This window comes from Miniopterus natalensis, chromosome 1 (assembly GCF_054644295.1).
Source record: "Miniopterus natalensis isolate mMinNat1 chromosome 1, mMinNat1.hap1, whole genome shotgun sequence".
Lineage (NCBI taxonomy): Eukaryota > Metazoa > Chordata > Mammalia > Chiroptera > Miniopteridae > Miniopterus > Miniopterus natalensis.
Genome location: NC_142081.1, coordinates 45,696,196 through 45,768,284, shown reverse-complemented (window position 1 = coordinate 45,768,284; position 72,089 = coordinate 45,696,196). Strand labels below are relative to the sequence as shown.

Genomic DNA, 72,089 nt, shown 5'->3' with positions numbered 1-72,089 from the left:
TCTTACACTTAAGTCTTTTATCCATTTTGAATTTACTTCTGTGTATGGTGTAAGGTGGTGGTCTAGTTTAATTTTTTTACATGTACTTGTTCAATTTTCCCAACGCCATTCATTGAAAAGACTGTCTTTAGTCCACTGTATGTTCTTGCCTCCTTTGTCAAATATTAATTGACCATAATGGCATGGGTCAATTTCTGGGGTCTCTGTTCTGTTCCACTGATCTATATGTCTGTTCTTGTGCCAGCCCCAGGCTATTTTGATTACAGTGGCTTTGTAGTATAACATGATATCTGGTGGTGTGATCTCTCCAACTGTTCTTCTTTCTCAGGATTGCCGTGGCTATTCGGGGCGTTTTTTGGTTCCATATACATTTTCAAAGTGTTTGTTCTAAATCTGTGAAATATGCTGTTGGTATTTTAATAGAGATTGCATTGAATTTACAGATTACTTTGGGTAGTATGGACATTTTAATGATGTTAATTCTTCCAATCCATGAACATGATATATTTTTCCATTTGTTTATATCTTCTTTTATTTCTTTTTTCAGTGTTCTGTAGTTTTCTGAGTAAAGGTCTTTACATCTTTGGTTAAATTTACTCCCAGGTATCTTATTTTTTTAGTTGCAATGGTAAATGGGATTTTTTTTTTTTTTAGTTTCTCTTTCTGAAAGTTCATTGTTGGTGTATAAAAATGCCATCGATTTCTGGGTGTTAATTTTGTATCCTGTTACCTTGCTGAATTCATTTATTAAATCTAGTAGTTTTTTGGTGGAGCCTTTAGGGTTCTCTATGTACAATATCATGCCATCTACAAATAATGACAGTTTTACTTCCTCCTTTCCATTTTTGGATACCTTTTATGTTTTCTTCCTGTCTGATGTCTATGGCGAGGACTTCCAGTGCTATGTTGAATAAGAGTGGTGAAAGTGGACATCCCTGTCTTGTTCCTGTTTTTAAGGGAAATGGTTTTAGTTTTTGCCCATTGAGTATGATGTTGGCTGTAGGTCTGTCATATATGGCCTTTATTATGTTGGGGTATGACCCCTCTATTCCCACTTTGCTGAGAGTCTTTATCAAAAATGGGTGTTGGATTTTATCAAATGCTTTTTCTGCATCTATTGATATTTTTGTCTTTCAATTTGTTTATGTGATGTAGCACATTTACTGATTTGTGAAGATGGTAACAGCCTTGCATCCCTTCTAATTCGCTGATCCGATCCTCAGCTTCCTCTAATCTGCTGTTTATTCCTTTCAATGTATTCTTTATTTCTGCTATGTCATTCTTCATTTCTGACTGGTCATTTTTCATAGTTTCCATAACTTTTTTCATGCTGTTGAGCATCCTTACAATCAGTATTCTGAACTCTATATCTGTTAGATTGCTTATCTCCATTTCATTTAGCTCTTTTTCTGGAGACCTCTCTTGTTCTTTCATTTGGGGCTTGTTTTTTTGTCTCCCCATTTTGGCTGCCTGTTTGTGTTTGTTTCTATGTATTAGGTAGATCTGCAAGGACTTTCATTCAGTCTTTTTGGAGGATCTCTGGTACAGGCCAATGTCAGATGCTGTTTGTGACTGGCCCTGAGTACCCTGTTTGGGGCCATCAACAACCCCAAGCTTGAGGCCTCCACTGCTGGTGCTGGGTGCATTTGGACAGGACCAAGATGCACACCAAAGTCTGCTTTTCCAAGGCTCGGGTCCTGAAGTAGATCAGGCAAAGACTCAAAGCACTCTGAGGTCTGCTTCTGGCTGCAGGCTGATTAATCTGATTCTCTTAATGAGCCTCAGGCTATAGAAACTCCACAGGGTAGGGCCAGAGGTTTTCTAGCAGGGTGGGGCAAGTGCTTCCCACTCAGGCAAAATCTGCTTGAAAGGTAAATGTCTGCCTATGAAAGATGTCCTCTGCAGTATGAGGAATGACTCGGCACAGGAATCCAGAGGGTGCCCTCTGAGCTCTATCTCCAGAGCCCACAACCCTAGGTTCTCCTCACACAGCTCCAGTCCACTCTGCCCTCCCTCTGCTGGAGCCCAAGGTGAGTGGCTGCACACGAAACTTTGTGCTTTGGCTCTTTAAGAGGGTACCTGCAGATCCAGCCATCTCTCCCTGGCAGGCAGAAACCCTGCTGCTTTTCACAGCCAGATGTTATGTGGGCACCTTTCTCAGTGCTGGTGCTTTGGCTGGGAAGCCCAGCCTGGGGTTTAGGCCCCAGAGTCCACAGTGGGAACCCTCCACAGCTGAGATATCCCTCCGGACCTTCAGCTGCTGCCTGTGGGAGCCCAGCCAGCCCTCTTGCGTCCACACTTCCTACCAGTCTTTGTGGGGTCTCCACTTTTCGTCCTTGGTTATGAGGGTGCTCCCCAGCTTGTCTCCAGTTAGTTTTCAGCATGGTTTTTCTATGCTTTAGTTGTAAATCCAGATTGGTCCCGGGAGAGTGTCAGTGTAACTTCCACTCAGTCCACCATCATCTTGGATCTCTAAAATATGGTTTTAAAAAATTAAAAAATATATAATGCATGTACATTTTAGATAAGTTATAAACCTGAGGAGATAAAAAGGGGAAACTGAAAACCAGGAGCAATCATACAGCCCTGAACACTGTGCTTAATGTTTTAGTGCATTCCTTTTCAGACTTTTTCCTGAAATGTGTTTTTAAATCAGAAGCAAAAAATGGTGGTGGTGGTGGTGTGGGGATGGGTGAGGTGGCAGTGGAGAGAATGGGAAGTAGAGCTCCTGTTCTGTACCCTGCAGGCTTCAGAGTAGCTTCTCTTTACTCTCCTGAAACATGTGCCTTTTTCATACCTGTGATTTATACCTGTGATTCTTTTTTTTTAATTAAGACTTTTAATTGATTTTTGGAGAGAGAGAGAGAGACATTGATGTGAGAGCACAACTTCGGCCGGCTGCCTCCTGCACACCCTGAACTGGGAATCGAGCCTGAAACCCAGGCATGTGTCCTGACTGGGATTAGAACCTGTGACCTTTGGTGCCCGAAGTGATACCCAACCAACCTAGCCATGCCAGCCAGGGCCATACCTATGATTCTTAATGTCCCTGAATTAGGAAATAGCTTCTGTGTGAGTTAAAAATTTGTGAGTGACTGCTCATGTCAGAGGCCTGAAAAAGTAGTGGCTTAATAAGGTAGAAATATATTTCTCTCTCATAAAAATGAAGCCCAGAGGTAGATTGTCCAGAACTGGTGAAATGGCTCCATGGTATTGCTATTTTTCAGCTCACGACTTCCGTTCTCAGTGTTGCTTCAAGGTCTTCCATAGCTGCTGGAGCTCCAACTATTCACCTGCATCCATGATAATGAAAGAAAGACAGGAAGGAGGGATTGGACTTTCCCTTTTAAGGAGCTTTACCCAGAAGTCTCATTTCACACTTTCAATGATATTTTTGTTTATAGTATCCATATAGTCAAATCTGTTTCCTTTCTGTTTATAATGTTTTGGTGTGACATTAAAAAGATCTTGCCAATTTAGGCATCATAAAAATATGCTATATATTTTCTGGAAACTTTAGAAGTGTTTTCTTTTTAGATTTCAATAGGAAATGTATTTATAGTGCATAGTAGGGTCCTAACTTTCTTTTTCCAAATGGCTGCCCTCGGGGGACATTTCTTTTTTTAACTTATGTATCTGTTCCTCTTGTAACCACTAGCCAAGACCCTTCTCACTTGTTGGCACTTGTATTTCTAACCATTCCCTTTTTAGTTTCAACATCTGGGCTTCCATTACATCCAATGCATATCTCTTTTTGCACTCATACATGGCATTATTATAATCTATCTCCAAATATTTTTCCCACACAAGATTATGAGCACCTTGAGAGTAGGGACTTTCTTAATCAACCGGTGTCTCTAGCATTTAAAACTTAGCAGCTTCCTCAATCAACAACTGTTAAATGGGATGAATGCACAAAATGCTTCCATGTTATATACCATTTGTTACTGGTTCCTTTTAGAAGGCTACTTCCTAATGACACAATAGGAGGCACCTTAATCTCATTAACAGGCCTCCAAATCTCATTTTTGGGAGTGTTACTTCTCAGAAATTTCCTGAGCAAAATTAATCCCTTTAGTGCTGTTTGGATTTCAATTAGCTTCAACTCTGTGTCATTGTGTTTTTGTGTGTAGCTTACTTCAGGGAGCCTCTGTGCATTTATTCCAGTAGATATTAGTAAGCTATGGTTCCAAGGCTCCGAGACTTAGAGGACCCTCCCTGGAACTCTGAGGAAGCTGTTCATTCAGAAAACATTCATGGTGAATCTCCCATCTGCAAGTTGTCATCTAGCTGCTGTAGGAGGCAAAGCGGAGTCAGACACAGTCTTTGACCTCATGACACCTCAATGAGGACAGGTGCATTGTGACCAGTTTGTGAGGTGGCCCAAAAACATGGCTGTTATTGCCCTCTCTGCCTGTAGAGCAAATTGCATTATTTCATCTGCGAAGATTGTTGTTTTGCTTACTTTCAGAATTTTCCTCTGTAATAATTACTTATTTCAGTGAGTTAATAGTTGTTGAGCTCTGTGGGGTTTCTTATGTTTTTCTTTTCTTTCTTGAGTATCTCCTCTTTTACTCCAGGTCACCTGGAGTGTGTGCATGAGGAGGGAGGGCATCGGGAGCACAGGGTGAGTGGCGCTCAGAGGAGGGGCTGGAGAGTGCCCCTGCCAGCCAGGAAACCACAGCTGAGTGTGAGCTTCATTTTACAACCCTGATTGGAAACAAAGTTGATCATATTGGATCTTTTAACCACTTCTCATAGCCCCATCTTTGCTAAGATCTCACTGACAATGAACATTAAACAAGGTTAGGGCTCAGAGAACCCCTTCCTCTGTCTTCCTCTTCAGTCTTTTTCAAACCCCAGCTCCAGCCCATCTAGTAACACATTAACTTGGATTGTACCTGCTTATCTTTTTTCACTGCTTGCTCTCCGAGTCAAGGCCTCTTCTCTGGTCCGTGGTGCTGTCCTTGTTATTATCTATGACCTTTCTCTTGTGGGTAGCCTTGGAATTCTGCCAATATCTATGACCCTAGTGCTGAGACAAACAATAGAGATAAATAGTGCTGAGAAGGCAAAGATGACACTTAGCAGAGGCATACGTTGCCATAATAAAATAAGTAAAAGTGTGCAAAGGCCAGTGTGTAAGTTCTGTTTGCAGTGGTTGGATCCCCGCTGTGTGGGCTGTCCTCTGACCCTATTGCTGGGACTCTATGGTATGACAGCCTCAGGGACCAGGTGGTTAATGAATCCCCCCATTGGAGTTATCACTAAGCTCCACTGGGTTCTTCTAGATCCACATGGATGATCCACTTCTAAATATCTTTGTGTAATCCTGGGCTCTTGGATACATTTGCCTCCAGGCTCATCTGGCTCTGCTGTTGGGCCTCAGCAGGAATAAAAGAAACCCTAATGAAGGACCTCATATCCTGGGCCTGGGTTCCTGCCTTGAAACTTCTCTGGCTTCTCCAGCACTGTTGGATTGGGCCCTTCTTCCTTCTTGTGAGTACCCCAACTTCAAGGCCAGCCTAAAGCTAAGGTGTGGAACAGGCTGACCATCTTTCCAAATGCCCTCCTGATCTCTGCAGGTTGCCTGGCTCCAGCCATTCTGTTCCCTCTCCTACACTTCCCTGGAGCCAGCTGTGGCTCATTCTTGCTCTGTGCAGTGCTTACAACTGAGTCTCTCCAGAGCACAAATAAGGGGACAGTTCCACGTCTTTTCCCTGGTTTGCCCTTCCAGGCACATCATCAGCATCAATACTTTCAACTTGGTCCAGAGTTCAAGAGTGCTATTTGTACCCATGAGCTATATTGTGAGTACAGTAGGCCTTTGTATTTTGCACTTTAACTACAACCATTATCAAGGGGCTGCATATGCCAGATATAAGCCAAGTCCCTCATATGTGTTATCTTATTTAAGCTTCACAACAATCCTATAAAATAGGTATTAGTATTAGCCTAAATCATAGAAAAGAAGTCCCCGAGGCTCAGAGAGATTACAGGATTTGCCCGAGGTCACAAAGCTAGAAAGTAGCAGAGCCAAGATTCAGACCTACCTCTGTCCTGCCAAAGCCCAGGTGTGCCTGTAATACTACCTACTTGGTGTTACTATCATGTAGGTTATCTCAACAAAATATATTTCACACAATTTGTGAATGTGATGTTAGCCTATTTAGCAATTAAGAGTGGATACTTCTTTTGATTCCCTTATAAATCAAATATTCAAAACACCTTCTCTTTATTGAGAGACTCTGTGATGTGTGGTTTTTATGGGAAGGTGGGACTTTGTGTGGAGAACATCAAAGAAAAGTTAGATATAAACGGGAGCGATTTTTCTAGATTCTGATACTGGAGCAGGTATTCATCCCTTCATCATTTTGGCCTCAGAGATTTTACGGCTCAACAGCAGAGAGTTGCTCAGAATCGGAGTGACCAAGCTGGCAGAAAACAGAGCCAGTGCAGTGGGGCCAATAAAAGCGGGGTGCACATGACTCTTTATGGCTCCCTGTCATTGGACTGTCTTCATCTACAGTTAGAAACAGGCTGGAGAGGTAAAAAAAAAAAAAAAAAAATTAAAATATGAAATAAATAAATAAATAAATACATAAATAAATAAATAAATAAATAAATTCCCTACGCTGTATCGGGGGCTGCGTAAACAGTTCTTGCAGGAAGACGGCCCCCCGCCCGACCTCTGTCAGTATAATCTCGTCTTCACCGGACGTCCAGCCCCCAGCACTGGCTGGGCCCTGCTGGAAGGGGCACCGTGCAAACCACGCTAGCGCTTCGCTAGCGGCTGCCTATTAGGCTCTGCCGACAGGGGGCGCTAGAGGGAGGTGACGAGGCTGGGGGCGGGGCTTCCTGCTTGCTTCCTGCCCACTTCCTGCCCGCTTCCTGCTCACTTCCTGCCCGCTTCCTGCCCGCTTCCTGCCCGCTTCCTGCCTCTGAGCCTCGCCGGCCTACGCCTCGCTTCGCGGTGGGGCTTGTTTCCTGCAGGGGCGCGGAGCCCGGGTTACGGTGACAGCTGAGGGACACGCCGCCGGCGCCCAAGAGGCCTGGGTCTCAGCCGAAGGGGCTGCCCCTGGGAGAGCTGAGCGCCAGCCCCGCACAGATCGCTGGGTTCCAGCTTGTTGGTACCTTTCTTCCCGAATTCTGAGTTTAGTAATCCCCCCCTTCATCCCGCCCTGGGGTGGAAGCCACTGCCCTAATGATGTAGCGCCGTCTCTCCCTTCCCGCCACACACAGCTGTTCAGTTATTTACTTAACTTTATACCTGGTGAAGTCCTTTCTATTACATTTGCTATTTCAAATATTTGGCCAGGATGCTACATGGGGAGGGGTGGTTCGGGGTGAGGCAAACAGTGACAGACAATGCCAGCGGCTTCGAAAGAGGCGCCTTCCACCCGGCATTGCCCAGGTCGCCCCGCGGGGCCCTCGCTGAAGTGCGCCTGCGCACAGCGCTGCCCATTCTTCAGGCCGCCAGGAACCCCGGCCTCGCAGATATTCACGAGGGAGATGGACAGTCTGGAACCCTGCGGGTATTTCTGCCGCGTACAGATTATTAACAGTCACGGAAAGACGGGCAAGTGGACTTTTTTGAGGACTTCCCATTTGAAGAACAAACTCTCATTTTCATTGACCTTTTTTTTTTTTTTTTTTTTAAAAAGTACAAAATTCCCCCCCCCCCCCCCCAAGCAAAGCAAAAACCACAAAAGAAACAAAAGAAATGTCTTTTTATTGCTTTACTCTGGTAACGCTCAGGGAACATAAGAAGAGTGACACTTGGACTCCAGGCCGGGGAAGGCACAGGTAATATCTGTTGTGTTTCTATGATTCTTTGTTAAGGGGTGGGGGCGGGGAAGCTTTCAAGCTCTTATATGAGCATCGACAGGTTTTTATGAATCGTTTCCTGGCAGGAGAGCGTGGACACAAACTGGGCTGTCCTGGTTGAAACAGCGGCTCTCCTTCTCAGATACTGACAGCATTTTTTCCTGGCCTATTCACCTCCCTGAATGACTTGTTATTGAAAATATGCTCCTGAATGACACCCACCTGAGCCTGCTGTTTCTTTTATCTGAGAGCAGGAAGCTCAAAGGGGAGTGATAAAGCCACTCACTGCTCTCTACTTTGCAGAAATTAAGGAGAAGCCTGAGACAGTTTCTTGGACGTCCTGTGAATATTAGAAACTGTATTTTGGAGGAGCTAAAAGAAGACCAAGGGATATGGTGTTCACATTTGCTTCCATGGAACCTAACCTGTCTTCCCTGGGAAACACAAGTAAACCGTGGCAAGAGATCTACCTTAAGTAGGAAAGAAGCTTTTAACGGTGAGAATTTTCTTAATTTTTCATTTTTTCTTCCTCTTAGAGACCCATAAAAATTATTACTAAAGAGGATACAAATCTTATGCTTATAAAGAGGATACAAAAGGCGAAACCATCATTGCTGGATGTGTCACATTTTGCTTCTCTTTCTCTGCTCTTAAGGATTTTTATCTATAGTATCTGGTTTTCTTTAATGGTACTCAGTACCCTGTATTGTTTTTGACGATTAGCTGTGTTTTGAAGGAATAAGTATTAAGCTTATAGACAAAATGAGGGGGGCGGGAGGATGGTGGAGTCCCAGAATTGCTTCTTATATGTGATATTTGACAAGTTATTTAGCTTCTGTTTTCCTATCTATAAAATACACATTATCTGTTTTCCTATCTAATAATACTACATTTTAGGTATGTTGTGAAGATTAAATGGGACAATGTAAAGAAATATTTTCTGGCACATAGAAAGCACTCATTAAATATTGTATATGCATAGCTCTGTGTGTGTCTGTATGTAAATATATTTTAAATTTGGATAGACTAAGTGCTATCTATATGAATGATTAAAAGCATTTTTGGATTATATCCAATTTTTTAAGAACATTTTTTAATTAAAAAAAGATTTTTAAAAAAATTTATTGATTTTTGAGAGAGAGACAGAGAGAGGGATTGAGATTGATTTGTTGTTTCCTTAGTTATACATTCATTGGTTGATTCTTGTATGTGCCCTGACCTGGGATCAAACCCGAAACCTTGGCATATTGGGATGACACTCTAATCAACTGAGCTACCCGGCCAGGGTGAAGGAACATTTTTTTAAAAGGGTGATTAGCTATTACATCTAACCAATGAATTACAGATGGTGAAAGCACCCTAATGTATAAATTGCCAAATAAGAGCAAGAAATATACTTTTTTCTTTTAAAAGGACGTTTGAATTTCTAGAACTGATATTCACAGTCTGAATTTCATGGATTTTCTCTCTAGACCTATCAGAAATTCTAGGCCCAGATAAGAGCTACATTAGAAACAGGGTGGTAAGCTGGGGGGGGGGGGAGAAGGGGGAATGAAGGGTGGGAACTTCCTCTTACTAATTCCAGCTCTGCATCAGCAGGTGCTCAGTTCCCCTTCTCTTTTTTGGAGGTGGAGGTGGAGCCAGGTCCTGATTGTGGTATGATCAGCTAGTTTGTAGGGTCAGGTTATAGACCTCCATTAGCAACTCAAGCGTAAGCTCCTAGGCAGGTCATGACTGAGGATATTTGCCTAGAGAAGAAATATATTTTGCCATCACTTTGGAGTTGGACTTGATTTTCCTGGGAACCTATTCAGGGTTAGTTTGTAATTGAAGGCATTTTGTTCTGTCCAAGGATCCCATTCTCCTCCTCCTTCCCTGTGCCCAAACTCTACCGATCTCCCATACCATGAAGATGATTTGGTGGAAGAAGAAATTCTGCTGGCAGCATTACCTCTGGGCCCTGGGCTGCTATTTGCTGCTGGCCATTGTTGCTCTGAGATTCTCTCTCAGGTTGAAATGCGACTTTGATTCCCTGGATCTGCAGGCCAGGGACTTTCGAAGCAAGCACTGTAGGGACATCTTGTACAATTCCCTGAAGTTGCCAGCAAAGAGATCCATCAACTGTTCTAGAATCATCCAAGGGGACAAGGAAGCAGTGACTGAGGCTCTGCTGGACAGGCTGGAGGTCAAGAAGAAGCGGGAGCCTTTCACAGAGGCTGACTACCTCAACATGACCAGAGACTGTGAGCACTTTAAGGCCGAAAGGAAGTTCATACAGTACCCACTCAGCAAACACGAGTTAGACTTCCCTATTGCATACTCTATGGTGGTCCATGAGAAGATTGAGAACTTTGAAAGGCTGCTGAGAGCTGTGTATGCCCCTCAGAACATATATTGTGTTCATGTGGATGAGAAGTCCTCAGAAGCTTTCAAAGAGGCAGTCAAGGCAATTATTTCATGCTTCCCAAATGTCTTCATGGCCAGTAAGTTGGTTCGGGTGGTTTATGCCTCCTGGTCCAGGGTGCAGGCTGACCTGAACTGTATGGAAGACTTGCTTCAGAGCTCAGTGCCATGGAAATACCTCCTAAATACATGTGGAACAGACTTTCCTATTAAGACCAATGCCGAGATGGTCCTGGCCCTCAAGATGTTGAATGGGAAAAACAGTATGGAGTCAGAGATGCCTACTGTATACAAAAAATCTCGCTGGCAATATCACTATGAGGTGACAAACACAATACAAATGACCAGCAAGACTAAGGACCCTCCCCCTGATAATTTACCTATGTTCATAGGGAATGCCTACATTGTGGCTTCTCGAGACTTTGTCCAGCAGGTCTTCGAGAACCCTAAAGCCCAACAACTGATTGAATGGGTAAAAGACACCTATAGCCCCGATGAACACCTTTGGGCCACCCTTCACCGTGCACCATGGATGCCCGGCTCTGTTCCCTACCACCCCAAGTTTCACATGTCAGACATGGCTGCCATTGCCAGGCTGGTAAAGTGGGCGGGCCATGAAGGAGACGTCAGTATGGGGGCACCTTATCCACCTTGCTCTGGAATCCACCAGCGGGCTATCTGTATTTATGGGACTGGGGACCTTCACTGGATTCTTCAGAACCATCACCTATTGGCCAACAAGTTTGACCCAAAGGTGGATGACAATGTTCTTCAGTGTTTAGAAGAATACTTACGTTATAAGGCCATCTACGGGACTGAGCTCTGAGATACACTGAGAGAACTGCTACCTGTGGGGTAAGAACATGTACAGACATGCCTAGAATGTGCTGGGACAGTGTGGGGTGGGGGACCAGGTCCTCTGGAATCCACGGCATCCCGCAGGGTAAGGGGGCTGCTATTGGAGTGTGGGTAAGTAGCTCTCCTGCCTTGCAAACAACCGCCCCAGATGAACCCTGACTTATCTCACCCCACTCCCAATAGCCCCTCCGCTGCCTTTCTCAGAGTGAGCATAAGAACCAGTTATTTGAGAGAGTCAGGGAGGGAAGTGTGGCAGGGGACCCTGGATTTTAGTTGAATACTTGTGTCCAGCTTTTCCATTCTGTGGAGATGCCATTCCTAATAATTCTAGGCTTGGTAGTGGGGAGTGGGAGTTTGATGGAAAGAGGACCTTCTCTTTTGTACTATTAATTTAAAAATAAACAGCTCCTGATTCAAAGCCCTGCCTCTACTTTCTGTTTGGGAAGCCAGAAATAAGACAAAAGTGTGAGACTTTTTTTCATTACTATTGGTGGCATTTAATATTCCTAGTGGCAGGCAAGAGACTCATTAATTCCAAAATGATCATGGCAAGCTGTAGAAATAGCAAATTCAAAAGACAAGAGAGGAACAGAGCTGCTGCTTTCATGACTGAAAGCCCTCCTCATGTTTACATTGCCAGACTTCTGTCTGGGACAAGGCAGGGCGATTTAACCAAGTTGACCACCTGATCCTTATGGGAAAGTTACAACTCTAATTTTGCGGGCTTCACAGCCAAAGCCTAACATTCCATTACAAAGATAATAGCTAGTTTAGGTAAGGTCACCATATAATTTATTGTCCAAACTGGAACACGTTTAGAGGGGGGAGGGAGGCTGCATTATTAAAATTATGCTGGGAAACAGGAATAAACTAGGACTGTTTAGCTAAACCAGGAAGTCAGATTTTGTCACTTTTAGGCCTTTTGAATGAAAAATCTTAAGTATGTGAATGGAAGAGTCACTATTTGTGGTTCTTTAGCTTATAAATTTCCTTGGGTTGGGGGGACAATTTTGTGTATGTATATGTGTGTATATTTGCTCTACTCCCTCAAAATGTTACTCAGTGAAACAATTATTGCTGAAGCTCCAGAGATAATTGTCATAGCATTGGAAGGCTATTGGCTATTGGTGCTACTCTTCTGTGATAAGCAAGGGATACCACATAAAAAGAGACATATCTTATATATAGTACAGTTGATCTTGCACAATATGCTTTGGAAAACTGATTTATATACAAATCAATTTGTGTGGTTTGAATGATGTTCCCATTAATATGCATGATACCGTGTTTCTTCACTTCTGATTATGACTCAGGAAGTTTTTCTCTCATAGTCAATTTTCCCTGTAACCCGTGTATTCTGGCGTAGTGATCACTGCGTCTGGCACAGCGAATTTTCTATTTATAAGGTAGTGACTGCTTTTTGTAAGGTTGTACTCCTTTGGTAATGGGCCTTGCCACCACCAACCCACCTTCATCATCATATTGAGTCCTCTGCACCTTGCTGCCAGGCCCGCCTTGGAGATGACGATAGTCATATGGTCAGCATGAGTCCCCCTGTAAGGTCTGTTCCCAGCAGTGGAGCTCATGGACCTCTCCACTGCCACTGTGGGAACTGGGCAGAAAAGCTTTCCTGAATGCGTGTGCTCTGAGAAAAGAACTTGGGTTTTTGGCCTCATAGTTAACTTCCCCTGTACATTTTCATGTGAAATACATTATATTTTTTATATAAATAAACTAAAATGTGAACTTTTCATTTGCGGGGATCACATTGCTGGAATTTTCCAAGCACTGACATTTTTTTTCTTGAAATACATTCAAGTGAATAGAAAGTGCTCTTTATTTAATAACATAAGGTCTTCATATCAGAAGGGTCAAGTTTCTCCCTCATTTGTGTAGTTTATTTTAGAAATCATACAATTAAACCAAAATGTTTGGTGATTTTTTTCTTCTTCCCTCTGAGTCATATTTGTTTCTTTAACCTTTCTCTGGAAAGGAAAAATCTTATAAATGAGTCAAGCGACTGTACATGTATAGTACCTCTCAAGGTTTGAATTACGTCTTTAGTTTTGCTTTGTGAACTATTGGCAAGCAGTTTTGTTTGTTTTTGTTTTTGGCAAGCACTGTTTCTTTATATGTCTTCATTGATTTTTAGAGAGAGAGGAAGGGAGAGGGATAGAGAGGATAGAGAGATAGAAACATGAATGAGAGAGAAACATCATCGATCTGCTGCCTCCTGCATGCCCGCTACTGGGGATCGAGCCCGAAACCCAGGCATGTGCTCTGACTGGGAATCAAACTGGTAACCTCTTGGTTCATGGGTCGACGCTCAACCACTGAGCCACACTGGCATGGCACAGGCACTGTTTTAATAACTGCATTTTGATGCACACTCTGCCTATTATAACCTTTGTTCTCTTGATTGAGTGAAAAATTTTTTTAAAAATATATGTTTATTGATTTCAGAAAGAGGAACGGAGAGGGAGAGAGACAGAAACATCAATGATGAGTCATTGGATGGCTGCCTCCTGCACACCCCCTGCTGGGGATCAAGCCCACAACCCGGGCAAGCCCCAGCCAGGAATCAAACCGGGATCTCCTGGGTCATAGGTCGATGCTCAACCACCTGCTGAGCCACACTGGCCAGGCATAGTAAAACTTTTTTAAGAAAGGAAGAAAAGGCAGTTGATAATCTTATTTGGGACAGATGATGTAATTTATTTGGGGAGACTACATATTTGGATTAAAAATGGAAAGAACCATTAAATACATTGTCTGCCTTAAGTAGTTTATTGAACTGAAGATTTATTCTTCCATTTAGTGAGTCATTTATTCATTCCACAACTATTAACTAAGCTCATACTATTTACCAGGCATTGTTCTTGACCCTGGGGATAGATAGCAGTCAACAAAGCAGACAAAAATTGCCACTCTTGTGTTCTTTACATACTGGCTTGAAACTGAAATATAGAAAAACCATCCTGAATAATCAAATGCAACTGAAGAGTGGCTGGAGAGCAGCCTCATAACCAAGGACGAAAAGTGGAGACCACATGGAGACTGGTAGGAAGTGCAGAGGCACGAGAGAGCTGGCTGGGCTCCCACAGGCAGCAGCTGAAGATACACAGGGAGATCTCAGCTGTGGAGGGTTCCCACTGAGGACTCTGGGGCCTAAACCCCAGGCTGGGCTTCCCAGCCAAAGCACCAGCACTGAGAAAGGTGCGCACATAGCATCTGGCTGTGAAAGCAACAGGGTTCCTGTCTGCCAGGGAGAGATGGCTGGATCTGCAGGCACCTTCTTAAAGAGCCAGTGCACAAAGTTTCATGTGCAGCCACTCACCTTGGGCTACAGCAGAGGGAGGGCAGAGTGGACTGCAGCTGTGTGAGGAGAACCTAGGGTTTTGGGCTCTGGAGATAGAGCTCAGAGGGCACCCTCTGAATTCCTGTGCCGAGTCATTCCTCATACTGCAGAGGACATCTTTCATAGGCAGACATTTACCTTTCAAGCAGCTTTTGCCTGAGTGGGAAGCACTTGCCCCACCCTGTGGAGCTTCTACAGCCTGAGGCTCATTAAGAGAATCGGGTTAATCAGCCTGCAGCCAGAAGCAGATCTCAGAGTGCTTTGAGTCTCTGCCTGATCTTCTTCAGGACCCGGGCCTTGGAAAAGCAGACTTTGGTGTGCATCTTTGTCCTGTCCAAATGCACCCAGCACCAACAGAGGGGACCTCAAGTTGTGGGTTGTTGATAGCTCCAAACAGGGCACTCAAGGCCAGTCACAAACAGCGTCTGACATTGGCCTACACCAGAGACCTTCCAAAAAGACTGAGTCCTAGCAGGCCTACCTAATACATAGAAACAAACCCAAACAGGCAGCCAAAATGGGGAGACACAAAACAAAAACAAAAACAAGCTCCAAATGAAAGAAAAAGAAGTCTCCAGAAAAAGAGCCAAATGAAATGGAGATAAGCAATCTAACAGATATAAAGTTCAGAATACTGATTTTAAGGATGCTCAACAGCATGAAAAAGATATGGAAACTATGAAAAAATGACCAGTCAGAAATGAAGAATGACATAGCTGAAATAAAGAATACATTGGAAGAAATAAAGAGTGGATTAGAGGAAGCTGGGGATCAGATCAGCCAATTAGAAGTGAATTGAGTGAATTAGAAAAAATCACTCAATCAGAGACCCAAAAACAAAAAACAATGAAAAAACAGGAGGACAGTCTAAGGGAGCTGTGGGACACAGCATGAAATGTAACAATATTCATATTATAGAAGTTCCAGAGGAGGTTGAAAGTAAGCAGGGGTTAGAGAAACTTTTTGATGAAATAATGGCAGAAAACTTCCCTAACCTGGTCAAGGAAAAAGTCACACAAGTTCAGGAGGCACACACAGTCCCAAGCAAGAAGAATCCAAAGAGGTCCACACCCAGACACATCATAATTAAAATGTCAAGAATCCAATACAAAGAGAGAATCTTAAAGGAAGCTAGAGAAAAGCAATCTGTTACCTACAAAGGAGCCCTCATGAGGCTGTCATCTGACTTCTCATCAGAAACTCTACAGGCCAGAAGGGAATGGCATGAAGTATTCAATGAAGTGCAAAACAGGGATCTGAAACAAAGACTACTCTATCCAGCAAGGCTATCATTCAAAATAGATGGTGAAATAAAGAGCTTCCCAGGCAAAAAAAAGGCTAAAGGGGTTTATTACCATCAAACCAGCATTGCAGGAAATGTTAAACGAACTGCTGTAAAAATAAAAAGAAATAGAGAAACATAGGCATAAAGAATTAAAATGGCACCCAGCTGGCGTGCCTCAGCTGTTGAGTGTCGACTAGGATCCAGGCGATCGGGGTTCGATTCCTGGTCAGGGCACATGCCCGGGTTGCGGGCTCGATCCCCAGTTGGGGGCGTGCAGGAGGCAGCAGATCAATGACTCTCATCATTGATGTTTTTCTCTCTCTCTCCCTTCCTCTCTCTGAAATCAATAAAGATATATTAAAATGACAATAAATAAGGACCTATCAATAATGACCTTAAGGACTTTAAGGGAGAGATCAACAGCAATACAGTCATAGTCATGCACTTTAGCACCCTACTGACTTCACTGGGTAGGTCCTCCAGACAAAAAGTCAACACAGAAACAGTGACTCTAAATGGCGCACTAGATCAGATGGATTTAATTGATATTTACAGAACATTTCACCTCAAAGCTGCAGAATATATATTCCTTTCAAGTGCACATGTGTCATGCTCAAAGGTAGACCACATGTTAGGACACAAAACAATTCTCTACAAGCTCAAGAAGATTGAAATCATATCAAGCGTCTCAGATCACAAGGGCATGAAATTAGAAATCAACTACAGTAAAAACACTCAAGAGCATTCAAACACATGGAGGCTAAATAGCATGTTATTAAACAATGAATGAGTTACCAATAAGATCAAGAAAGATATCAAAAACTTCCTGGAAACAAATGAAAATGAACACACAATAACCCCAAATCTATGGGACACAGCGAAAACAGTCCTAAGAGGGAAGTTCATAGCACTGCAGGCCTACCTCAAAAAGGAAGAAAAATTTTTAGTAAGCTAACCCTACAACTTAAAGAATTAGAAAGCTCCCCTGTGAAGCATGGAAAAGAGTCCCCCAAATAAGTTTTGGGGCTCTCAAAAATGCAGAGGCCACAGAGATGAGGAGGAACTACCAAGAGAACGCTGCCAAGGAGCGCTACTGTGGCAGCGGGAAATGAGGTAGGTAGTGTTCGGGAAGCCCAGATGAGCAAGGGCTTCAGGAAAGAGGGAGTTGATAACTGTGCCTAATGCTGCTGAAAGTCACTGAAGATGAGTGTAGCCCCAGAACCAGCTCAGAATCATCCTGTCTGGTTTCTAACGAGATACTGAGTGTCCTTTCTGAGACAGCGGACCAAAACCATGGGTCATGTAGCCAAAGCATATGCAGAGGAGAGAGCTCTGATCTCCAGTTGCACCCAGAATCAGATTCGAGTAACCTGGCCAACCATGGGACCAAAGGACAGACTTGACCTTGAACCCTGGAATCCTTCTAGAAGCAAAGGGTCTGTTGTCCAGGGAGATCAGTGCTGAAGCCCCTTACCATATCTTACCATAAATGGCAAAGTTCTGATGCTCTCCAATCAAAACCTGCACGGCCAGGCTCCTGCCTATCTGCCTGTTTGCCCTAACGCCTAACCCTCAATCTCTGCCATTAAAAACTCTTGATTAAAAGCCATCAGGGACTTTGGGTTTTCAGTGATAGCTTTCTGTTCTTGCTTGGTGCCCTGCAAATAAAACAGCTTTAATTCTTCCATTGCAAACCTTGGTGCTCAATGTTTGGCTTTGCTGTGCATGGGGCCTGTAGATCCTCTATTGGGTCAGTAACAGGATGGAGAAGTAACTATTGAATTTAACAATGTGAGGTGACTTTGATAAGAGCAGTTTTTGTGGAGTGTGGAGGTAACTTGATTGAAACCCGCTGGCAATGCGCAAAGAGACACCTGATTGGTGGTGTTGCTGTTACATCAGTCAGGGCAAACATCCTTAGTTCACCCTAGCTCGATGCCTGTGTTGGTGGCCAGAACTGTTTCATGCCTGGGGCACATTAAAAAACAGCAACAAACACTCAAAAAGTTGATTGAGATATTGGAGGCTTAGGAAAAAAGAAAGTATAAAATAATTGTTTCAGATTGGAAACTGGAATAGAAGCTAGGCCAAGGGGACATGGTGGAGTGTCCTGGCCACGATGTGTTGGGGTTGCTTTGAAGTGAGGGAGTAGCTCTATTTCAAGGAGTCTATTAAAAATTTACAGAGAGATACTGGGTGCGGGCTGGTGGTCGGAATCCTCCAGTGCTTGGTCCTGCGCTCAGGTGTCACTGCGATCGCTCAGGGCGAGTAACGCAAAACGGAAACGCGTGCTCAAGTCTGTGTGAGACGTTAGAGGGTCACACTGCCCGCACAAGGTAAATTTGAAAGCTAAAGGAACGACACTTTTCATTTATTTTGTTCCCCAGAGAAGGGTGCGCTGAGGAACTCCCCAACCCAAGGACTCGGCTGCCTTGGGGCGTGGAGGCAGCTCGCCACTCCGTTCCGCAGCCCCGGGCTGGGCTTGAGTTAATATTTTCCTCCTTCAAGGGAGGGATTGCAGGGTGTCGGAGCTGAAGTGACGTTTCAGCTGGCCTCGTGGTTATTGCATAGGGGGTTCAGGGGAACCTGAGGCTTACAGATGAAGTGTGACCAAAACTGAGGGGTGGTTGACATTGACACCCAGAGGATTCAACTTCTAGAACATTCCTGGCCCCAGCAACCGCTTCTTGGTAGGCTTTTGCACCATCTGTCCCTAAATGGGTGCAACGGAATAGATAACTCTTTTTCTCCAAACTGCATGTGAATTCTGCAGAGCCTTACCTGACCCATTCTTTATTTCCTTATCAATAATGTGGTGAGTGCCATCCTCTATTGGGTCACACCCACCCTGGGCCCACCCCACTCACCTAGGATCCTTTATTCAGACACAAGAAACAAAGCCAGCAAAAAATAAATAAAAATAAATAAAATAAAAATTTATAGAAACAGTGACATTTGAACTGGGCCATGGAGTTCACCAAATAATGAAAGTGATAGAGTGTCTTCCACACAGGCAAATGGGATTACCAAGTGTATGAAAATATGGGGCATGTTCAGGGAACTGGGTGTAGCTCCTTGTGAAGAGGGCAGGTGAAGGTCAGCCTGGGAGATGGCCAGATGGCAGATAAACCTGGTGTTCTCCTGCTGTCAAGGAGTTTGGACTTTATCTGGAAGCAATGAGGATCTGTAGAAGATATTTTTACTGCAGAAATCTCCAATCATACAAAGGTAAGGAGAATGTCATAATGAGACTTCCATGTACCCATCACCCAACTTCAGTTATCAACTGCTGCCCAATCTTGTTTTAGCTATACTCTCATTAACTTCCCAACCCAAACTGGGCTATTTGGAAGTAAATCCCAAACGTCAAATTACTTCATTCATTCATTTTTTGGTATCTTTCAATTAAGATAGGTATGATACAACCAACTGTATCATAACAATTCTTTGACCATATACCAAACCAGTTTTTCATTTCCCCCACTGTGTCATGCCATAATTATGTTTTACAGTTTGGTTATTTCAGTCAGGACTCTTTGGGTTGATAAATCTCTCAAATTTCTTTTAATTATAGATTTCTTCCTCCACCGTTTTTGTTTTGGCAGTTTATTTGTTGAACAAGTTAGGTCTCTTGCCCTCTACAGCTCCCCATATTTGGGATTCTGCTGATAGGATCCCAGTAGTATCATTTAACTTATTCCTCTGTCCTTGATATTTCTTGTAAACTAGTACTTAGATTTAGAAGCTTGACCAGATTCAGGTTTGAATTTTTGTCAAGAAAATTTCATAGTTGGTATTTTGTATTTCTTATTATATCACATTAGGAGGTACATTTTGTCTGGTTTTTGTTTTGCTTGTGTTTTTTTAAATGTTGGTATTAAACTGTGGGGTTTGGAAGTTGTCAGCCTGATTATAAATTTCTTATAATCCTTTCTCCTAATTGTTTTAGGAGCCATCAATGATCACAGCTAAGTTCTGTTATTTCATAATTGTAAAATGGTGACATATCCTACTTCTACAAATACTTTAAAAAATTTTTCTATACTGAAACTTTCCTTTTCAACTGTATTATTAATCTGAAGTTATTTCCCTCTATTAGTTTTCAGAATAATGAATTGGTTATCTAATGATAAATGAGTTTATGTGTATAAGGATGGGTTTTGGAATCATCTTGAATTCATGAATTGTTTAAAAATAAAATTTACATGTTGTGATTCATTGCAATTATTTTGATGATGCTAAAAATGCTCCATCTTTGGCTATTATTTTCTTATGGCCAGTGTACCAAATTATCACAAACTTGGTGGCTTAAAATAGCAGAAATGTACTGTTTCACAGTTCTGGACAGCACAAGTCCAAAATCAATTTCACTGGGCTAAAATCATGGTGTTGGCAGGGCCACACTCCCTCTGGAGGCTCTTTTTATGTATATTTTACCACAGTAAAAAAAATGTTTTCCCCTCATCTGAGGATATTTTTTCCATTGCTTTTCAGAGAGAGTGGAAGGGGGTGGGTGGGGAGAGAGAGATGTGAGGGAGACGTATCAATTGGTTGCCTCCTGCACGTGCCCTGACTGGGGCCGGGGGATCGAGCCTGCAACCAAGGTACATGCCCTTGGCTGAAATCAAACCCTGGACCCTTCATTCCATGGGTCCGTGCTCTAACCACCAAGCCAAACTGGCTAGGGATTTAAAAAATATATTTAAAAAAGAAATTCTGAGGGGAAAATCCATGTGTTCTCCCTGCCTATCCCAGATCTGTCTGCTCTACTCAAGCCCCACCACTTCTAAGAAACCACCCCTTGTAAGGGGAGCGATGTAACTAGAAGAGCACTTATCATCCATACAGTCAGAGCAACTGGCGGGACTTTGTGTCTTTCTTTTGGGGGAGAGATCACACATATTTTATATAAGAGAAAGATTGTTGTATGTAAATATCAAGATGGACAAAAGGAGGAGTGTATATGCTGAATGGTGAAAGGAGGGAGCTGGATGTTGACTGTTCTTTCAGCTCCATAATTCTTCTGTGTTGCCCTCTTGGCTGTTGTGGCAGGAGATCCACAAGTTACACTTCCCAGGCTCCTTGCAGCTAGATTTCTGTTTAGTTCTACCTTCGAGAGGCACTACTGGGATATTAGAAGGTGAGAAGGAGAAACCATTTTTCTGATCCCTTCTGGTGGTGTCACGAGCCACAGCAGGTAGGGCGGGCACTGGAACGGCAGCCTGGGCGGCCGTGACTGTGGCTCCGGGCCACCGTTTCCCTCTTCGCTCCCTCCAGCAGTAGGGAGGCGGTGCTAGCTGCCTCCTTAGTTACTATTCTGTAGATATTCTTACCTTTCCGCTCGTGCTTCTCTGGCCCTTGGCAGTACCTTGGTAGCAAACTCTCTCTGTTAAATCCCTTCTGTTTGAAACAGTGTGATTTCTACTGTACTTGTACACTGACTGATACACTTCCTTTAAGGAGGGCACAACAGAGGCCCCCAAACACCCTGAAGACATAGGTTTTTTTTTTTAACATTAAATTTTTTTGTTTTTTAATCCCCCCCATCACCATTTGTCCCCCCATGCCCTTTCCCCCTTCTCTCCGCCCTGCCCCCCTGCAATCGCCACACAAGACGTCGTTCTTTTCCTCAGGGGCCCTACAGAGTAAGTGTCAAGACAGGCAGGTAGTGCGGTGCTCAGTATGTGGCGGGGGAGTTCAGGGGAGGTTGAGGGGCGCGGGAAACAGGAGGGTGAGGAAAGTTCCTTAGAAGCGGTGGGGCTCGAGCAGGGCACAGACCTGGGGTAGGCAGGGAGAAGATACAGATATTCCCCTCAGCATTTCTTTTTCAAAGATTAAAAAAAATTAGTCAAATATACATAAACTTTACCACCTTAATCATTTTTAAGCATATACTTCATTCACCCAATCTCCAGATGCTTGTCTTCTTGCAAAACCAAAACTACAACCATTGACCCCCCCCCCCATTCTCCCACCCCCGTCTCTGGCAACCACCATTCCGCTCTCTCTCAATCCTGACTGCTCCAGGTACCTTATATAAGTGAAATCACACATTTGCCTTTTTTGACTGGCTTGTTAATGTCCTCAAGGTTCACTCATGTAGCATGTGTCAGAATTTCTCTTAAGGCTGAATGATATTCCATTGTATGTGTATATAACATTAAAAAAAAAAGTTTTTATTGATTTCAGAGAGGAAGAGAAACATCAATGATGAGAGCCATCGATCAGCTGCTCCTGCACACCCCGTACTGGGGATCGAGCCTGAAACCCAGGCATGTGCCCGGAACCGTGATCTCCTGGTTCACAGGTTGACGCTCAACCACTGAGCCATGCTGGCTGGGCTGTGTATATAACCTTTTGTTTGTCCATTCATTCATTGATAGGCACTTGGGTTGCTTCCACCTTTTGGCTGTTGTGAATGCTGCTATAAACATGGGTGTATAAATGTTTCTTCAAGTCTCTGCTTTCAATTCTTTTGGGTATATACCCAGAAGTGGAATTGCTGTATCATATGGTAGTTCTAGTTTTAATTTTTTGAGACATCATACTGTTTTTTGTAGCGGCTACACCAATTTATATTCCCACCAACGGTGTACAAAGCTTCTGTTTTCTCTACATTTTTGCCAACACTTACCTCTTTTGATAATAGCCATTCTAACCTGTTGGCAACTTATGTTGTCTTCAGAAAAATGCCAATTCAGATCCTCTGCCCATATTTTGATTTGTGTATGTACATATGCTATATAAGAATTGTTTACATTTTGTAATATTAACCTCTTATTAGATAAGACTTGCAAATGTTCTCTCCCATTCCATAGGTTGCCTTTTCATTCTGTTGGGTTTCCTTTGCTAGGAAGCTTTTTAGTTTGATGTCTCACTTATTTTTGCTTTTGTTGTCAAATTCAAAAAATCACTGCCAAGACTGAATGCCAAGCTTACCCCAGCCCTAGCTGGTTGGGCTCAGTGGTTAGAGCATCGGCCCTTGGACTGAAGGGTCCCAGGTTCGATTCCGGCCAAGGGCACGTACCTCAGTTGCAGGCTTGATCCCCGGCCCTGGCTGGGGTGCGTGCAGGAGGCAACCAATCTGTGTGCCCGCTGACACTGATGTTTCTCTCTCTCCCTCTTCCACACACTCTGAAAGGCAATGGAAAAATATCCTCGGGTGAGGATTCAAAAAAGAGCTTACCCCATTTTCTTCCAGGAGGTTTACGATTTCAGATCTTATGCTCAGGTGTTTAACCCATTTTGAGTTGATTTTTGTGTATGGTATAAGACAGCAATCCAATTTCATTCAGCAACATGGCTGTCCGGTTTCCCCAACGCGGCTTAGTGAAGGGACCATCCTTTCCCCACTGTGTATCCTTGGCTCCTTTGTTATTAATTTGCCGTAAGTTAATTGACCATATGTGTGTGGGTTTATTCCTGGGCTCTATTCCATTGATCTCTGTATGTTTCAAATGTATGCTTCGTAATACATTTGAAATCAGGAAGCATGCTTACGATGCCTCCCCTTGTCCGGTCGTTCTCGATATCGCCCTAGCACCTGGGGTCCTCTGTGGTGCACCTTGGGGAACACTGAGCAAAAGCAGAGGGAGGGAAGCACAGAGCATGTGTGGCCAGTCCCTTCATTCAGCCAAAAGATCAGTGCTGTCCACGCACGTCCAGCATGGACAATGGAAAGAACAATCTCAGTTCTCTGTCCACGGGCAAAAGAACCAGTTTTGAATCCAGTTTCTCCTGTAGCAGAACTTTAGGAAGTTCACAGAATCAGAGAATAAGAGTAGGGCATTCAGGAGAGAACGCTGCTGATAGTCTTTCTGCACAATGCTTTTTAGCTAATCCCGCTAAATCTTATGCATGTCCTCAAGTTCCTGCACTTCTTGTAAGGCGAAATGCCTTGCTCCACACCCCATGCAAATTCTACCTACGAATGCACTAGGAAAATAAAAATTCTATTATTACAGCATATAAAGTATCGCTGGCTCTGGCCAGTGTGGCACGGTTGGTTGGGTGTCATCTGGGGCACTGAAAGGTTGCTGGTTTGATTCCTGGTCAGGGCGTTACGGGCTTGATCCCAGGTAGGAGGCATGCAGGAGGTGGCCAAGGGATGTCTCCCTTCCTCTCCGCAAACTCTTACGTATTTACACTTTTCCTTACCTTACACTGTTTTATTGAGTCTCAATTTTACAAGTATGCTACAAACTGCTCCCCCAGTTGAAATATATATTTAAAATATGTACATATTTTAAAATTTCAGAATTTTACTCTCAGTAGCAACTTAATTATGACACACTCAAAAATGATGGCCACACACCGTATGACACTGATTACGGTCTACCAAGAAATAAAATTAGCTGAAGACAGCTCACAATAAACAAGCCGAACAATGCCCAGTCTGGCATTAAACCCTGTCTACTATCCGGGTATTGAAATAGCACTTGGTAATGCACGTGGAGGACCAACTCATTACAAAAAGCCCAGCTTTTACTCTTAGTCTTGACTGTAGACAAATTAATGAATTTTCCCTTCTTTCACCTTGACAGGCCAAGTAAGCTTATCATCGCTGGAGCCGGAGGCCAGATGGGAGAGCACAGTGGTGTGAGCTCTTGCCGTGCCTCTTTTCTGTCAGTCCAGAAAACAGAGTACCACTTGGGTACCACTGCGGGAAGATCGGGACACCTACACCAAATACAACTGTCAGCTGCCGGACATGTATACAAGTAATGAGAACTGACAGGAGGAGCCGTCAGGCGACTCTGCACTCAAAGGCAGGTGGGTGTGGTGGCCCACCTGTGGGAACCGGCTTCTGAGGGACCGCAGCATAAGCCCCGGGCGTCACACACCGTTATCTGGGTCAGTGCCTGAGCGAGCACCGCAATGACCCAAGTTCCTCCTGTCCTTCTCTCCTGTATATAGATAATTTCTTTGTATGAGATCAACAGGAAAGAGATCAATGTGGGTGGCACTCAGATACATGTGGGTTTAAGTTTTGAAGGACGGGTAGGATTTTGATTCTGAAAGAAACGGCATGGGAAATGCAGGAAACTGCACAACCAAAGACAAAAGAAAAACTCAGACCTAACCTTGTTTCTTTTTCAAACTTAACTGGAGCTATGTGGTGGCTGGTAAGGAAGGCTAGGGCGAGAACCCTGGAATGGGCCACACAGTGAGCTGCAAGCACGAAAGGTTACGAGCGTCAAGGGCTACCCTGACATGCCACGGTGGCACCGCAGGAGCCCCCAGGGAATGGCTTGGTGGTCGTTCCTGCTAGTTGGTCAATCCAGGCAACCCCATCTTCCAAGAACCTCCTCACCCAGGGTCAATGTGTTGCTTCCCCAGTTGAGATTTTCAATAGATTGTGTTTATTGTAAGGACAATCTATTGGCATCATTTACAGGGTTTTAAATCCCCAAACAGGCATACAACTCCAGCCCTATACTTCTGAGATCTCAGTGACTGTTAACAGGGAAAAAAGTTTAAAAAGTAACTTATTCCTTAATAGAAATTTCTACTGCCACTGTAAGTTTACTATCAACGTACCTGTCTCCTAAACACGATGTGGAACCTCCAAAGTAAAAGACCTTGATTTTGACTAATTGCAGTAAAAAAACATCCTAATTATATAACCTTTTATAATTTGTTAAGTTTCAATTTTTAAATCTGTAAAAAGGGAACAAAGTTTTTTCAGGGCTGTGAAGATTATCCAGAATATATGTAAGACATATAGCACTTGGTGTCACCCAAATGTCATTTTGGCTACTATCTTACAAATAGTCTCTTCTGTGCTGCTAAATGGATCATTTGAGCATTAGTTGCTTAAAAATATATACCCATTGCCCTGGCCAGTGTGGCTCAGTTGGTTGGAGTATTATCCCTTACACCAAAAAGGTGGCAGGTTCGATTCCAGGTCAGGGCACATACCCAGGCTGCAGGTTCCATCCCCCATCGGGGTGTGTTCAGGAGGCAGCCCATAGATGTTTTTCTGTCACATTGATGTTTCTCTCTCTCTGGAATCTAGTGAAAAATAACACCTATTACATAACATGCTTCTACAACTGAAACAGGGGGACTATGTCTAATATGAAGAACTGTTTAACTTTCTAACAGGTTTAGGAAAAGCCATCTGCTGAAGATTACCGCCGGCTCTGATTCTCAGCAGTTTTCATCTCTTTGTTGTAGCTTCAGCACACTGAAGTGGGGTTGAATTGGGCTGACTACAGGATGAGGGGCTGTCAAGAGCCTACCCTAAATGAGAAGCAGGGCAGGGTCCTTACTAAAAATAGTTGATCTTGATGCACCTGTAGGCAGCTGCTAAGTCCCAGGTGCTCAGCTACCCTGTCCCTGGGATTCTCCTCCTGGGCTGTTTCAGAAATGCCACATTTGTCATTACATATTGCTAGGTAACACCTTCCCTTCCAGTACACAAAGATATGACATACATTTCGTAGGATTTCTTATTAAAAGTCTAAAAACTGGCAAAATGTAGATCATTTAAAAACATATACAACTTGACCAATATGGCCAGTTCAAGTAATAATTTACATGTTGTGTGGAGAATATTTTGTTTGGAAATAGGTTTTTTGGTTTTGTTTTGGCTATGGGAACTGTCTGAAGATCATGTAACTTTTCCTAATTCAGTTGTACTTAGCATTTTTTTTTACAGTGATGACTATCCTTGGTTTTGTACTTTTAAAAAAGGGTATTTCTAAGTAAAATTCCAATCCAGAATTTGGTTTTGCTCCTGATGCTTTAATCAGCTGTTACAACTGATAAAACTAACCTAACTTTATTGAAATGAATGCATTTTCTAATTTCCTTTGCAAGGAGCAAAGTGTTCTTTCAAAATGCTTATCTAGTATCTTCACATTGCTAACTTAATAGCTCTACCAGTTATTACCCACAATGAGTTTTAAAATGAGTTTATTAAAGAATGTTATTAGGAAGGCAACGACGTTTGATTTGTCATTAAAAAAAAGTTCTGTTTCTTCATGCCATTATAGTAAAGGTAATATAAGAGGCTACAGAGTTACAAGCTTCTTGCTACTGGATTCTGATAGTATAGCACAGTGTAGTCATTTCTGCAGTGCTAGAATAAATAAAGTCTCTTCTATGCTTCTCTTTAAAAAGTGATGAACAGTAACAGAAGATGGCATAAAAAGGCCATTTTTCTATTCATTCTGTAGTATTGGAGCCAGTATCTAGGAAACAGAGGAGAGAAAGAGCAACTTAATTTGAGCAACTTAATTTTTAAAATAGTATCTTAAAATAAAACAGAACTTATGGTGGTGATGGTTTGAGGGGTTGGAAAGAAGACGGAAGCTGACCATGGAAATACCTTGAGGACTTAAATAACTTTCCTTTTAAGGCAGAAGTAAAACACACTGCTTAGCTCTCCATATTATGCTACAGAAAAACCAAGTTACACTACATTTGATTTATATAACTGCTAACAACCGTATTTTTTTCAGGTCCTCTACTGTCCCAAAATTAAACCACAAGGGCCATAACACATAATCAGAAGAGAATTATATTACTTAATTCCTGGTGAGAAACAGACCAAAATTCTAGCCACTGTCACCTTTTCTCTGCTGTTCTATCAGGAACCTAACTTTATTTCAGAAAGCTGACTTTCAGGAAAAATGGGCTTATTTCATAGTAGCACTGCATATATCTGATTCCTAAGGAATGGTATTTTCTTAATTACTTAAACTTCAGCCTCTAAATGCTAAACCATTTGTTTTTAATTTTGGAAAGAAAATTTCTAAGACTATTTTCTGCTGACACAGGGTACATGGTACACAACCTAAGCTTCTCTTCAACACTCAACAAGGTTTTCTTTGAAGATTACTACAATGTGTTGTAAGTAGGGCAAGCTCCTCAGGAACCACTGCAATAGGTAAGGCCGATCTGCTACTTTTCATCCACTTAAGTTTGAAAAAACAGGTAACTTGTATCTTTAAACAAGAGTAATATATTCAAAGACCACCAGAAACTGGGAGCTCCTATAAGTAAAATACATATGTTTGGACTCTGATATTATTAATTTACTCAGAGGCCTTCTTTACTGACTTTTTGGTTCTTAGCTATGTTTCCAATGATTTAAAATGACACTCTACTAGTCTACACCTGTTCTGTCCAATATGGTAGCCACTGGCTAGCCAAAGTTATTTAACTTTGTTAACTTTAATTAATTAGAAATTAAAGCATTAGGTTTCTCAGTTGCCCTAACAAAACTGGAGACAACATACATTTCATCAGTACAAAAGTTTTAGGGAACAGTACTGGGCTAGATCATTAACTCATTTTGATAGGTCTAGAAGTTAAAAATTAATGCCCAAATTCCACAGTCTAGCAAAAACTTAAAAACCTAAAGGTTATGAGAATGGTATTAGCATAAATTATAAAAAATGTGAAAAATATACATTATCTGAAATATGGAAATGTTATTTTGTGATCCAGTAACTATAAAATAACATTGTTTCTTGCTGTAATGACAAAAAAGGTGTAAGTATTTGACGACTATATTAAAAAGTCATATGCTTTTAAAGTTCTTAGAAGGATTAGTTAACACTGCTAGTGTCTAAGGCTTTCTGACATTTGGAAGAGACTATTTCTTTAAAAAGGGCTGAAGGTATAATTTCATGCAGCCATTAACAATCAGGTTTAAGAGAAGAGTTAATGACTTTGAAAATGATATATTTGCACATGTGTATAAGTGCATACATATACTACTGTAAAAATATAAGACCAGTTTATACAATAAAACATTACAAGTGATATGTTATGTCCAGATGTCACAAATATTTTTCTTCTGTATACTTTTGTTGTCTCTACATTTTTTCAGTGATTATTTCTTTAAAAACCCAAAGTATATAGAACAAAAAACCCCAACCCATAACCTGAGAAATGTAGGGTATTACTTTCTATATTTCTCTTGCTTTTCAAAACTCCCCTTCTTACACAGTGACAGTCTTCTCTTTTTACTTTCAGGAACAGCTGCTTTAAACAAATGGTTCAGCTCATAAAGTAAAATTAACTGTATATTTAAAATACAATTAGCAAAAAGGAAATAACTAATCATGGAACAGAAAGCAGAGCTATATACTTTTTGAAACATTTAAGGACCTGAACAAGTTCCCTGGTCTCCTGGTCTGCTATGGAAAATACACCTGTATGGATGTAATGGATTACAGGAATGGGTATTTCCTATTATGACTGATAAGGTCCTTATGGTTAATTAAATCTTAACCACTTTTTAAGTATAAAATGTATAGGTATCCAGCAACACAGAAACTATAGAATAAATTGTCAAAATTAAACACTTCCTTAGAGAAATTGATGGTTGTAAAAAAGCCCGATAAACACTTCAAATCTGCAGCTGAAATCCACCTCCCCTCTCCCAATAGATTCAATCTGGAAGCAGAAGCAGTCTATGTGTCACATGAAATATTTAGTCAGTAAGAGGCTTTTTTGAGATCTGGAATTCAGCATCTAGCTGAGGTAGAAGCCAGGTCTCTATCTGGGGGTGGATCACTGACCATTTGCCGCCTAATTTCAGATGGAGATTTTCTAAAGGCTCATAAAAACAAGATTTCAAGTAGCTTTGCTTTCACAGTACTTAGGTGAACACTTACTTTTACCATCACAGGCTACAATTTTCACTTTATCCACTTTTATAAGTTCTGTCACCTCTCTGAATTCAACATCATTCAATACAAAAGTCCACACATTATCGCAGAATCTGTACGTATTTAGAGAGCCCTTTAAAACAAAACATTTAGACATAACATGAAAAGTCATTTTCCCTCATATTTTTCTCCACAGCAAGTTGAGACTCAGCCACCAAGTACATAATTCTAATAGTATGATTCTTTAATATTTACCTTGCTTAAGATTTTCTTAATTTTCACCCTAACAAAAAAAAATTTCTAGACAAATTTGCTAACGGAAGAGTTAAGAGTGTTAGCAGACTGTTTTTAGCACTGTCTGTAAATTGCTTACCTGAAATGTGAAGAAAGCTGCATGGAAATTTGAATTTGTATTTCTACTGCCCTCATGTGGCTATATTGTGAAAGTTCATTTGAATTTTTATGTCAACACTTTAAAAGAACATGTACAGTGGTACCTCGGTTTTCGAATGTCTCCGCTGACGAACATTTCGGTTTACGAACGCAGTAAACCCGGAAGGAAATGCTTCAGTTTTCAAACACGCCTCGGAAGTCGAACATGCCACGCGGTGTCCACTGAGGGCAAGATCCTGAGGCCTAGCTGGCGGCTGTTGATCGCTCAGTTTTTCGAATGTTTCAAAACTCAAATGGTCTTCCGGAACGGATTACATTTGAAAACCAAGGTACCACTGTATTATTGTGTTCGTTAATTCTCCACAACTGTACAAAACCAGGAATTTCCTAGAAACATTAATTTTAATCTTGTGACTTAGCTCAGAGAGTTACTATATTAGCCACTAAGACTATAATATTATTGTCCTGTGTAACTGATATTCTTTTTTTTTTTGTTAGGAGCAGGAGTTTGAAAAACATAACCTTATGGATTACTCTGTCACTTACCTTCAAACCTGCAGATAGTATTTCAGGCATTTGAAATTTCACTAATTCTTCAGGGAAGGTAGCCAAACATACATAGGCTGATTTGTGAAACAACCGAATAAAAAAATCTAAAATAAACTTTGTATCTCATGTTAAGTGGATGAACTTAGTATCAAGGTACTAAGTAAAAATACAATTTTGTTATTATAAAACATGTTCCAAAATCTGATTGAGCAATTTCTTCCTTTCATGACTAATAAATATGTAGGGGTTCTAAAAAACACTGTTAAATAACAACCACTGGTGCAGGCTTCTAGATTTAGGAAAAAATCCTTACCCTGAAATTGACTCTGTTTCTGACCCTCTGAGCCAATGCTGCATTTATAGCCTTATCAAACTGAAGTAGAACTTGAAGGGCAAGTTGGGGAGTGATCTGTTGAGACTGAGGAAAAGTAAAAGTCATACATCAGAAGAGTATTAAAGACAAAATAAAAAAACACACGAATTATCATAAAAAATTTCACTGAGGCTAACCAGAGCCTCTAAGCTAGCACCCCTTATTTTCTTTTGCCATAGTTGACAATTAGGCAATCAGCCTGCATTATCTCGATACAACATATTTTGAAAAGAAAACATGCAGTGAGGTTATAGTGCCTGGACAAAACTTTGACTATCATTCCTTCATAGCATCTGGAAAGAAGCATTGATAAATTGAAGAAACCACATCTCTTTTAAATAAAAAACACAGAACCAATAATATATTTTAAAAAATCTAATAAATCTTATTGAAGCTCATTAAGTATATAAAAATGAATGGAAATACTTAATGTTCTTAGATGAGAGATTCATATCAAAAATTAATTCTCTTGAAACTGAAATATAAATTCAAAATTCAAATTTAAATCTCAAAAGACTTTTAAAAATTGTTCTAATTTACCTTAAAGCGACATAGCATATGCCCTTTATATATATATGAGAAAATCAACACTCTAATCTTTAACAAAAATATTTGAAAATTCAGATATATGCAACTATATCATTCAATCATTATTACATTTTATGCTCCATAGTCAGATGGTATAAATGCACAGGAATTTGAGATTATTAATCTGAATACTGATTTACTGGGGCAAATAGTCTAAGATATTTAACCTCTTTGCCTGGAATAAGGGATATATAACAAGAATTATTATAGACTCCTTTAAATAAAAATGCTGATTTTTAGTCTCTTACCTGTATGAGCTCATCGAGGCTTTCCTGAAGACTGTTTCCCAAAGTGGTATTTCTGTATAACTGATATGCCATGGCTTAGGAGGAAGAAACTGTTTTTCTTACTCAGTTTTGCATTGATGTCCTAAAAATTTAACATAAAAGTATTTAAAAAAGTAACATTATAAATCATGTATATAAATAGTCTATACATTCTAATATGTACAATCAGAACTCTTAGTAATTGCAAATTTCTATATAATACTTTTAGAATTACAACAGTTAAAAATGATTTTTCTAATTATGTTACTCTGACATGGGCATTTATACTCCTTTATACAAAGTATAGCTATTACAATGACTAAAATGTACATCTTTACCATTTCTTTCAAAAGTTTGCCTTTTGACCTAGCCTAGAATTTACCATATACCATTCCTTTCTCCTTACTGCCAAGTCACTGACTCAGACAATCCAGCTCACATTTGCATGCCTTCCCTTTCATTTTCCTGTTCTCTTAAAATTTCATATTTATAGAGCACTTACTAAGAAGATATAGCACTGTGATGGATACTAGGGAGAGGAAGATAAATATACCCTCCTGACCTTAAAAATTATACTGTAGGGAGGGTAGCAGACACATAAAAAAGTTAAATTCAAAAGAGAAAAAGAACTGTGATAGAGATATACAGTGTACTATGGAGTCTGACTCTGGACTGAATGAGTTGGTTCACGCAAGATTCCTGGTTCTTCAAGCTAGTCTTTAGCCAAGCAAAAGAGGAAAGTCATCCTAGGCTATAATAATAGAATGATTAAAGCCATAGAAGCATGAAATAATAATTTGTAAAGAGAACTATAAATTGTTCTATATTCTTAGGGTATAGATATAAATAGGAAAATGGTAAAAGATGAGTTGGAAAATGATGGCATGGATGGATTTGTTCCATCAGGAGAGGTGCAGGGTTTCATAGCGAAGATAATGGGGAGGTACTGAAGCATTCTAGCCAGGAAAGGTCAAATTGGAAGCCATCTGAAAAATGTACTTGAGTGCAAGGTTAGAAAGAGATGAGGAATGAGGACTCCAAGAAGGTGGCAGAAGTACAGATTCAACAAGTATTTACTGAGCATCTACTGCATGTCAGGTGTAAGATCCCTGATCTCACGGCACTTTCAGTTTAGAAATGGACAGGAGGAGATATCATCAAGGACGAATCATCAGGCAAAACTCAGCAAAAATGGTCACTTATCAATCTTCATATTACACGCCTTGTGAGCATTTCATACACTAGATCATTTTTGCCTTCTTGAGGCCTTTTCTTTGTTTTTTTGGGGACCCCACAGTCACTTCTCCCATTTCACTGGATACCACTACTGTGTATTTCTAGTTTTCTTTTGCTGGTTCTCCTCAGCAGCCCAACTTGTAACTACCTTAAGGCTTCTTATGTCTTCTTTATATACTTTACTCCCTTATTTACCTCATCCAGGCTTACGGCTTTAAGTACTGTCTGTCTGCTGATGAGTCTCTAATTTATATTTCCAGTCCTGACTTTCCCCCTTGTTGCCACATATAATAAAAATGTCTACTTGACACTGGATGGAATTATCAAGTAGGTGGCTCAAAATAAATGTGTCAAAACTAAATTCCTGATACTACCCCTTCAAACCTTTCTGCGCTCAGTTTGCCCACCTCAGTAAACAGTAAATCTAGTCTTCCAGTAGACAGCTCCAAAGCCTTATAATCAACACTAACTTCTCTCTTACTCTGCATCCAACGTGTCAGCCAATCCTTTCAGCTCTTCCTTCTAGATGTAGCCAGATCCTGACAACTTTTACCATCTCCACTGCTGGCACTAAGTCACCATCATCTGTCACAGACCAGGAAGGGGTCTCCCTGTTTCTACCCTTGCATACCCTACCTCTCGCCTCCAGAGCAGTACTGAGCCTTTTAAAACATAAGTCAAACCACATCATTCATTTATTAAAAAAACCACAATGCCAGCACCTTTTCTTAAAGTGAAAAAGTCCTTCTAATGGACTGCAAGGCCTCCATGAGCTCCCGCCCCCTCGACGTTCCTTCTTCACCCTCCTCGCCCACTGGGCCCCAGGCTGGTCCTTTGCTGCTCTTCAATACAGCAAGATGTTCTTGCTTTAGGGCCTTTGCACTGGCTCTTCCTTTTGCTTTGAACCATCTTCTCAGGTACCTGCATGGTTCATTTCATTCAGACGGCTGATCACATGTCACTTCATCAGAAAGGACTTCTGTGACCAAGGAACTACCTCCCTGCCCCCTCACACTGGCTTTATTATTTATATCATTGAGGCTGACATTACATATGCTTACTCTGTTCCCATCCACTAAAATAGGCTTTCCATGAAGTTATATATTAACCATCTACAACAATGCGTAGTATGCAGAATGTATTCAATATATCGGGTGGGCAAAAGTAGGTTTACAGTTGCGAGTATGCGAGAAACCTTTTAATCTTGTATTATTAATTATTGTATCATTTATCTGTAGCATGTAAACCTACTTTTGCCAACTCCTGTATTTGTTAGTCTGAATATATAACCTGGTCATATGTCAAAATGCGAATATCAAATATTATAAATGTATTTAAGTGCAATTCAAAGATTTCTACTTTACTGAGGAAACTGAAGCAATGAAAGCTTTCAGGCTCTCAAAACTGCATGTAACCACCTACCAATATCTATACCCATGTACTTTGCCCACCTGCCTTTCACTAATAGTAGAACAGTCCATACTGTCATCTAAATACGGTCCTGCTCCAGTGCATTAGGGCCTATCCCGTCAGCACGCTCACGGATATGTTCCAACAATACAATTATTCCTTCTCTCCCTCACCACCAAATTTCCCATCTCCATGGACCATTCCTATCAGCAAACGGGGTGATTTCTTCCATCTTAAAAGGTTTCAGCCCACGTCCCTCACCAGCTATATATACTCTTATTTCTCTGTTCCTCTTTGCAGCAAACCTTGTAGGAGTTGTCTGTTGTCTACATTCGCTGTGTCTCCTTTTCTCCCATTTGCTCTTAAACTCACTCCTCATAGGTTTTTGCCTCCAGCACTCCCATGGAACATAGTGACGGACATCAGCGGCACTGCTAAAGCTAATCCTCATCTCCGCCTTCACCAGGCTTGAGCATTTCACACAGCGATCACTCCCTCTTCCTTGATAGAGGATCTTGGCTTCAATTCTGGGACACCATGCTTTTCAGGTGGTTTGTTCTCTTAAACTCACTGGTTCATTCTTCTCAATGTCGTTTGGGGGCTGATCCCCTTCCCCCTGAACTCTCAATGTCACAGACACCATGCTTGGTTCTCTGCTGCTTTCCGTCCATGCTCATTCCTTAGAGATAACATTCAGTCTCATGGCTTTAAATACTATTGCTGACAATTCCCAAATTCATACACTAGCACACACCTCTCCCCTGAACTCACTGCAGGACCCAACTGCCTACTCAACCTCTCTACTTTTTTTTTCCCATCTCAGGTGATATAACTCCAAACTTCTGTGGAATTTGGCAAAAATCTTTGAAGTTACCCTTCCCTCCCCCCAGCTCACCTCTACATTCAATGCTAGCAAACCCTGTAAACTCTACTTTCAAACTGCATTAAGCATCCAACCATTTCTTACCACTTCTATTGTTATCACCCTGGTCTGTGCCACTATCACCTGCCATCTGGATTACTGAAGTAGCTTCCTAACTGGTTTCCCTGCTTTCATGCTTGTCCCTTACACTCTTCCAACTCAGCAGCCAGGTGATTTTCTAAAACATAGGTTAGAACGTATCTATCTCTTCTCTGCTCAAAACCTCCAGTGGCTTACATTTCACTAGTCCTTACAGTAATCTGGCTACCTATTATCTCTCTGAGTTTACCTACCATCTCTCCCTTGTTCTCACCCTTCTCACACTGGCTTCCTTTTTCCTAAACCATGACAGACATGTTCCAGCCTTTGAAAGGCTGTTCTTCCTACCTGGAACACTGTTCCCCCAGGTATCCACTTGGTTCTCTCTCTTTTTTTGGTTAATTCTCACCTGAGGGTATTTTTTCCATTGATTTTAAGAGAGAGTGGAAGGGAGCGAGGGGGAGAGGAGACAGGGAGAGAGAAACAAGGATGGGAGACACATGGTTGCCTCCCACACATGCTCCTGACTGCACCAGGAAAGGAACCTGCAACCGAGGTGCATGCCGTTGACTGGGAATCAAACCTAAGACCCTTTGGGGTGAGGGCTGACGCTCTAACCACTGAGACATACTGGCCAGGGCTCTACTTGGTTCTCTTAAAAACCAACTCCCACCTCCACCCTGGAACTTCCCAATCCCCCTATTCCTGCTATGTTTTTTGATGGCACCATCACTTCTAACATATTATATAATAATTTACTTATGTTTATTTTCTGTACCCTCCAATAGAATGTAAGTTCCTTCAGGGCAGGGACTTTTTTGTCTGTTTTGTTTACTGAAGTTAACCGGGCATCTAGAACAGTGATTTTCAACTTGTGTGCCGCAAGAATTTTTAAAACATGCAATACCTGACTATTTAGTCAGGGGCACCGACCTCTTTTCTCTTAGATTGTCAAGTAAAAAATGACAGCAGCCAACACAACAATAGCCATTCAGTGTGAATGAATCAAAATTACATCTATTTTTTTGGTCAGATCGGCAAAAAATATGCTTTATATTAGATTTTTAGTAACTAGTTTGTGTGTGTGCCATGAGATGAAAAAGGTTGAAAATCGCTGCCACAAATCAATGAAACGGAACAGAGAACTGAGGAATAAACCCACACCTATATGGTCAATTAATCTATGACAAAGGCAAGAACATACAATAGTGCAAAGACAGTCTCTTCAATAAGTGGTGCTGGAAAAAATGGACAGATACATGCAAAAGGAGGAAACTGGATCACTTTCTTACACCATATACAACAAAGGTGGGGAGCCTTTTGTCTGCCAAGGGCCATTTGGATATTTATAACTTCATTGGAGGGCCATACAAAATAATCAACTTAAAAATTAGCCTGCTAGCCCAGCCGGATGTGACTCAGCAGTTGAGCATCGACCTAGGATCCAGAAGATAGAGGTTCAATTCCTGGTCAGGGCACATGCCTGGGTTGGGGGCTTGATCCCCAGTTGGGGGCGTGCAGGAGGCAGCCGATCAATGACTCTCTCATCATTGATGTTTCTCTCTCTCCCTTCCTCTCTGAAAATCAATAAAAACATATTAAAAAAATTAGCCTGCTATATTAGTCAAACATTTAATTAACTCGGCCCTAATGTGATGGCTGGAATTGCTTCTCTTTGGTAAGGCCTTGGCAGGACGTTCCCCACCCTTGATATACAATAAACTCAAAATGAATTAAAGACTTAAATGTAAGATCCAAAAACATAAAACTAGAAGAAAACACAGGCAGTCACCTCTTTGATGTTGGGCTCAGCACTATCTTTTTGGATATGTCTCCCTGGGCCAGGGAAAAAGAAAAAAATGAACAAAGGGGGCTATGTCAACCTAAAGAGTTTTTGCACAGAAAAGGAAACCAGCAACAAAACGAAAAGACAATCTACTGAAAAGGAGAAAATATTTGCCAATTATATATCCTATAAGGGGTTAATATCTAAAAAATATAAGGAACTCATGCAACTTAACACCCCAACCCAAACAACCCAATTAAAAAATGGACAGAGGACCTGAAGAGACATTTCTCCAAAGAGGACATACAGATGGACAACAAACATGAAAAGATGCCCAGCATGACTGATGGTCAGGGAAATGTATATTAAACCCACAATAAGGTATCACTTCACACCTGTCAGAATGGCTATCACCAATAAATCAACACAGGACAAGTGTTGGTGAGAATGTGGAAAAAAGGGAATCCTCGTTTACTGTTGGTAAGATTAGTAAACTGGTGTGGCCACTATGAAAAACAGTATGGAAGTTCCTCAAAAAGTTAAACAGAACTGCCATATGACCCAGCAAAAAATCCAAAACACCAATTCAAAAAGATTTATACACCCCTATGTTTACCGCAGCATTATTTGCAATAGTCAAGATATGGAAACAACCTAAGTGTCCTCTGAAAGACAAATGGGTAAAGAAGATACATACATCTATGAAATGGAATATTACTCAGCCAAAAAAAGAATGAAATCTTGCCATTTGCAACAAACTGGATGGACCTTGAGGGCATTATGCTAAGTGAAATAAGTCAGAGAGACAAACACTGTATGATCTCTTATATATGGAATTTAAAAACCAAAACAAACAGCTCAGATACAGAGAACAGATTGATGGCTGGAGTGGGGGGATTGTTGAAAGGTACAAACTTCCATTTATAAAATAAGTCCTGGGAATATAACATATAGCAGTGATTTTCAACCTTTTTCATCTCACGGCACACATAATTACTAAAATTCTGCAGTACACCAAAAATCATGTTATAATTTTTGCCAATCTGACAAAAAAAAAAGAATCTAATTCTGATTCATCCACACCAGATGGCTATGTTGTATTGGCTGTTGTCATTTTTTTATTTGACAATCTAAGGGAAAAGAGATCAGTGTCCCTGACTAGTTGGGCATTGAATGTTTTAAAAATTCTTGTGGCACACTGGTTGAAAATCACTAACGTATAGCATGGTGATAGTTAATAATACTGTATTGCATATCTGAAAGCTCCTAAGAGAGTAGATCTTAAAAGCCATCATAAAAAAAGAAAAAAAAAATTAACTGGTGGTGATCATTTCACAACATATACCAGTACCAAATCATGATGTTGAAACTTACACAACTTTGTATCTATTATACCTAAGTTAGTGTAAAAAACCCCCACTATTTAAAAGTTTATTAAAATTACTTGCTTTAGTGACCTTAGTATATGTGCTGCCGAAGTGAGCATTTTAATGATCTTAGATTCTTAAAAATTCCTTGTGCAATGTTCAAATATTTTAGTTGTGTTATCAGCCATACAAATTAGTGCTCTTTCATTTTGCAGTTTAGAATAGTAAATTAGAAGGCCCTCATTGGGAAGCAACTCAAAGTCCTAGTCCTTGATCAAACCATCCAGCTGAATTCATTCCTTTGCAGAAGTTCGCATGAAGTCGGAAGGCTGACTTCAAACAAGCGAAGCAGCACACGAATGAGACACTCAAGGAATGCGCGCCCCCGATATATTCGGCACCTCCACCCCCAAACCCCGGACGCTTAAAAACCTTCACCTGGCTAAAACGCAGCGCTGGGCTGAGGCGCAGGCCCTCCCCCCAGGACCTTCCAGCGGGCGCCCGGGGGAGAACCAGCCTCCCGCACGACACGCAACCGTCTCCCGCCGCCTTCCTTGCGTCCCCTTGCCTTCCGGGGTACCGGCCGCGGGGCCATCCAGGCATGGGGGTCGGTAGCGGGTCGCCCCGGGGGGGAAGGGCCTCGCCCTCCATGCAGCCCTAGGAGAAGACCCAACCGACCGCAGCCCCGGCACTGGGAGCGCGGGCACGGCTCACCCAGTACCTGCGGGGAACGCGCTTCCCGCCGCGGAGCCGACGGAAGCAGCCGCGCCAGGAGCCCAGCAGGAGGTACCTACCACCGTGGGCCCGACCACCTCTTTGGCAGCCACAGAAACCGCAGACCTCGGCCAGCGACCCGGAAGTGCTCGCGGAATCTGGAAGTGGCGTCACGGCGGCGCCCAGGGAGACCCCGCCCACCACCCGCTCCCGCGCGCAACTCCAGCTCCGCAAGGGGCGGGCCGGTTGTGGAGAGAGCAGGGGCGTGGGACCGCAGCTTTCAAGCCCTAGCTAGAGCCGTGGGCGGGTAACCTTTTCGAGTTCACAGGTTAACTAAATTGTTCATAAGGGAATTGTAATTTTAAAGAATAATCTCCACTGTAAAATGCACAATTAGGAAAAAGATGCACAATTAGGAAATGCAAGGTAGTCACATTTTATGCCTGAGGTGTGCTCAGAGTTAATACTGTTTAAGACCGTGCAATGAAATTCGGAAGATTATAGCAGGTATTTATTTACCACTCAAAATAGGGCTGCAGTTCATTTAGCCCAGCAAGCTTTCAGTTTATGATTCATGAAGAATTTTAATTTGGGAGAATTTGTATTTAATATTTGTTCCTAATGCAAGACAAATACTTTTATATTTTTAGTTTATATAACCCCAAATGCTATCCTATGGATTAAAAGCAGCAGTAACATGCACAGTTGTTTGCCATTAAGTGGCTGGATAGTGATTAAGGAGTAAATGCAAAAACAAGCGCTACTAGATGGAACCCAAGCTATATTTGTGCCATGTTTCCAGCCACCTATTGAACTGATTCCATTGCTGGATTGCCCACTAACTAAAAGAATTCTAAACTATGAAACACAAAATTTGATTATATTTAAGATAACATTTAATGGGGGAACACCCTGTAAAACAGAGGATTGTCTAACCATTATGCTGCACACCTGAAACTAATACAAAAGAATTGACTGCAAACTGTAACTGAAAAATAAAATTTAAAAAATTCATTTCAGAATTATAACCACTTGGAATTCAATATAATGAGATCTTATCAATACTTATAAAAGATCTTAAAGAAACTTAATAAAATCTGGGTATTTAAATAACAAACACAAACAAGATAATGTTAAAATTAAAACTAGGGTGGATTCTTCACCCCCTTGACAATAGGAAACAGCACCAGATTATACAAGGAGATTCAAGAGTAATGGTCTACAACGATTTGAAAGACACGATAACTTGGTGTAAAAATTAGGAGCACAATGGAAGACGGAAGAAATATGAGAAAATGACACAAAAACAAACTTTCCAATTAATTTATTTAAATTCATTAATGTTGCAAAAATACGACGTGCAACAGATCAGGACACAAGTCACTGTATTCCTAACAATTCAAAGGAAAATAAAATATTACATCTCCTTAGTAAATCAAGACCAACCCTAATATTTCTTACAGGGACCACATAAACATCTTGCACACACAGTCATCAGAACTGAATTTCTCAAACACTCTAAAATGAAAGCACTAAGCTATGCAACATCATCTGAATAGTAGTAAAATGATCACAGTACATTAATTTTGTTTAAATTGCAATGTGAACCAATGGTTAGAAAAATATTTGAATTTTTGAAATATTTATCAAAGTGTGTTAGTATCGAACACTCTGAATTGTGTTCTATTTGAATGATGCCCCAAGGCCTGTGCAAGTCAGTGCCCCTAAATACCACCAATATTTACTAGCTAGGTGTATGTAAATAAACTGTTTAAGGAGCATAACTTTAGAAAGTCCATATACAAAAAGTGTAGTGGAGTAGCTAATTTATGTTTTCCAAGTTCTCCCTTAGCCACCCTAAACATAGAAACAAAAATTTAAAATGCAAACATCTTAACTTCTTGTAGAATGCCTTATAAGAGAATAAGACAGCTATCTGAAGCAAACAGCTTAATTCTTTAATTTGAAAGCATTAAACTTTGATTTTCATCTGGTGTTTGATCTATTAAGTGCTTTATGTGAACTTTTGGTAGTATTTTTTAAGTAGTTCTCAAAACATAAGAAATTAAGATATATAGAGTTACAACAAAGTAACAGTTCTGTTCAAATTTTAGTGTCACTCCTTACTCTTCAACACATTACCTTATTTTCAATTACCATTTAGAACTTCAAAGGAAAGTTACATTACAGGGACTTGCCATTGGTCTGACTTTAATTCATTCAGAATCCTGGGACAGGAACAGGGGAGTTACAGGCTCCCTAGGTAATTCTGTACTTAGAACATTGAGTAGATAATCTACTTCCCTAACCTACTGATTTTCCTATGCAAGTTTTAAATTCTTGACTCTCCCAGCATCTTAAATTACACAATTCCCGTTCCCTATGACATGATAAACTCTAAAAGAATAGTTGGTCTAACTTGTAAGTACAGTTATTCCTCTACCTACCCCATCCTTCTGAGATTTGTAATCCATTTCTCAAAAATCTGAATATGATGGGAAAAATATAGGCATGAAAACAAAACAGAATGGTAGCAATCTCTATTTTCAGCCTTTCCCCTGCTCCCTTTTGATTGAGCAATGTTAGCAATTTTCCACATGTAACATAGGAAAAGGAAAGATGAAGCTACTTGTAACGTTTTATACAACCTTACCAACCTGATCAGGAAACTGGCCTGTTCTATCAGATATATCCTAATGCTAATTTATCTATCAACTGAAGAAATCTAAAAAGCCACTTCCTGCATTAAATGAAACTTTCAAATTCCCTGAGCACTCACATAAAAACAGCCAAATAGTAACACTATACAGTTATTTACAAAGTCTCTCTAAAAAAATCAGATCCCTTACTTTTAAAAATTTTGGAATTGCAGTTGAAGAAATTCTAGCTACCAAAATATATCTGTCAATCAGCAAATTTCAGTATTCAGTGCAGTTACTAAATAGTGATGTCTATTTTGGAAAACTTCATTTATATTTACCAACCATGTAATATGAAAAATAACCCAACTCCTAAACTTTAATTTGTGCACTATAATGCTGACCCTCTGTTCAAACTTACTTCTATATGAAGGGATAAAGCAGAAGAAAATATGAATTCTCATTACAGGTATTATCAGCCTTTTCCTCCTTCACATACTCTGAGTTGCCTGCAGGTTTTCCTGCTAGATACAAGAAATGGTACCAACAGCTGCCATACACAGTACTTCCTGTAACGGATACAGTCAGTGGCATCTTAGTAACAGCTAACTCTTTACCCCTTTATAGTTTTCTTCCTCCTACTTCCTTTTTCTGTTATCTTGTTTTCCAACTACCAGCGGGGCCCTACTTAGAATCATATTTCTTTATTAACCATCCCCCCTGAGTTAAAGGCTATTAAGCTTAAACTATGGGGTCAATATAACATCTTTCCTTGGTGGTACTTAGGAATATAACCAAGTAGAACACAAATTACTTTACATGAGAAACTGTTGACTAAAAAGAGGTACTCAGAGCCCAAGTATAACAAAAAAAGTGAAAGATGCATCAAGTTAAACCAGTTAAGTTAGATCCATGACCCCAACATAAAGGTAAAATAATACAAATATATGTATTTGACCTCAATCAGCAGTGGAAAACTGAAATTGAAATGATATGGGGGAAATGTCAACATAGCTACAAATTACAAATAACAAATTTAATAAACACTTTCCTTCTAACCTACATAAGTTTTATAATTATGAAACATTTATTATGGGGCATGTCCCTATACCAGATTCCATTCAAGTGTAGGTTAGAGCAGGTATCCTTTGAATCTAGTGACTCACAGCACATCCCTTTTGTTATATTCCAGTGTTATCACTGTTCCCTCTGAATTTTAATGTTCTAATAGAATACAGGCTAATCCTACTTTTAAAAAATATTTTTAAAAATGCACCATTTTTGTAACAAGTTGTTTCTGTAGTTTGGAACAATGCTTGCAAAAGGAAAAGTCAATAAACATAATAAAATGTTGAAATTGAACTGAGTACTTGATGTGGAGGAAAACCACCCATTTAATAAAGCTCAGCCCATTCTGAGCCAGATGAAGACTTATAGATAAAAGGCTACTTAAAGCACTCTACAATTATAGACTCTAATCACAATTAAATTCAATATTATCCTTTATTCATAATTGTTATATGGTGAAGTCAGAAGGAATGCCTAAATTATTGTTAGTTTGTGTTTTCAGTACAAAGTGTTTCTAACATTTTAGCAAGCAATAATGGTTTTGATTTTATTCATTATAATGACATTAGTTCACAATCTGCCTACAGCTGCTGGATCCAAGTCAAGCCAGGAGGCAGCTGAGGAGCATCTCATCCTGGGAATCCTCCAGCATCTCCCATAATTGGACTTAAGTTAGATGCCAAGTTTATGACTGAAGAGGATAGAAAGTAAAGAATAATTCTTTTTTGTAATAGGAACTTGATACTAAAAGTAGAAATGGTAAAAACCACATGTCTTCAGTCTAGGATAGAATAAATCTTAGAAGCTTAGCTCTCATCCACTTCAATTACGCTACTCCAGGACACTCTTTTGTAAATTACCTTATAAGAAGAGCAGAAGTGTGGTATGAGCCTCAAATTAGGAGGGTGCTAAGTTTACTAAATGTATATGAGTCACACAAGTATATGACACAATATTAGACCAATCAGTTCTTTTAGGGTGATTCTGTGGGTAAATTTAGTTCTGTTTGGAAGCAAGAGTCCAGGTACTTGCCAAATTAAACAAGGAGTTTATATGCTATATCAAATGTATCATCCAAAACAGTATAATACAATGATGCTCTAAGATTTAGAAAATAACTTAATCTACAGTACTGTCAACATGATTCAATAGGAAATGTGAAAACACACCATATCTGACTAGGTCAAACACCTACCAAGTTCCAATAACTGATAAGGAAGTATTTTCGTAAAGTGCCCACATTGAGAGCAGTTAAAAAAGCAGCTCCTGTGTTCTACAGAAAAGTAGTGACAGTAAAGAACTCATCACGTTCTCCGAACAGTACACTGCACTCACACAAATTCAGGAGCATGATACCATGGACACAGCTTATTTCACATTAGTGAACAAATCTAAGATTTTTATAAAGGTCTAACTTTTGGCCAGGAGATAAAATGTCCCGTATATACATATATGTACAAACCTCAATTCTCAGCCTCTTAAATCCTCTAGTTCTATAACTGGCTTTTAAAGTTGTCTTTAAGTGTAAAAAGGAAAAAGTGTGCAGTACACTTGTATTTGTGCTTCTGAATTAAGGAACAATATATATTATGTAATTAAAAAAGCTTAGGTCGGCACTAATCTACTTAGATTATACATATGACCTTTGGGTATTCATGACAACCTTTTTAACCGTCTCTCACCTTATGAGCCACTTCGTTTTTTAAGTTACCCAGGAAATGTAGTTAACCATTTACAAAACACAAAAATTCTAACATGCACTTCAAATATCATGGTCTTATTTATCTGCATATTCTTCCATAAGACAGGTATACATTAAAAAATATTGCTCAAAACATAAAAATATATATTATTTCTTTCCTTTACCAATTAGGCATATAAATATTTTACTGAAGAAGACGCATCATTCAATAAACAAATGCAAAAACCACTTTATATAAAGTGAGGTTCTCTGCTTTTAGCAATATAAAATGATTACAATATCATTAGCTAGTAAAGAGCTAAATTCAAGAGATTTGCAAAACAATACAGCAGTGAACAGTCCCGTATACAAAAGTCCATTGAGAAAAAGTCAAGTCAACTTTGTAACAGGTTACATAAAAATCAGGGCCAATAAATGCATTATAAATGCAAAAAAGAGCACTGCTTCATCAGCACATTCTTCAGTCTTGTTTGGACTAGATGCCAAACTTACTGTTCACTTTTTGGTTCATCTTGTTTTCCATTAAGCTCTTGATCAACTCTGTTTAATGAAAAACAATATAGATAATAAAACACTAGCAAGTGAATAATTTCCTTCTTAAAAATAATGACTACATTTAGCATAGAATATTATTGTTAAAAACAAAGCTTTGCCAAGAAGCAGACACAGTAAAAAGGTTACAAAACATTTTCCCAACAAGGAAAGATAATTTTTAAAGTCAAGAGAACACTGACAAGAAATTTAACTTGTTTCTTTAAAAATTATAAAGTACTTATGTACAAATGCACATAAACTTTATTAAAAGTTCAGATTACTGAACTTTATTGAACATTACATACTGAACAACATTACATACTGAAATGTTGAATTGTAGCATAGCTGGGGGCAGGGAGATAAGAGAATGGAAAAAACCTTTCAAAAATGATTTTGTTAAGTGATATATTAAAATGCCGCTACAGTCATGCGCCAGGTAACAATTTTAGTCAATGATGGACGGCATATACGACTAAGGTCCCATAGATTATAATGGAACTAAAAATTCCTACCACCTAATGACACTGTAACGTCATAGCACACACAATACAAGACAGTAATGTACAAGTCCTTCGAATTTACTCATGACTCACTCACTGACTCGCCAGTCCTGCAAGCTCTGTTCATGGTTAACTGTCCTATACAAATGTCCAAATATGATGATTTATCTTTTACACCATATTTTTACTGTACCTTTTCTGTTTAGATAAACATTTACCATTGTGTTACAATTGCCTTTAGTAGGTACAGTGTCAGTACAGCTACATGCGATACAGGTTTATAGCCTAGGAGCAATAGGCTATACCATATAGCCTAAGTGTGTCGTAGGCTGACCATCTAGGTTTGTGAAAGTACACTCTTAGGATGTTCACACAATGACAAAATAGCCTAATGACACATTTCTTAGAACAAATCCCCATTGTTAAGTGACGCATGACTGTATTTCAAGACTCAGTTTTGTATCGTGCTTCTCATCAGTACTCATTCATCACAGAGATTTCACTTTAAGTAAGCTCTCCCACATGTAGCCTGTTAACTTTTGGTTTCAAAAATATGCCCCTCTATTTTTAAAATTTGAATGTTATCATTTTCAAGCTAACATGAATTTATTAATATTTTAAGGCTAAACCTTGTACAAAAACTAAGAAGTGCCTGAGAGGTATACATAATGATTCTATTAAGGTTAAACAAAAGTAAAAAAAGAGAAAAAAAACACAAGATAAAATAGTAGTGGTAGGTTTCAAACAATACATTTAAAGAGAGTACAGTTCTGCTTTTTTTTCTGATGCCTAAATCACTTAATAGATAATGAAATACTAAGAACTTTGTAAAAAGGCACAATACAGATTTCATCAATAAAGGCAATTCACTTTGAAATCCATGAAGCAGCTGGCTTCAAAATATTCTACAACTACAGATTGTATTTTTAATTTCAGCCACTTGTCTGGCAAATGCACACCAATGCCTAGAAAGGAATGAGAAATTAGCAAGATCTAAAAATCACTGCCCATATCTCTGTTAAATTATTTGATAAACTGTAAAGTGTCATATAGAAATGTGAAGCTATTATTCTATCACATGGTCAACTGAATTCTTGCTCATTAACAGAGACAAAATATGTCCAAAGTTAAAAATGTTTCAGTTCCAGTTACTTAAAATTGTTTCCTTAGAATAGTCAAAATAACTACATATAAATCTCTCACCTTAACTCTTAAGAAACACTGTATTAAACTGTATTGCTAATTTAATTGTCCATATTTTAAAAGTCCATTAACAAGTTAGATCCAAATCCTACACTTTTTAAAATTACTATATAAAATGTAACTGTTTTATACCCTTGCCTTTTATCTTCTATGCCAAGGTATTAATAGATAATAGTTTGTTATGCTCAAAGCAGAAGTATTCAAAATTAAATTTAAGATGGAAAGCAGAGTGTTTAACTACTAAATGGTACATTGAACTTTTAGGTATTTTATCACATGTAGAAATTTGACTGGTTAGCAGGCCATTTAAGCATACAAGGAAATCAATGTTGGTTAGCCAAAGAATATGTGCATTTTAAATATAATCATTAACCCCAGAGAAATAATTTCTTTAAAAAGTGCATGAATATTTCAAAAGCACAAGTTACAGATTAAAAAAAATATGGTAAAAATGATAAACTATTAAAAATCACTGATTTTTCAAATTGCATTCTTAGTAATTTCTCTGGTTTCACCATCAGTACTTATACCAAAAAGGAGGGAGGACGGGCTGTGGCCTTTAATTCCCAAATAGTATTATATATGGTGTTAAAACAGAGTGAATCCAAGCCACAGTCAGGATCAGGAACTTTGGATTCACTCTGCATTGGATTCTGGGGTATATTTATATTTACAAATGCTATTATCTTTGTCTACAAGCTAACCAACCAATACGGAAGAGTTAGTCTGTGCAATGCAAATGGACTAGTCTAGATGCAACCCAGTCAAGGTGTGCATATACCTTTTTTGTTTCTTTTTTAACTTTTCTTCTTCATACCTTGGTAGGGAAGAGTTATTTCAGTAAATACATGTTATAATGATAAAAAATAAAAAAAGGTACTGAAAATAAAATTAAGTTTGTAGGCAAAACCAAAAATATTTAATACAGGAATATAAAAAATCAAAACTGACTTAAGAAATCTAGCTTTGACACATTCAATAGACTAAAACCTCAGATTAACAGAACAAAGAAACTTTTTCTACATTATAGCACCATGATACTCAAGTATTTATGTTAAAAACCTCTACCAAGCTCTTTTAAAAGTTAGATAAAAGTGAATTTGTTAAACAGAATAAATTCCAGTCACTGGAAAGTATTAAGGCTATGCTGATCTAAATAATATTTTATTTCTTTAGTAATAATAGTCAATGTCAAAATGAGCTTTTACTCAAATTAGGAGAGCAGCACATACAAGTTTGGAGAATGTTCTTTAGCACTGACAAATCAAGAAATCACCTCTTAGCATGTAACCAGTCTTTACAAACATAAATGAATCACAACCAGAAAGAATTTTTCCTATTTTTTTCAACCAACAGGCTGAAGAAAATGGTGACTTATGGGGAAGGTGTTGGAAAATGTCTTCTTCCTTTTTTGTTAATCCTTACCCAAGGATATTTTTTCCATTAATTTTTAGAGAGAGTGGAAGGGAGGAGAGATAGAGAGACAGAGACAGAGATAAAGAGAGAGAGAGAAAGAGAGATAGATAGATGATAGATACATAGATAGATAGATAAACATCGATGTGAGAGAGACACGTCAATTGGTTGCCTCCCAAATCTGCCCTGAACAGGGCTGGGGATGGAACCTGCAACCCAGGTACATGCCCTTGACTGGGAACCAAACCCGAGGCTACCCATACTGATGTTTCCTTTTTTGAGTATAATTACTTATTGAATGCCTACTTTCCCTACTATATTGTAAGCTCTGGGAAGGACAGGGATGGAGCCAGCCTTATCCAACACATATTCTCTACAGCTGGTACACAGTGGGTACACAATAAATATTTATGAAATTAAAGGGTAATAAAGCATTTTTTGTTTTCAATGCATTTGAAATTTTGTGCAAACCCAAGTCTTAAAAACACTGGTTTAATCCACCCAGTGAACATCCTGATTAAAACCTGAGAGAGAAACGAGATGAGAAAGCGGCCCAGAGAAAGTCACAGGTGCTCCTATACAACAGCCATTAACCACAAGTGTCTAGACTGAGGGCTTGTGGGCCAACACTCTAACCACTTAGGCACAATGGCCAGAGCTGCCTTCTTCTGTTACTTTGTTACAAAAACAAGAGAAGCTACAAAATATTTAGAATATAGGAAGTGAGAAAAAAATGAGTATTAAAAAAATATTTACCTCTTGCACATCAAAATATAAAGATCCAATACAATTAAAGAAATAAAACAAAACATACTGTTTTATGCATTCTGGTATGCCAACATATTCCATGGGGACAAGTTCCGCTAGTTCTGCCAAATTAAAGACGTATCTAATTTTTTGGCTGAATTTTGAGCTATGGAAGAAAATAAAAATAATTACTTCAATATTTCTGACCAACAGAACTGACAAGAAATTCATACAAGGAGTTTGTGTTCTGCTTTTTAAAAAAGTTAATGGCATTCAGAAAATTACCTAATAAACGGTCTTGTAACAGCCAAAAGTGTTCTGATAAACCAAGAGGGATGTACGATGATTAGAGATTTTAGGTTTTTCCGTAGCCTGGAGTTAATAAAGAAGGAAAAATTTAAAAAGCTTTATAAATTCTAATGCTAGAAGTTAAGACACCAATAGGTATATGAAAGTTCATAGAAAAATTAATTGAAAATCCCTCATCTAAGAGTTCTCATTTAGATGTGATATTCTTTCACACATAAGAAATGCACTCTAGAATTTTGATGGTCCCTCCTAGTGCTATGAAATAAACTACTTCATTTGGCTAAATTTATGTATAACCTGTTGTTAAATGTGTCCTAGCATACATGCACTTGTCCTCAGGATTCTCCCACCCAAGGGTAGAGGCTAATACTGAATACAGAAGTAAACTGTTTACATTTTCAGGAATAGGGGGAAACTGGTACTAATTTCTTCAACACCACGAAGGGCACTGTACAAGCACAAAGTTGAGAATGGAGATGACATAAGTAACAGGCAGCATAAACTAGACCTTGTATGTTCTTACAAAGTCTGAAATTTTTATTAAAAATTAAAGGCATTATTATTCTAGGCAACTTAAAATGACCAAATAACTTTTATCACACACATTTCACACTTAAATAAAGTGACCATTAAGGATCTTTTTTTAAATCACAAGAACTAGCAAATGTCATGGTTAAGTATGAAGAAAAGCCTATTCATGGGTCTGAGTTGATTAAACTAGTTTGAATTAGCTATGGTCAAATCAAACCAATCAGAGGATCAAAGTTCCTTCCATCAGCATGGATGACTAACTTCCAATAGAATACACTTCTAGAGCTCATTCCAAAGAAAAATTACAGCTAAATAAGCACTTTAACATAAAATATGCTAACACTATAAATTAGGCAAAACTCAGAATGTAATGAAATAGAAAATGTACCAAGTTCTCCATCCTTTCCCCAAATGTAAATTACTGGAAAATGTTCAATGTGGTATAAATAAAGAGAAATAAAGAGCTTTTATATGTCTGTTTTAAGGAATTAAAGTTATTCTTTATGAAACAGATTAAAATTAATTTCCTTCACAACATTCTAAAATAGAAACTTTCTATGAAATTAATAAATGTAATTTAGGAAGTGTATACATGGTGCCTTTAACTGGCAACAGAAAATGATCTAATAAGGCCATTATAAAAATTATTTGGACTAGCTTTCAACTTGTATTTATAGTACCTCCTATCAATTTGCTGATAGCATTTCCTGAGCCATCCCAGACTGGGCATTTTTCTTCGAGTCGTTGCACCATTTAAATAAACTATCATGTAGTTTTCTGCTACTAATAGCTCCAAAGTGCCAATAACATACCTGCAAAAAGAATTTAAAGCCTTAAATAATAGTTTTGCAGAGCCAAACTAGGTTATCCAAATTATAGTTCTCTTCCCTCCCCTTCAATGACAGCAAAAACAATTAAAATTTTAATACTGTATTAGCTGATATAATGGTTATTTTAAAAAGTTATTATCACCTATTTATTTACTTATTTAAAAAATTAATTATATTTATTGAGGTAACATTGGTTGAGTTATCTTTTAGAAATACATATTGAAATGTTTATAGATGAAATGACATGATGTCTGGGATTTGTTTCAAAATTATACAGTAGGGGAAGTATAAATTGTGGGAGTGAAATATAAATTGATAATTGTGGAATTGGGTGATTGGTACACAAAGATTCAATATATTGCTTTCTACCTTTGTATATGTTTTAAATTTTCTACAACAAAGTTTTAAAAAACTGCACTAATTTGAGAAATAGAATGACTTTGTGGAAATACAACAGAATTCGAGAGTCAGCTTAGTTACCTTTGGCTTTTCGGGGATAAATGTAATTTAGCCATATAATTTTGAAATAAAAAAGTCACTTCTTTATACTCAATGTGTCCTCAAATGTAAAATAGAGAAGTTGGAACAGATAATCTGAAATATTCCTTCCAGTTTTAAAATAACAGGTTTTTTTCTGTCAAGTTGGAAAGCAAATAGTTTCATAATGCCAAAGAATAAGAACTTAAAAAGAACTAGAACTGGTATATTTATAATTTTTACCCAGCTAAACTTCACTTCCTTAAATTGGACATCTAATTAACTCAGAATTCTGTCTAAACATTTTTGTGAAGATATACATACTTAAAGAGATTGTCCATCAGGTATCTATAGTTAGGTTGACCACTTTCAGGCATAAAACAGACAGCAAACACAACAATGGCATTTAATCCATCCCCATAATATCCTGAAAAGAAACCAAAGATAAAATCACCAGCATGATTTTACTCTGAAGATTTTGCAGAGGACATCTGTATGGTTGTTTGAGTATAGTGGTTTACCTTCCACAAATTTCTGGATCTAAAGTTTTTTTGGTTTTTTTTTTTTAGATCTTTAAATTACCTCTTGTCAAAAAGACAATAAAATTTGAAGAGGAAAGGATGGGCATAAATACCAGAAACCCACTTAAACCAGCATAATCAGAAAGCCAGACTTATTGTAACAAGTAGACAAATACAGTGATATAATCCAAGCAGACACAACACAACAACATTAGCAATAAAACATTCTTATGCAACTTACTTAGGTTAAAGTGCTTTTTTTAAAGTGTCTTTTAAAAAAATATATGTTTTTATTGATTTCAGAGAGAGACAGAAACATCAATTGGTTGCCTCTTGCAAGCCCCCTACTGGGATCGAGCCCACAACCAGGGCATGTGCCCTGACTAGGAATCGAACTAGTGACCTCCTGGTACACCGGACGATGCTCACCAACTGAGCCACACCAGCTGGGCTAAAGTGGGTGCTTCTAAAAAAAATGAGTTGCGTTCAACACTGCCTAGCATTTTGTAGATTTTAGGGTATTAATACCTAAGAAAAGATCACATCTAACATAATTCTAAGAAATACAGCACTAAAACGTATATATTTTTTATTGTAATCTCTAGATATTAAGCTATAACCAATCACAAATATTTTTGCTTTAACTCTCATTTCTATTGTTTAAAGCATGCACTGAAAAGGTTTGAACATTTCAAATACATTAGAATCTTAAGTATCTTTTTTTAAATCTTTATTGTTGAAAGTATTACAGATGTCCCCCTTTTCCCCCATTGACCTCTTCCACCCCGCATTCACCCCCTGCCCCAGGCCTTCACCACACTATTGTCTGTGTCCACGGGTTATATATATATATATGCATATAAATTCTTTGGTTAATCTCTCCCCAGCCTCCCATCTTCATCCCCCCAACTATCTTTCTTAATCCTGTAGTAACAAAACATAATGTGATGAATTCAGTAGGATACAATGGCCCTAATATTTCCTGTATGAAAAATAACGTATTACTTCCGAAAAATATTGTATTTCAGCCATGAGCTAGGTCTCATGACCTGCTTCCTACGAACTAGCTGAATTAATGCATCGGTGGACTTCCTGATCCAGATTATCCTGGTGTTGTTTTTTTTATCCGAATAAGATTAAATTAGGCAGAATAATGTAACTGAAAATATTCAAGTGATTTGCTCTCAGATGAATGAGGACTATAGAATTAAGCAGGGGGTGCATTTGGCAGAGAGTAAACTAAGTGGAAATAATTCTACGTGAAAAAAACCTCTGTGGCTCCCTGCCTGCACTAGGAGGATGGATTTCAGGTAACATGACATGCTCTACGGAGTGAGTTCCATTTTGGCTAGCACTAACATTCTGGCAGTATTTACACAATGCTGAGGTAAACTTCTATATACAGCAAAGTCAGACTGATGGATGTTCTGTCTTCATAGCTTTACCTATTTGACTTGTAAATTTCTTAAGGGAAGGAACAAAGCCTTATATTTTTGTATATCCCACAAATATACCAAGTAGGTACTTCATAAAAATGTGAAATGAACTGGTTCTCTACTTTGTGGTAAAGGTAAATGATTTGTTCAGGGTTGTATGGTAAATTAAGAGTTGTAGTTTAGCCCAGGCGTCATGTTTAGTGTTTAAGCATTGACCTAGGACCCAAGAAGTCACGGTTTGATTCCTGGTCAGGGCACATGCCCAGGTTTTGGGCTCGATCCCCAGTAGGGGGCATGCAGGAGGCAGCCGATCAATGTTTCTCTCTCATCGATGTTTCTATCTCTCTATCCCTCTCCTTTCCTCTCTCTCTAAAAATCAATTAAAAAAAAAAGTCATAAGTTTAAAAAGCCAGGTTTTACTTATATCCACAAAAGACTGTATAAGAATGTTCATCGCAGTTTTAATCATAATAGCTCAAACTGGGAACAAAAGAATGGATAAGCAAACTGTGGTTTACCCATGCAATGGAAAACCACTCAGCAGTAATAAGAAATAAACTATGGATGCATGCAACTACATGGATGAATCTTGAAACATTATGCTGAGCAAAAGAAGTAGACCAAAGAGTGTACACCATGTGACTCCAGTTACATGAAATTCTAGAACAGGCACAACTAATCATGGGGATAGATATTAGAACAGTGGTTAGGATCATGGAGAGGTAATCCTTGGGAGGGAGTATTAGAAAACTTTCTGGGACAATGAAAATGTTCTATATGTCTGGGGGTGTAAGCTATGTGGGTATATATGGTTATATGGGTAGTTGTCAAAACTCATTAAACTGTACACTAAAGATTAGAACATTTGTAAGTGAAATAAAATAAGTCAGACAGAATAAAGACAAATATATCAGTTATATGTGGAATCTAAAAAAGCTGATTTCACAGAAGCAGAGAATAGAATGGTGGTTTTTAGGGGCTGGGGGAAAAGGAGAGATGTGTGAAATAGTACAACCTTCCAATTAGAAGATGATCAGTTTCTGAGGAGCTTATGTACAGCACGGTGACAAGAGTTAATAATTCTGTATTATGTATTTGAAAGTTGCTGAGAAAGATTTTAAATGCTCTTACTGCAAAAAACAAGTGGTAATTATGTGATCTGATGCAGGTGCTAGCTAAGGCTAGTGGTAATCACTTTATAATATACAAGTGTGTCATATCAACATGCTGCACACTTTAAACTTATAATACAATGTTATATGTCAATTATATCTCAATAAAGCTGGCGAAAAAATAAATTTGCATATGCTACAAAAAACCGATTAGAATATTTCATTGCATGTAAGTTATAAATGGGTAAAAAGGGGAGGAAGTCTCAGTTTTGGGGGCAATGTCAAGGGAAAGAGTAGGAGGAAGAGTTTTCACTGCATACACTTAGGCCTCTTGAACTTACTATGTGCATGTATTAATGATTTTTAAATGCTAGTTTTATTCTTTTACTTCAAACCTGTTATTTTCTAAAATGACATGATAAATGTTTATTATAATTTCAAAATTGTGTAATATCTCAAGGGAGAGTTTCTTTAAGCATTTAGGTTTCTGATATTGCATTAAAAAATCTGAACAATCTTTGGAAGCTCTTACCTCCATGACTGATAACTTTTTTATAGGGTTCAATGGCCTTCATATCAACCCTGTGGTCCTGTTCTCCGATTCTGAACATACGCCAGCGTCGTCCATCTTCCTTTTCCTCTTCTGCTGTGTATTCGGAAATTGAACCTTTCCTAATAACTTCAGTAGTTTTGGGTTTTGGAAGATCATCTGTCAAAATAAAAGGTTTTTGAATCCCAAATTGTTATTTATACCACAAAATAAAATTACATGTTAACCACTCTGCTATCTAATTAGAATGTTTGGAGAATTTTTCATTATACTTTCTGTGGAATTTTAAATATTTCTTCCATAACAGAAAGAAAGGCTTGTTCTTAATATGAAGTCATTTTATGATTCTAGAAATCATGGTTCTTTAACTTTTTTTGTATTGCCTAATTCAGAAGGCACCTAATTACAGTACAAGGTATGTCCATAAGTTCAGAAAAGATAATTCATATAGCCATCAAAAATCTTAGTACACAGTGCCTTTCCAAATACTGTTTATAACAAGACTGTCCTTGACAGGTGTCAACACTACAGGTTACTTCATTATTTGGAAGCCAAATCATTTCTTGTTGTTATTGAGCAATAAATTATTCCCCAAACATTATGATACCAGTAGAAAGTGGCTAACTAGTCAATGATTATTTCTCATTTGATCAGTTTTTTAAGCAGAAATTTACTGATAATATTCTGAAGTATACATGCAAAAGTATATTTTAAATTGGTATTGGCTAAAGCATAAGCACCAATGATTAGGTGTAATTTATAGTTCAAGATTGCATTTTAGCTGATTATTAGTGATATGATTTTCAAAATTTTAGTATCAGAGTCTCCTTACCAAAAGATGGGGGGAGGGGAAACCTACTGCATGTTAGTTGTATGTTTCCAAGATAAAGCAGTTAACGGAAAATATCCTTCCAGGAAATGACTAGAGCAGCATTAAAGAAAGAAGAGACAAAACACATAGGCAGAAACTATTTAAGTATTTTTATAAAATATTGCTTCTTACTGGACTGCTTATTGAACCAGTAAACAGGGAAGAAGAAAAGAACAAAAAGTACAGCACATCAAGGATCTTACCCTTCACTGCAGATAATATACTTAGTGCTAAACACTGCTTTGAAGTAAAAATCATTTTAAAGATGGAACATATATATACATATATATAAATTATTAACAATATAAAGACACTGTAGCCAACAATTATCTAATTAAAGAAAGCTTGCAAAGCAAAACACATGCAAATTCCTTTGGATTCCAAATAACAAATGATGAGGAATATAAAGTTGGGGCTAGAGTACACATTAATTCAAGCTGGTTGTTTACAAAGTGCAGCACTATCAGCAAACCTATTTAAAAAAATCACCCTCAAAAAACTCCTTTTAGAACTCCCTCTCTGTAAACCCTTAACTACTTTTACCACATCTCCTAAATTATATGTCTCTTCAAAGTGTTTTTTAAGCTGATCAACTGAACATAAGAATATGCCATAATTACCAAGCAATATTTTGAGAGTAACCAGGAAAAAACATAAATTTACAGCACTGGGCAATTAAGGAAAAAAAAAAAAGCCACCTGCGCAATCTACTATAAATAGTTTGAAAGCCATGAGAATATCCAGTGTTAGCAGAATTTCATATCTTAGGGAAAAAAAATATGAACTTTATATAGAATTAACAACATAACAAAATCCCTTGATCATTAGTTTTAACTGGTTTCATGATCAAGTTTTAAGTTTTTCCAATTATCACACTATGAGAATGCCATTACAAAAACATTTATGTATAATAAAGTCAAACATTCATTAATAAAAGTCAGATAAAAACAATGAAACACTTACCTTCCCACTCAAATTCATTACTGTTCTCTGATGGTGTATCTAAGCCATCTAAGTCAATCTCCCCACTTTCATCCAAATCATCTGACAACACCGAGCCATCACTAGGATCGAGGGTCAGGCTAATGTCTGGAGCCATCAGTTTCTTTCTTACTTTATTTCCATTAACTTCTAATGAGCCTGGAATGAGTAAACCAAGTGAAAGATGTATTAGAAGAAATGTTTAAATGTCCACCACTTCATCCTTAGGAAAAATAACATTAATTAAACACAATCCCAAAGCACTAATTCACAACTTTGTATTCTGATCACTGTTGCTTCTGCATCATGGCAAGATGATGTATCCCAGAAAGGATATATCTTTTTAAATAGAGGCAGATCTCAGAGTCACTTCTTACTACTAAAAATGATCTACTCTCATCCCTTTAGTGTAGAAATTTCCAGAAATCCCCAAGTATTCCAAAAACTCTTTCCTTAACATTCAACTTATTCTTTGGCTCCCTATGATAAAACAAACACTGAGTATATTTTCTTCCTTGACAAAGAAATGTGTTCAAAAATAGCACAAAGTCTATCATTTTATTGAAACTAAAAGTGTCAAGTTCTTACCAGGCTGGCTCTCTGGTCCAGTTACAGCTAATATATCTGCTTCAATACTATCATCTTCTGGTAAAGGTCTAGAAGACACAGAAACACTTTTTAACCAAGAAATTAAAAAAAATATTTATTTTGAAGTTCAAAGTTCTATTAAAAATCGCTTATAAAAACAATTATGTACGAAACTGATTTTACAAACCATTTTTAAAGAAAGTATTTCAGACTGTCGAAGCTGACTTACATATTGATATAAGTAACACATAAAAGTAGATATAAATTCCTTATGTAACTGCCCTTAAATACAACTATAAAACAAATATAAAAATTATAAACCGACAAAACAAATATACTTCAAATGCATGAATTTAACGTGACATATGATATAATGTATGATGAAGATAAATCATTCCTCACAATGGGAATATGGTAAGGACAGCTACAATTCTTTTGAGTATTAGCATTTTCATATTACTATTATCATCATGTACTATGGCAGTGACTCAGTATTCCCACTTGACCCTTGCAACTGCTAAGGTACCTTACTGCGCACTGCATAGTTTTTTGACCATGATGGCATGGAAACATCATTTGTATGTAAGGTCTGCAAACCATCATGCTGTATGTCTTAAACTTAGAGTGATGTATGTGAATTATTTCTCAATAAAACTGGAAATAAAAATAAGGTCTGCCTTTGTTCTTTTTTAATCAACCCTACTGGTGCCAATACAACTGTAACTACAAATGCAAATCTGTTAAGGTAGCTTGCCAGAATATCTAGGAAATCCTTGTTTATTTATTTAATAAGTTTTTTCTGAAAATAAAAGAAAATTAACCCCATATTCACTTAATAGGTGACATAACAATGAAGAAATTTTATTCTAAATTTGTTTTCATTTAGAAGTATTGCTCACATTGGAAAATCTTCATCTTGCCATTCTTCCTTAAGTTCTACACCTTCCATCCTCAACTTGGACTCAATGTCAACTGCAAACTCCTGATAATCCAGAGAGCCAATGTCCTGTGAAAAGAGAAAAATTTATAGCAACTTATTTTTCACTTTACTTTTTATCGGCTGAAATGGTACAATAATCTTATACTTTAGCTCATACCTCTAGTTCTTAGCTCAATGGTCTGGTCATGAAATCAATTATTTGGTTGCAACTACCATTTAAAAAGAAATTGGAAGAGAAAATAGAGCATATATATATGCTCACACACACACACACACACACAGACTTATTTTAGTTGCAAAAATGCACGTTTTAGGTTGTGATTTAAAATGGGGGGAGGGTACGCTGGGTGGTGTGCCTCAGTGGTTAGAGCACTGTCCCTTGAACTGAAGGGTCACGGGTTCCTTTCCTGGTCAAGGGCACAAGCCTGGGTTGCAGGTTCAGTCTCCAGCCTGTTGGGGTGTGTGCAGGAGGCAACCAATCAAAGCGTCTCTCTCACATTGATGTCCCAGTCTGTCTGTCTGTCTCCCTCCCCCCTTCCACTCTTTCTAAAAAAAATCAATGGAAAAAATATCCATGGGTGAGAACAAAAAAAGCAAGGAGGCACAAGAAATAGAAGTGGGTAAATATGTTCTCTACTCTAGACCCATAAATTTTCTGTCTTCTGGATAGCAGTTGATTCCAGAAATTGAACACTAGTAAACAGCATTTATACTCTCAAGACTCAGCAGAGCCAAGTGGTGTGCCGTCATTTATATTTCCTTTTCTATAGTTTCAATACCACAATTCCTGAGCCACCTAAAGAACTGAAAGCAACTGTGCAGTAAATGCATTATGGGGCATTTTGATTTGCTTCATATCTATACCAAGCTTCTCTCATATATAGTTCAGCTAAGTCTTCACATACTGAACTTAGTGAATACTTTTGTTCATGCAATTACCTGTTTTAACTTAGGCCATACATTTTAGTTTTAGTTTTTCCAAGGAAGAATATGGGTTCCAATATACTCATTTTACAAAGTGAGGAACTTAGAGATTGTTTTGGTTGCTGGAATAAGAAATAGAGGTTTAACTATATTATTTAAGAAGTCATGAAGATCAACTAGTTAACAGTGTGACAAAAATTGCGAAAACTTTAGGGGGCAAGAAGTATAAATGAGTATTTAGTTCACTTACATTAGAGTAAGTCAATAGATTTCTAACTCTTTCTACATTATTTTTTAAAACCACATGTGAATAACTCTTAAAAATACTTATTAAGTAAAACAAATGGTGCAAGCCATTCACAGTCATTTAAACTAATCTTCTAAAATAAAGATGTGGTCATGTTTTATGGTTGCATTATCTGTCATTACAATACCCAAAAGATGCACAAGGTTGTGCAGAAAAAGCATCATGTTCTAGCCCAACAACAAAATTACACTGGAAATTTTCTTTCTTTTTTTAAAAAATATATCTTTATTGATTTCAGAGAGGAAGGGAGAGGGAGAGAGAGAGATAGAGACACTAATGAGAGTCACTGATTGGCTGTCTTCTGCATGCTCCCGACTGGGGATCGAGTCCATAACCCGGGCATATGCCCTGACAGGGAATCGAACCTCGATCTCCTGGATCCTAGGTTGATGCTCAATTGCTGAGGCACGCCCGGCTGGGCTGGAAATTTTCTTAAGTGTTAGAGTTTACACGATGAAGTATATTCATATTTCTGCCAAGACCGGGAGTCTCTCTTCCCAGTTTGAATTCCAATTTATGCTCAAGGGAAGGCTTCAAACATGTTCTAAAGGTTTACATTTTTGAGGACCCAACTGTTAATATGGAAAAATGATAAATGCTGTCTTTACCTCACCAACATATTCATTTTGAAAAGTTAATTTATATATAGGAGTAAGGAATTTTTAATTCTCTGGAAAAATTGTGAGCCAGGCAGTTTTGAGAAATTAATGAAAAACACACTTAAAATACAGTAATTTTGATGTATGTACTTCACAGTTTCTGTTTCTAATACATAGGCTACACTTTAAAGTAATTAACATACATCTTCAATGATCACAGGTTGTTTTCTAATAGCAACTCTTCCTCTTTGTAGAGAGGAAAATAAACAAAAAAGGGATACCTCTTTACATTAACCACCTCTTCCACTTAAAATACAGCACTAGTAAAAACAAACAAACAAACCAAACACCCCAAAATTATGGCCAAAAGCCCAAGTACTCAGCTTATTACTCTAGAACAGGGTTGGGAAACATTTTTTGGCTAAGGTCCATTTGGATATTTATAACATCATTCGCGGGCCATACAAAATTATCAACTTAAAAATTAGCTATGAAAAAAGCTCCTAGATTTATTGAGTTTCGAGTCCTGCCTGTGATTGCCTTGGCAGGCAAATGATTTCGAGGGTTGTATATGGCCCTCGGACTGGACATTCCTCACCCCGGCTCTAGAGTTCTACTCAACTGAGATGAAAACATTCTATTACTAAAGGTTGAAAATTGATAGTCTCTTTCAAATTTTTAATTCACTATACTTCTCAATGTTTTCTTTTAAAATTTTTATTGAATTTACTTGATACTCACTCTGAAGTGAACTAACACATTTCCCTAAATTCAATAATCAGAAAGCTATTATTTTGTCTCACTTTTTTACTGGGTGTTGGGAAAATATCAGGATGCATCTGAATTTCAGTTTTCTATCCCACATACGAATGAAATCACATGGTTCTCAACTTTTCCTAATTGACTTATTTTGCTCAGCATAATATTCTCAAGGTCCATTCGTGTTGTCGCAAATGGTAGCATTTCATCTTTTCTTATGGCTGAGTAGCATTCCATAGTATAAATGTACCTTGTCTTCTTTATCCAATCCTCTATTGAAGGAAACTTTGGTTGTCTCCATGTCTTGGCCATTGTGAATAATGCTGCAATGAACACAGGAGTTCATATATCTTTGTGAATGTTTTTGAATTGATGGCCAGAAGAGAAATTGCTGGATCATATGGTAACTCTATTATTAATTTCTTGAGGACCCGCCATACTCCTTTCCACAGTGGCTGTACCAGTTTACATTCCCACCAGCAGTGATGAGGGCACTTTTTTCTCCACAACCTAACACTTGCTATTACCTGTCTTGTTGATAGCAGCCATTCCAACAGGTGTGAAGTAGTATCTCATTGTAGTTTTGATTTGCATTTCTTTAATAGCTATGAAATTGAAAATCTTTTCATATATCTGTTGGCCATTTGTATGTCTTCTTGGGAGAAGTGCTTGTTCAGGTCCTCTGCCCATTTTTTAATTGGACTGTTTATTTGGTGTTGAGCTGTATGAGTTTTTTATATATTTTGGATATTAAACCTTTGCTGGAGCCATTGTTTGCAAATATCCTCTCCCATTTTATTGGTTGCCTTTTGTTTTATGTTAGTTTCTTTTGCTGTGCAGAAGTTTTCTAGTTTGATATAGTCCCATTCATTTATTTTTGTTTTTACTTCCCTTGTCTTTGGGGTCAAATTCATAAAATGCTCTCTACAACCAAGGTCCGTAAGTTTAGTACTTATGTTTTCTTTTATGTAATTTATTGTTTCAGATCTTATATTTAGGTCTTTGATCCATTTTGAATTAATTTTTGTACATGGGGACAAACTGTAATCTAGTTCGATTCTTTTGCATGTGGCTTTCCAATTTTCCCAGCATCATTTATTGAAGAGGCTTTCTTTTTTCACTGTGTGTTTTTGGTTCCTTTGTCAAAAATTATTTGCCCATATACTTGTGGTTTTATTTTTGGGCTCTCAATTCTGTGCCATTGGTCTGAATCTTTTTCTGCCAGTACCATGCTGTTTTGATTACTGTCATTTTGTAGTATAATTTGAAGTCTGGCGGTGTGATACCTCAAGCTTTGTTCTTTTTTCTCAGGACTGCTTTGGTTATTTGAGGTATTTTGTGGTTCCATAGAAGTCTGATTTTTTTTTTCTATTTCTTTAAAAATGACATTGGGATTTTGATGGGGATTGCATTAAATCTGTATACTGCTTTGGGTAATATGGTCATTTTAACTATGTTGATTCTTCCAATCCATAAACATGGAAGGTCTTTCCATTTCAATGTGTCTTTTTCAATCTCTTTTAATAACATGTTGTAGTTTTCAGTATATACATCTTTCACATTCTTTGTTAAGTTTATTCCTAGGTATTTTATTATTTTGTTGCAATTGCCAAAGGATTTTTTTTTTCCATTTTCCCCCCTGAAGTTTCATTGTTAGTATATAGTAAAACAGTGGATTTTTGTACATTGATTTTGTATCCTGCAACTTTACTGTATTTATATATTGTTTCTAATAGTTTTTCGGTGGAATCTTTAACGTTTTCTATATAGAGTCATGTCATCTGCAAAAAGTGATGGTTTTACTACTTCATTCCCAATTTGGATGCCTTTTATTTCTTTCTCTTGCCTGATTGCTCTGGCTAGGACTTCCAGAACTATGTTGAATAAGAGTGGTGAGAGTGGGCATCCTTGTCTTACTCCCAATTTTAGAGGAAAAGCTTTCAGTTTTTCACCACTGAGTATGATATTAGCTGAGGATTTGTCATATATGGCCTTTACTATGTTGAGGTACTTTCCTTCTATACTCATTTTATTGTGTGTTTTAATTATAAATGGATGTTGTATTTTATCAAATGCCTTTTCTGCATATATTGATAAAATCATACAATTTTCATCTTTTGTTTTGTTAATGTGGTGTATTACATTTCGATTTGTGTAGGTTGAGCCATCCTTGCACCCCTGAAATGAACCCCAAATGATCGTGACGTATTATTTTTTTAATATATTGTTGTATATACAAACAGTACTTTGTTTAGGATTTTTGCAACAAGATATATCAGTTTGTAGTTTTCTTTTTTTTGTGTTATGCTTGCCAGGTTTTGGTATCAGGGTATGTTGGCCCCATAAAATGTGTTAGGAAGTATTGCCTCTTCTTCAGTTTTTTGGAAGAGTTTGAGAAGGAAAGGTTTTAAATCTTCTTTGAATGTTTGGTAGAATTCACTAGTGAAGCCATCTGGTCCTGGAATTTCATTTTTTGGGTTTTTGATGGTGGTTTCAATTTCCTCACTGTTGATCTGTCTATTTAGATTTTCCAATTCTTCATGGTTCAGTCTAGGAAGGTTGTATATTTCTAGGAACTTATCCGCTTCTTATAGGTTATTGAATTTAGTGGCATATAGTCTTTTATAGTATTCTAGTAGGATCCTTTGTGTATCTGTGATGTCTTATTTTTCTTATTAAGCTATATACAGGCTTCCTATTATGTTTTATCCCTCAAAAAGTATAATGAAAATATTGGAGCAATCTACTTACATACAACATCAATTTCTGTTGGTAAAATTATTCCTTGTTTGTAAGAGAAAATATATAGAAATTCTAGAAGACAAACCATGTCTTTTATCTACCTTTTATCCCTTGAACAAGGGTATCAATTGAAAAAGACCTAAATGCAGAGAGCCTGAGTACTTCAGCTCTCTTGGCCAATTCACTTTTTACTTTAATATCATATTGAATTATGTAATGTTAATAAACCACAGCGCAGAAACATGGATATTTAGTTAAATAGAACCTAGGAGAGATAAAGATAGATTCACTCTTAAACATTTCATCATGAACTTTAGGAGGAAAAGTACACTAGGTAGATAAAAACAGTTGAAACAACTGAGAGAGTACTGTTCTTAGAAGCACTTTATCAGCAGCTCTAAAAACAGGAAACAAACAAGAAAGGAACAATATAAGCACAACCACTTTGAAGGAAACCAGGATATTGCTGACTTACAAGTTAGCTGTGGCTGCTTCCCATTTTTTGTTCATAGACTTTGTAAATTAGAATGAGGTGAAAAAAGGAATGAGAAAATAACACTTTAAGATACTATTTGTTAAAACAACCCAATGCAACAGGAATAACGTGATTTCTCAACAGACTTATGGTAGTTGTGGCACATCATTACTTATGCCAGTTAGGAGTGAAGGTCACAGAGATAAATTCAAAACAGTCATTCACCTTAGTGAGCTTAAAAATAAAGGAGATAATGGATTTCCTCCTGACACAACCTCACAACCAAGAAGGGGATTTCCCCATGCAGCTTAGCAATATAAGCAAAAATTAAGTATTAAGATCATACTTAGAATGGTCTGAATTATAATTTTACATGGTAACTTTAATATTATGCAGCTTAACACTGCTTCTGGAATAGGTGCTAGTAACCACATCTATGCTGAAATCAATTACAGTTGGCAAGGGAAATGGCCAGGCAAGCTTTTCACTTCCTCATTTAAATGAAAGGGATGCATCTTAAATATTTATGTTCACTTTTTCCTATGAGGTTGGCAATACTGTTAGCATTACAGGAAAATAATTTAGGCCATCCTATGTTTATAAAGATCACCAAGCACTTCTGGAAAAATCCTACATGCTTTCTTGTCATTGCTTCCTTGTGAGCAAGGTCACGTAGGTTTTTAAAGATGAAATGACACAATGTCACCTCACACCTGTGACTATTATCAAAAAGACAAGAGAGAACAAGTGATGGTGAGGATGTAGAGAAAAAGAACCCTTGTGCACCGTTGGTGAGAATGTAAATTGGCACAGCCACCATGGAAAACAGTATAAAGGTTCCTTAAAAAATTAAAAGTAGAACTACCATATGAATAGGCAATTGGCAATTCCACTTCTGGGTGTTTATCCAAAGGAAACAAAATCACTATTTTGAAAAGATATATGCACTTCCATATTTATTGCAGCATTATTTATAACAGCCAAATATGGATACCACCTAAGTGCCCATCAATGGATGAATGCATAAAGAAAATGAGGTATGTGTACATGCATACACAGAAATATTATTCAGCCACAAAAAGGAAGATCTTGCCATTTGCAACAAAATGGATGGACCCTGAGGGCATAATGCTAAGTGAAATAACTCAGACAGTGAAGGACAAATACTGCATGATCTCACTTACATGTGGAATCTAAAAAGCAACACAAAAACAAAAAGTCAAAACTGAGCTCACAGATACAGAGAACAGATTGGTAGTTGCCAAAGGTGGAGGTAGGGGTGGGGATGGGGTGGTGGGAAAAATGAGTGAAGGGGGTCAAAAGGTACAAATTTCTAGTTATAAAATAAGTAAGTCCTGGGGATGTAATGTACAACATGGTAACTATAATTAATAATACTGTATTACATATTTGAAAGTTGCTAAAAGAGTAGATCTTAAAAGTTCTTATCACAGGATAAAGTTTTTGTAACTATGTGTGGTGATAGATATTAACTAGACTTAATTATGGTGATCATTTCACAATATATAGAAATACCATATCATGTTATACACCAGAAACTAATGTTTTATGTCAACTATATATACATTAAAACAAAGTATGAAATGAGATACTCAGAAATGTTAACACACGCCCGGCTGGGTGTGGCTCAGCGGTTGAGCATCGGCCTAGGATTCAGGCTATCAGGGTTCGATTCCCGGTCAGGGCACATGCCCAGGTTGTGGGCTCGATCAATGACTCTCTCATCATTGATGTTTCTCTCTCTCTCTCTCTCTCTCTCTCTCTCCTTTCCTCTCTGTGAAATCAATAAAAATATATTTTAAAAAAGAAAAAAAGAAATGTTAACACAAAATTTAAGAAAAATTAAAATGGTGCTGACTTTTCTCAAAATTGTGAAAATAAAGCAAAGGATAACTATCCCACCTATAAAAGACACATTTATTAAATTACCAGTAAGCAGACCAGACTCGAGATACTGAGGCCTTTAAAATGATTAAAGTCTACCAACTAATCTCTAACACACTGTTGTAGTTACAAATATAATTTTGGGATATCACTATCATCATATTATACTAGTATTCTGCTTTATAGGATGTAAGCTTTACAAGACGTCTTTCAGTCCACTGCCAGTCAAGGTTAATTTATCAGATCTGGCTAAATATACTACTTCCTTTCTTAGATGCCTTCCTCACTGTTCTGCTACCAACATTACTCCTGATGGAATGAACAGAACTGCTTTCCCAAAGAGTGCTTTTCACATTAACTAGCTGCACATTCATCATTTCATACGTGGCAACCGATAATTTTTGAGGTATAAAACACGGGTGTTATTATCCTCATTTTATCTTATTTGTAAGGAAAAATAACACTACATCCTGGTTCCCAGGCATAGGCTGTTTCTACTACAGCAGTATCTCCAGTTCACCCTCAACTTTATACAGAATAAGCCTGTAATGCCAGATTTAGTTACACTTAATACTTAGCTTCAAAGGGCTGGCAATGCCTAAGGACTACAATACCGATGTGTTTGCAGAGGTGGACCTGTAATACTTCCTGTCTAAGCCCTACAATATTAGGCTGCAATAGAGAAGATTATGAAGACTAAGAATTAGAGTTAAAAAAAAAAGTAAAATGACAAGAAATTAGGAGTGTAAGATCATCAAGAAAACAGTCTGAGGGTAACTAAATTGGGTAACTTACAATTTTGAGGAATCTTATTTACAAGTCGCAGAATTACAAAATCTCAGAGAAAGAATACATTTAATTTAAAAAAATTAAGCATTAGGAAAAACAGAGATCCTAATTTTAAAAGGTGAGGATGAAAAAAAGCAACACTAAAATGCCATCACTCTTCAACTATGTGGAAGGAGCTATGACTACCTAGATCAAGGGTGGGGAACCTTTTTTCTGCTAAGGGCCATTTGGCTATTTATAACATCATTCCAAGGTCAGATAAAATTACCAACTTAAAAATTAGGCTGCTATATTTGGTCAAACATTTCATTAACTCACCCCTAATGTGATGGCTGGAACTACTTCTCGTTGGTGAGGTCTTGGCAGGGCCAGACCAAATGATTTCCCGGCCCTATACGGCCTGCGGGCCCCCCACCCCTGACCTATATGAACACGACAAAAGCTGGGCCCTCAAAGAGCTCCCGGGACAGACAAGGTAAGTTTCAAAGCAACGTAACAGAACCAACTTAAGTTTTTATTTAACATCAGCTGATCTAGATCTCTAGTGGCATCAGATGCACCCGGGAAACCGAACCCATTTTGGTCAGTTATTTAGGAAAAAGGTAGGGTCTGAACGCACGCAGGAACACAGCTTTTCACGCAGGAAGGTCTACGAGAGCCCCGATTACAACCGCCGCTTCCGTGTTTATTCTCCGAGGGTACGAGGCACATCAGAAGTCCAAGTTTCTTTGTTCTGCACCGGGACGGACGCTGGTCATAAACAGGAGACCAACGTGGCCCAGTCACCGCACCCAGACCCGGGTGCGTGCAGGGGGGGCCGAGAAGGGGCCAGTTTCCATCCGGAGCACAGCCACCATAAACGGAAAAGGGGGTGGAGGAGCAAGGATGGCAAATGCAAACAGGAGCAGAGCCAAGGGCGGGGACCTAAGATCCGGGAAGCGCCTCCGGGCAAGTTCTGTGGTGCCCCCCCCCCCGAAAGAATAACCCTCTGGGCCTCCCGTCTTCGGCCCTCCGGGGCCACGCGCCCCTCAGACGCTCGCGCCCCCAGGCTTGCTCCCAGCCCAGACCCACCGTGCCCAGCCTTCCCGGGCCGCACTCACCCCGGAGGAAGCCTTGGCCCCCTCGTCTTCTTCGCCCCTCCAGGCCGGCGACGTGGGGCTGACGGCCAGGTCGCAGAAGGTAGCGCCGAGCGGAGCCCACTCCCCTCGGACCGCAGTGGAGACCCAGGCCCAGTACCCGGGTCACAGAGGCAGCTGTAGCGGCAGCGGCGTAGCTGACCCGGATGCAGACAGCAGCACCGGCGGAAGTGACTACTTTCCGACTTTCTGCCGGCGCCGCACCCGGTGGAGGCGGCGGCGCGGGCGGGGGGCGTGGCGTTCTCTTGAAACCCCAGAGCCCCTCCCACCGCCCCGCCGCCGGCGCGGACTAACGCCTGCGCATGCGCCGCACGGCCGCCCTGGGCGCCTGCTGGGCTGGCGGGTCCCGTTCGCACCTTCTTGGGGGCGCTTCTGAGGCTCGAGGCTCGTCCTCGCCCTGCGCTGGGACGCCGCCGAGCGTCTCAGAGCCATTTTTATATTCTCTGCGTTAGCATTATTGATCGCTGCAGCTGTCCTGTGTATTATAAAATGGATGAAATAAGGGGAGGAAAAGTATCCGAGACCTCATTTTGGGGAACTAGACCTCAGAAGAATCCAGAGTTTGGTAAAATTCGAGGGTGAACAGCTTTACAACAGTAAATTCGCAAACTGTATATAGGAAGCGATCAATTTATTATTTTTTTACGTTTCCAATTAATGGTGGACCATGCTTTGGTCACGTAAAAATATGACATTTTATCATTAGAGCCAGGAGCCATCAATGACCTGTGAAATTTCCATAAAGGTTTCTAAATGCTTATTCTCCATTTCTGTACGATTCTTGCCGCAGACCAAGTAACCAACAGCAGTGTGAAGGGCCCAGGTCTGCGGGTCATACTTTGAGTAGCAACCCTGCTCTACAGCTTCAAGGAAATAGGATTAGTTTGGAGGACATCCTAATCCCGCTCAGCAGTCTCAGTAGATCCCCGCGAAGGCCCGGCAGTGTCCTCTGCGGGCCAGGCGTTGGGGAAGGTGGGGCGTGGGGGGGCCCGAAAGGCTCACCAATTTAAGTCCCTGATCCCAAACGCAGCTCCCGGGTTTACACTGCTTTTAACGTCGACTCACTGTTGGTAGGTGGTTAAACTCTCGGTGTTTCAATAAAGTGGGGGTGGGGGTAATACCTACTTCATAGGGTTTTTGTGAGATACAGTCATATATATACAGGGCTGAGCGAAAGTTGGTTTACAGTGTGTATGGAAAATAATACGATAATAAATAACGATGCAAGAATAAGCCGTGTTTCGCATACTCGCAACTGTGAACTTACTTTTGCGACCCCGAATATCAGAGCAGTACTTGGCATAGTGTTGTCATATATGCGTTAGGTATTATCCCCCTCCTGTTCTAGAAATTTTGTTACGTCCCTGGCAGAGAAAACAAAACTGATACGTTGCTGAACAGGTTTAGCTAAACAACTTCGTGGGCCCTGCTCCTGTAACTTCAGCTGCATCTCCAGATTTTGCGGTTCCCTATTTTGCTTCTTTCAATCCTGCAATGAGTTGTCGTCTCCACAGGGTGGCAGGAAATCATTTGAAATCATATACGTGCAGTGATTTTTTGCAATCTTTATTTTTCATTTCAGTAGCTTTATTCTTTAATAAACTTGATGAGTGTTTGCTTTAGTTTTGAGTAAGGCATTCTACTGTATGTCTTTTTGTTCCCATCTCATGAATTATCTGTGTTTATAGTTGAAAGGTTAGAAACTACAGATAAGGCCAAAAAGGTAATCAGTATTAATACATTTGTTTATCCTTTCAGATTTTTGTATACATATTACCTACATAGATAGCACATGTGTGTTTTTATAAGATTGAAATAATTTGTACCAAATAGTTATTAATCTACTTTTTTCTTTTCGTTTCAAAATATATCACTCTTTTTTCAGGTTATATAAAATTCAATAACATTATTTTTAGTATGGATAACTTATGTACTAACAATTCCTTATTGAACATTTAGGTTGCTCCATTTTTTTAAATTTTAATTTTTGTTAATCCTTACCCAAGGATATTTTTTCCATTAATTTTTTTAGAGATAGTGGAAGGGAGGGAGGAAGAGGGGGCGAGGAGGGGGTGAAGAGAGAGAGAAAGGGAGGGAGAGAGAGACATGGATGTGAGAGAGACACATCTACTGGTTGCCTCCCGCATGTGGACTTTTGGTCTGCAGGCAAAGGCTCTAAGCACTGAGCCATGCTGGCCAGGGCAAGGTTACTCCTTTTTTTTTTTTTTTTTAATATAACTTTATTGATTTCAGGGAGAGGAAGGGAGAGGGAGAAAGAGAGAAACATCAGTGATGAGAGAGTCATTGATTGGCTGCCTCCTCCTACTGGGGATCGAGTCCGCAACCCGGACATGTGCCCTGACGGGGAATCAAACCTCCATCTCGTGGATCCTAGATCGATGCTCAACTGCTGAGCCACGCCCAGTGGGGTGGCTGCTCCATTTTTTACAGTTAAATGACACTTCATAGAATGAACTTTAAAAAGTCAGAAACATAGGACTAACATTTTCAAACAATATACTAGTTAAAATTTTCAAATAATATGCTCGATATATTTTTCTTCAACTTTTAGGTGAAGTTCCTCTAAACAATTGGTTCAATTGTTAATCTGAAAAAAGTATCAAAAAGACATTATTCTCCCTGTGTTTCCAGATTTTTGGACAATTTTTAGTGTATTTTTATAATCACTTGTTTTTTCCATGTACCTCCTTGAATAGGCAGATATTTAGAATCTTAAAATTTTGGAAAATAATCCAGAGGGGAAAAAGTATGGCTTCTATACCTTAACTAGAAGCTATCATTTGAAAAGTGATAGTTTAATTCAAAGCCACCATTAACCTTATCCTTTGTGGTTTCTGACTTTGGTATTACGTTTAAATAGACCTCCCTCACCCTAGAATTATAGAAGAACTCATAGTTGTTTCTAGTTTCATCTTTAAAAAATATGAACATTAAGTCCAATTGGAATTGTGTATATATGCTTATTATAATGAGGTAAGGAATCTGATTTTACTAAACTAATGTAAGAGTTTGCCCAATATCATTTATTAAATCATCCAGTAATTCTTGAACTCTACTAGGTCTCAATCACATGAATGTTTGCCTTCAGAGTTATCTTAAGCTACCCTCTTCATTCAAGTATCTGTTCACAAATCTTTTGACAAACCTTTGTATCCATTCACAGGCCATCATTGGACAAACCTTTACTGAACAATATTTGTGAGTCAATACTGCTGGGCCCTGAGGATACAGGTAAAAAAGATACAATGTCTACCTTCAGGGAGCTCACTGACTAGTTAGGGAGAAGGGCAAATGAAGACAGTAAACAATTTGGTGAATTGAGGTGACCTTGGTACTTTCAAGGGGCATTTAAATAGAAGGTAGTTAAACAGATTGGGGGGATGGGAGGTGGGGTCAGTAAAAGAAGATCTTCTGAAGGTGGTGATCTCTAGCTTAGTAATAAGAAGAGGAGCTTTCAAGCAAAGGGAATAGCATATGCAAATGCACAGAGTCCACTAGGAACTGCACATTTTTCATGATAACTGGAGCACAAGCAGTGAGTGAGAAGATGAGTGGGTGTGAAAGGCCAGTAAATAAGTAGCCAAAGGCCAGATTAAAAAGGGATTTTTTTAATGCTAAGGATTTATTCAGAATCAATGTAATGAGCAACATGGAAAAGCAATCAATTATTACTTTATAACTGCACTCCAAAAGAAGAGATTGAAACATGTCCTGCAAAATGACAGCATCTTTGGATAAGTCCGAAGAGAAGTACTCTGAGAGGGACAACACCTATTTGAATATATGCTTTAGCGTGTGTGTGAAAATCATTCATGGTACTTGTCATACTTCATACATCAAAAAAGCATTCAGCCAAAATAGCCTCGAAGAGGTGCTGAGTCTGTACCTGCTCCCCAGCTCCACCCCAGCCTTGGACCAGTGGTGAGACGAGATGGTGAAGACCTTTAAGTCAACCCGAAGAAAGTGCTTGTGTAAGTGTAATTTTCAGAATGTACATGAAACAAAACTCTTGAATGCTGTTACACTCTCCACTGTATCATTTTATAGATGGATTATTAATCTTGCTTTTTGAGCATATAAATTCAGTGATGTGTGGCAGCTCACTCATAATTTTTGAAAAAAATATGAAGTATTCTTTTTACATGGGCTGAATATGTCTTTGCTGGTTGAGCTTGAGGGTAAAACCAGATGTAATTATATATTCATTTAATTATTTATAACGAGTCAGAAATGAATGTGTACATATTTTTCACTTATTCACTTTATTTATTCACTTTATAAAATTCACCCAGAAGCAATAGTTTTGTCTTTGGCATGGTGACAAGTTTCCTTTCTGTAACAAACCAGTGAAAGAAGTTGTTCCGGACAGAATCTGTACTTCCCTACTTCAGAAAATCAAACTGAGCTGCACGCGTATGTTACACGTGACCTTTGTGATGCTTCGCTTTGCAGAGAGTCCAGGGAGAAGCAGCGGC

General features: G+C 38.9%; 3 protein-coding genes and 1 non-coding gene across 10 annotated transcripts; 2 read left to right on the top strand and 2 right to left on the bottom strand.

Annotated features, from left to right (window-relative positions):
* Nucleotides 1–9,733: 9,733 nt before the first annotated feature.
* On the top strand, nt 9,734–11,056 carry GCNT3 (glucosaminyl (N-acetyl) transferase 3, mucin type). Its single transcript, XM_016208514.2, has one exon. The coding sequence runs from the start codon at nt 9,734–9,736 to the stop codon at nt 11,054–11,056; it is 1,323 nt and encodes a 440-aa protein (XP_016064000.2).
* A 6,522-nt stretch (nt 11,057–17,578) lies between these two features.
* Nucleotides 17,579–17,712, top strand: LOC148094118 (small nucleolar RNA SNORA48). The gene has a single exon (XR_015716546.1). It is a non-coding gene; the product is annotated as a small nucleolar RNA SNORA48 (small nucleolar RNA).
* Nucleotides 17,713–26,634: 8,922 nt separating this feature from the next.
* On the bottom strand, nt 26,635–39,072 carry GTF2A2 (general transcription factor IIA subunit 2). Of its 2 annotated transcripts, XM_016208554.2 has the most exons (5): nt 39,010–39,072; nt 31,511–31,631; nt 30,615–30,719; nt 29,366–29,492; nt 26,635–26,929 (listed from the first exon to the last, which is right to left on the bottom strand). In XM_016208554.2, exons 2-5 carry the CDS (start codon nt 31,580–31,582, stop codon nt 26,904–26,906), a joined length of 330 nt encoding a protein of 109 aa, XP_016064040.1. In that variant the 5' UTR covers nt 31,583–31,631; nt 39,010–39,072; the 3' UTR covers nt 26,635–26,903. The 2 variants fall into 2 exon arrangements, with proteins under 2 accessions (XP_016064040.1, XP_016064041.1); XM_016208555.2 differs by lacking the exon at nt 39,010–39,072 and having other exon boundaries at nt 31,511–33,255.
* Nucleotides 39,073–40,310: 1,238 nt separating this feature from the next.
* Nucleotides 40,311–67,690, bottom strand: BNIP2 (BCL2 interacting protein 2). Of its 6 annotated transcripts, none has more exons than XM_016208558.2 (11): nt 67,558–67,690; nt 57,917–58,023; nt 57,018–57,085; nt 56,412–56,588; nt 54,560–54,736; nt 51,283–51,385; nt 50,332–50,463; nt 49,097–49,183; nt 48,879–48,977; nt 47,430–47,465; nt 40,311–44,951 (listed from the first exon to the last, which is right to left on the bottom strand). In XM_016208558.2, the coding sequence occupies exons 2-11, from the start codon at nt 57,964–57,966 to the stop codon at nt 44,900–44,902; spliced, it is 981 nt and encodes a 326-aa protein (XP_016064044.1). In that variant the 5' UTR covers nt 57,967–58,023; nt 67,558–67,690; the 3' UTR covers nt 40,311–44,899. The 6 variants fall into 6 exon arrangements, with proteins under 6 accessions (XP_016064044.1, XP_087677286.1, XP_016064045.1 ...); XM_016208557.2 differs by lacking the exon at nt 40,311–44,951 and adding an exon at nt 44,965–46,410; XM_087821160.1 differs by lacking the exon at nt 50,332–50,463.
* Nucleotides 67,691–72,089: the final 4,399 nt, after the last annotated feature.

Bases quoted from the DNA above. Each gene is read 5' to 3' on its own strand.
- GCNT3 (XM_016208514.2), top strand. From the start codon at position 9,734: ATGAAGATGATTTGGTGGAAGAAGAAATTCTGCTGGCAGCATTACCTC.
- GTF2A2 (XM_016208554.2), bottom strand. From the start codon at position 31,582: ATGGCATATCAGTTATACAGAAATACCACTTTGGGAAACAGTCTTCAG. The intron at 30,720-31,510 runs GTAAGAGACTAA...ACTTTTCCTCAG, and splicing joins GCCTCGATGAGCTCATACAG to TCTCAACAGATCACTCCCCA. The intron at 26,930-29,365 runs GTAAGTGTTCAC...TCTGTTTCCTAG, and splicing joins TGTAGCCTGTGATGGTAAAA to ATACTGGCTCCAATACTACA.
- BNIP2 (XM_016208557.2), bottom strand. From the start codon at position 57,966: ATGGAAGGTGTAGAACTTAAGGAAGAATGGCAAGATGAAGATTTTCCA. The intron at 56,589-57,017 runs GTAAGAACTTGA...TACTCATTCCAG, and splicing joins TGGACCAGAGAGCCAGCCTG to GCTCATTAGAAGTTAATGGA. The intron at 46,411-47,429 runs GTATATGCACAC...ATTCCTTTCTAG, and splicing joins TTAAAAAAGAAACAAAAAAG to GCATTGGTGTGCATTTGCCA.